Source organism: Myiozetetes cayanensis, unplaced genomic scaffold (genome assembly GCF_022539395.1).
Source record: "Myiozetetes cayanensis isolate MyiCay16 unplaced genomic scaffold, myiCay2020 scf3, whole genome shotgun sequence".
NCBI classification, from domain to species: domain Eukaryota; kingdom Metazoa; phylum Chordata; class Aves; order Passeriformes; family Tyrannidae; genus Myiozetetes; species Myiozetetes cayanensis.
The window spans coordinates 66,253,979-66,314,926 of record NW_026087521.1 but is presented as its reverse complement, the minus strand read 5'-3'; the positions used below and the strand labels follow the sequence as shown (position 1 = coordinate 66,314,926).

General features: G+C 38.1%; 1 protein-coding gene across 1 annotated transcript; it reads right to left on the bottom strand.

Annotated features, from left to right (window-relative positions):
* Positions 1–1,730: 1,730 nt before the first annotated feature.
* Positions 1,731–34,596, bottom strand: SLC15A5 (solute carrier family 15 member 5). Its single transcript, XM_050323400.1, has 9 exons — positions 34,227–34,596; positions 32,382–32,604; positions 27,467–27,636; positions 23,433–23,653; positions 20,744–20,933; positions 15,851–16,039; positions 11,384–11,515; positions 3,849–3,957; positions 1,731–2,116 (listed from the first exon to the last, which is right to left on the bottom strand). Exons 1-9 carry the CDS (start codon positions 34,594–34,596, stop codon positions 1,972–1,974), a joined length of 1,749 nt encoding a protein of 582 aa, XP_050179357.1. The 3' UTR covers positions 1,731–1,971.
* Between the last annotated feature and the right edge of the window lie 26,352 nt (positions 34,597–60,948).

Sequence of the window (60,948 nt, the reverse complement as noted above, 5' to 3'; positions counted from 1 at the left end):
CCACTTTGTGGTACTCTCAGAGAATAGATCCTTCAGCCTTTTGCTGCCTCTGCTCTCACAGCCCCAGCTCCAGCCCTGCTTATGCAGCCACTTTTGGAGAAAGAGTCTGTCCCTTGCTGGCAGGAGCCAGGGCAAGGCAAGCAGGCAGCCCTGTTTCCCCCATACCACTTCCTACAGGGCAAACAGGGAGTTGTACACTCAGCTCTGCCATCAAGGCACGACATCCCCCACTAGTCAGAAAGCAGATCTTTGACATGGAGGATCATTTCTGATAAAACTTGTAGACAGATATACTTACTTCTTCCGTCTCCATGGGGCTTCCTGAGATTCTTTTTTACCACAAAGATATTAAACAAGTTCCACAAAAAAAATCACTTCCAGATGGGTACTTCGTTCTACAATATCTGTTGCCATCTGGGCTTTAATGGGTCCCTCAGCCACCTCGTAGCTTTCCTGCTGACCCTGATCTCCATCTTCACAAGTTATTTCCCATGGGACATATGTCAAATGTTTTACTGAAATCAATGTACATCATGTCTACTATGTTTTGTTTAGAAAATGAGTTCTCATTACACAGACATTAAGGTAATCTGGCAAATCTACCTTTCATACATCTGTGTTGCATTTGAACCAATTTTTTTTTAAAATCTCACGACTAGAAATATTCTTTTTTTAAAAAAATAATTAAATACTAGTGAGATCAAACTAACACTTCCTTGCTGCCTTCCTTCCTACTTCTCAGGTGTATTTACTACATTTTGCTCCCACTTCCACAATGCCCAACCCAAAGTTACAGCATAAAATACGGTTAATGGAGAAATGATTACCAGCTCACAAACTACCCTGTATCACTTAATTACATTCTTTTAATGTAGTTTCTCCTGTGATAGAGCATTCCTCATATCTAGCAAGCATTTTGACTTAACTACCACTTCCATTATGAACATCTTGATATCAAAGTGCTCCTTTAGTTTCTGAGTTCGATGTTTCCTTTTGACATAAATGCTCCACTTCTATCCTCACTCTTTTTAGTAATATGACTTTTAAAAAGAAATGTTAAGTGCTAGATTAGCATCTCTCACAAAAAAAAAAATCAGCCAATCAACAAAGATTTTGTGTAGATCTTTAAACTAGAATGCATTTTACTAATAGCTTTTTCACCCCATTTCCAACTGCATCTATCCTTTCCCAATCTTTTTTTCCTAATTACCTTTAACTCCTGAAACTGGGCTACAGTTAGTAATTTTGATGTAAATAGATTCTAGTCTCCAGTTCTCCTGCAAGCATTTTTCTTTATATCATCCTTTATGAATGACAAATCTCACAGTGCTTCTGCCAAGTAAGACTGGATGCCTCAGCATCAATTTTTCATGGCAGTTTATGGACTGATGCCTGGTATACAGTATTGAGTACATTTTTGGTAGATCTCCAAGCAATTTGCAAGGAAGGTTGCAAAGGATGACTGTGTCCATTTTAGTGACAGGTAAACTAAAGCAACAACTGGCAGAAGGCTGAGTAGCAGATTAGAAGCAGATCCAAGAGCAGCATAGGAGTCTCCCACCTTTGCAAGTATCAACCACCCAATACCAGACTCCAAAATTACTTGTAAACAATAATGTTGCACAGTAATTTGCTAAACAAATTAATACACATTTATTATTTTGAACCATTCCTAAGTACAAATATATGTGGATACCTATCTATTTCCATACAGACATTAAAAGCCTCTCTCCATTAACTATGCCAAGCAGTGAGCTCTCCTTCTCCTCAGCATGAATTATGACAGTTCAGCCTCCTACAAGGCAAAAATCTCATGACAAATATTATTTTGTAAACTTATAAATAACATTATTATTCATCAACTAATTCACAAATACACAGGTAGTTCAGCTTAAGTGTGCTAGGTAATTTATCATCAGAAAGTTGGTGGATAACACAATCAAAATTTAGTCAAACAAGGGTGAAATTTTATCAGTTTTCTTCCATAGGAGGCAAAATGGGAGAACTTTCCAGGACAGTATCATAACGCTTGATGGCTTTTTCATGCTTCAAAAGTTTTTCTCCAGAATGACTTCCTCTGAATTCATTGGTGTAATCCTGATGTAGTTTTTTGTATCTGGGGGAGATTAAAGAGAAGGAAAATACCAAAATAATCATCTTTCAGGTATTAGCTTCACCCCTTGTTTATTAGGCAATGCTTTGCAAGGTACAGTGCCCTCTGAGCCCTGGAGTTCTAGGCAGCCAAAAAAATAGGACAGTGATATGCATTTTCATAGAACCTTTCCTATCTGCAGGATGAGAAGTACCAAACTGGATACAGATGTTAGTAATACCTGTACTGTGCCTTTTTAGTGAATTTAAACAATAAACATGTATTTTTCCTCAGAGAAATTTTAGTATATTTTTCTAATTCAGAGTGTTAAAGCCTGATTTCCCCCACGCCTAATAAGTGTTTGTCTAAATGGTCCTCACCCTTTTTTTCTCCCCTCTGGGAGAATTCTTATTCAGCACAAAATGAAACATTTGACTTCAAAAACCTTATTTCTTGCATGTTTTGGTTTTCTAATTGAAAAATGAAGTGCCTTGATTCTGAAGTGAAATACTGATTTGAAATAAGTTTTTTTAAAACTTTTTTTTTTCTTACTCTTAGGAAGACACATTTCCTCAAAAACATGTTGAGTTGTGGAAATTTTTTTTGTTGAGTTCAATCCAATTTTATGTCAACTTTTTGACTACCAAAACCTTTTATTTTCAGCAGTAAATGTCACAAATGAAAATTTCATTTTACAGAAGAATAAAATCGCATTTCATAAGAGGAATACAAAGTACATGCAGGAGAAACTTTTTAAGCTGTGACTCAGGTCACATTTAAAAGAAGAGAATCACATTGAAATAACTGACAAGATACTACAGTAAACTTTGGTGCTGCAAAGTTGGTGCTAAATGGAATAGAAAAAGCAATACTTTTGTCAAGAGCTCTAGAACTGCGCTGCCCTTGTAAGTCTTCTATTACTGTCATCATCAAATCCCTACTTCATGAAGGTTTCTGAAGGATTTCCATAGCACTGCCTCCCAATGTCTAAGAATGAGTGCCATTTGCATGTGACCCCATTGCTGGTGACACAGGCTGCTTCCCTCCCTCTTCTTGACTTCAAGTATTACTTATAATGCTACAATAGAAAGTTAACTGTGCTGAATGTTTTGGAATATGGAAGGCAGGCTAACTTTCAAACCACCCTGGATGTAAGAGGGGACCACAGCTGTGAGTTCCTTGCAGTTTACAGGCAACACACAGGGATTAAACCTATCTTCTATAGGTAGCTTAAAATTGCTGTTGTCTCCAGCAGAAAGTTGCTTTCCTCCCACGCCCAGTAAAGTATCAGAAAAACTTGCAGGGTTATGCTGTTGAAACCACTGCATACAGGATCAACCTGTAGTGGTCTGCTGCTTTCTTACCATCCCTCTGCCTACTGTCCTGTACTAAAGGTAGAAGCTTGTTGAGATGACAGTATTGTTTTTTGGTACAAAGCCAAGTGCAGAGGAACTCAGTTCCATGGCCAATATATCTTTGTGCTTCTATCTAAACTCCATACCAAAAAAATTAACACCTTTCTATAAAGAATATGATCCTAGTCTTTAAGACATTTTTATATTAATAAGACCACTTAAGTATTTAAGGCTAATGACACCAGTCTTTTTTGTTTAACCTTACCACATTTTTGTCGTGAAATCTCTGTTCACATATCTATCCCTACCAATTCTTAATTACACACTGGTTTACAGATTCCACAAGAATTTCTACCCATACCTACAAATGAAACATCAAACTTTCATTTTCTCACACATACCTGTGTGCAATGGTCCAGAACCCCAGGGTGTTCACCATCATTAAGGAAGCCAAGAAGAAGAAGAATCTTTCCAATTTACCTTCATGTAGCAAGTGTGGAAACCAGTTGCCTGGCAAAGCAGACATTTGAAGCAGAATTAGTTTACCTTGCGGCAAGAGACATGGCTCATATGGAAGACACGAAGATAACTTCGTGTAAAACACAATCCCAGCAGCTGCTCTGAACCCCCCGTAGGTGTTTATTCTTCGTTCTCACAGCACCAATGGGGTTTTTTTCAGTCTACAGTGTATGTTTGCTCTGCTTTGCAGATGGGCAATAGAGATCTAAAGAAACTGAAGAACCTTCCTAATAAATCTGAAGTGTACTGGAAAACCTAATTCTGTACACCCCCAAAACATGAGAAGCATTTACTCAGTGCAATAATCAGTTATAGTAAAAACATAAAACAAAGGTGAACAAGAAGAGCGAAACCAAAGTTACAGAATATCAGAGACCTATACAGTGCTGTAATGACCATTTACATAATTTGGAAATACAGGATATTTGTTGCCTTTGAAGAAGGCAGATAGACTGTCTTCATTAGTAATTAATGAAGAAATATAGACTGTAAAGCAGCTGGTGCTGAAAATGCAATGTCCACACAACCCACAGCTCGGGGGGTTCACATCAGAACAGTTCCCAGTAACAGCTGGAGCATATCAGACATGAGCATTTCTTTTTCTTTAGCTCTATACAAAAGGAATGCACTTGTTTTTATGCTCCAAGATCATTCTGAGATGCAAATCAGAGATGATCAGGAGATTCAGATTAAAAGCACACTCTTGATCTGCACTAAAATACCACCATTAATATGCCCAAAGTCAACTTTCTTTGCTACATCAAAGTCTGGTATCAAATCCTGCCAATCTAAATAGCATGGCTATTCACCTCTTGAACGACCTAAAGAGGAGAGGAGGAAAGCCAGCTTTCTTGCCACAGCTGTACTGTTCAAACCTGATAGCCTTAACCAATCTTTTGGCCACTAATGCCATCTTTAGCCACCAAATGCCAACCTTAACTTGCCAATATTTTGCTAATGAGAGAAAAAGAGCAGTTCCACAGCACGGGAGAGACTGCAGTTAAAGAATTACAACCCCCTCCCCAACACACATTCATGTATTTACATTTTTCTCTTCCCTCCACATCTTAGAGTTGTAAACACATTTCTTTCCAAAGCCATTGCCTTCAGCTCTCCTGGGATTAACAGAGAACAACTGCCATCAGTGCAGCAGTTTTCCCAAACCCCTCTGCAGTTCTCTCCACGCCACGTTACCTTCCTGCCTGTCTCAGAGCAGCACCACCTCACCTCTGTCTGCGCCGCTCCCGTTGTAGCATTTTCTCAGAGCAAGTTTTAAAACGTATCATTTAACATTGTAAGTTGACTGAGCTCCTAGGTGCTATAACTTCATTTTAGCAGCTTATAAACTTTTACTGTCATAATTCACAATCAGGTAGTTTTTCATTTCGCATTCCCTGGTGGCCAATAGAAGTCAGGGAGAGAGCTCATGGAGCTGATGAAAGAGGAAGCACGCATGGGGCTCAGTGCTACAGCTTGTCAAAGCAGAGTTCACACTGTCTGCTAGGTTATTCACACTGGCTGGGCTGACTGTATGAGCAGCAGGAGCTTTTTAATAGAATGGCATTTAAAATGGAACCTGAATGGAAAGCATGTACTAAAAACAGCACTAAATAAATAAAAATAATTTAGCATCTTCTAAGAGAATGGATTAAAATGGACCTTTGAAACTCTCTCACCACTAGTGAAGGCACCAAATGGAAGCATTGAAAGGGGGAAGTGTTGGAAGGGTAGGAGGGCAACCTGGCAAGCAGGAGATCTGGGTTCTACTCCCACTTCACCACCAGTCTCTTCCATGGCCTGGGTCAAAGATCATTGCTCCGTCTCTTCCCTGCTTCTTCTAGTAATGGCTAGTGTTTAAATAGCAAGGCCAGGATAATGACACAGAGCTTTTGGAAAACCCTCTAGTATAAATGGGCAACAGCACAGGCAGGGACAAAATTGGATTGGGCATGGTAAGGCTCCAGCTGCCATAGCACATTCTTTTCCCCTCTCTAGTTTCCTGCTCTGTCCAAAGCAAGAGGACTTTTCCTTTCAGAGCAGGGAAACAAGGTTTGTCAGGGGTGCCTTTCTCTACAGAGGAAAAAGGGTGGCAGCAGTCCCAGGATACCCAGACTGTAATCCTACTGCCAATATGCATTTTCGTCTGTGGACACAGCAAAGATTAATGTAACTATTTCCTATTTTCATCCAAAAATATTTACTTCTCACTCCTTTTTCTTCCATTTTCCTGTTTAAATCAAAGTTTTTCAATGAAAGAGAGGATAAACTTGAACTACATTTACTTCTACTTACACTCACTTTACAGAGAATCCTCTCCTCTGCTGGCAGGAAGCTTTGGGAGAACAGTCATCAGTGCTAAAATATCACCCATGTGTTTCAGTCACCAAAACTCCCTTTAGATGCTTTCACCCCTTACCTGCTTGCAGACTCCAGCACCCTCCACTGACTGGGTTTGAGGTTCATACTTTCAGGATCCTACTCTCAGCCATGAACACCAGTAACTTAGTGGACCAGCTTGTTTGTTTTTGTTGAAGTAAAACACCCTGGGCACTGCTGTATTTAAATAGTCCAGCACTTTCTTGAATCAGCATGCAATATTCCAACAATTCACTTTCCCCCAAAAGGGACTGCCTTTGGGTTCTGTCAATACTTTACTTTTCTATGGAGATTGCCAACAGAAGTGCCAATTACAAGGTTGGTTTGTCACATGGATAATTGCTCACTGGGAATTAACTTTCCACAACAAGCTTTTGATTTCCATTTTTATTCCAACAGTGGAAATACTTTGTAGCATGAATCACCACAAAGAATCAGAAGTTCCCTTTAGTTGCATATATTTTAAAGATACTTTTCATATTGGTTAGAGGTGAATTGGGTTTGTATTTTACAGCAAATTTAGAACAAATTAGAAGATTAGATCTTAGCAGTGTCAGTTCCTCAAGCCCACACTACCATCACAGAAATGAAGTACCAGGTAAATTTTCACTGACATTTTTCCGTCCTATCAATTTTGTATCAAAATTGCTCAGTTAGTACAAGAAAAAGGAATTTTATATAACAGTAAAACACGTTATCCTACCAAAACAGGCAGAGGTGAAGGTGAAGCAGAGATTAGGACATGGACAAAAACTTTCCTGGGCTGCTTCTGGTGGATGACTGACAGTGATGAACTGCTGGCAGTATTAGCCACTAAAGAAGGTGTGGAAAGGGCTGTGAGTCACTCTTAACAAATACTAATGCACACAATGTATCTGTTACTAGGATGGCACCCTTGGAAAGCTCAAGGGAATGCCCAAAGTTGTACAGAAAGACATTCAGTTGTTTTTACTGAATAACATCATTGTATTTTATTATAGAGAAAACACTGAAGACAAAGCAAAACAGTCTCATGCCAGAAGTTAGTCTGTTCAGTACCATTCCTGCATTTTTGCATCTATGCAGCAACCTAGACTATGATTACAGAAAATTAATTCATATCTTAGAAAAGGTTTGTATTGCCTTCAATCATTTCATCAACTTAGTGGGCATGTATTTAGTGTTTAATCATATCCAAATTAAAGTCTCAGTCTGCCTCTAATCCTTATTAGCTAAGTAGGCACCAGTGGACACCACCATCTGGACTGTAAGAAATACCCTTTAGCTTTATCATCTTTGGTATTTAGAATCATACAAGGATCCAAATGAAAAAAAAAAAAAAACACCAAAACAAAAAACCACAAAAAAACCCACAAAAAAACCACAACCAAAAAAGCAAACAAACCCAAACCCTGGAAAAAAACCCCAACAATTCTCTAAATACTGTGTCTGGGGCAGTTTCCTTCCTCTGACCTTCTTTATTTTTGTTTCTTTCTTACATATTTATGTTATTATTTTTAGAGAAATGTATTCTGAAATGATTGGCATAGGAGGACAGGTTTTGTCTTGCATCTTCTTCCGTTAAAATGTTAGGAGAGGTAAGAGATCCAAAAGAAAGCAGTTTCCCAGCTTGTACTGAAAATATCACTGTCACCCATCATCTGTTTGCACTCGTCAGATTTTTAAAAAAAGTCTTATTTTATCATATTCACACCATCCTCCATAGATGCGTTAAAAATGATTAATGCAGCTTTGACTGACTGATATCTGATCTACTTTGCCAATAAAAACCCAAATAAAATTCTAAACTAGTGACATGAAATAGGATATAAAAAAGTTTAAATTTTGTCAACACCCTCTGTGCTTCAACACTTCAAAATACACATTGGAGGATCTACTTTGCTGTAGAAACATGGCAAACGTGGTCTCACTGCTTAGAGATGGGAGAACCAGAAATAGTCTTGGCTCAAGTTTTAGTGAACCAAGAATCATGGGACAAGACAAAAAGCATTCACAGCCCAAGAGTCACATACTAAATCTTGTTAAATCTTACAAAACCATTGCATGAACACTATCTTCTCTTTCAGAAAATGAGAAAGAACTTTCAGTATAAATAAATTAGCTGAGCTTTTTTAGGGAAAAAAAAAAAAGTTCTGGTTGGTTTGCTTTACTCCCAGTTCCATAAATTGTCCAGATGCCAAATATTTGACAAGCTCTTTAAACAGAGCTGAAAAAACCCTGACCAAATGTCAGTAATGAGAGCTTAATTTGTGTAACTTGACCCAAAAGAAGACCCAATTTTATTCCCTAAATCACAGTCATCTTTAGAAAGTTCAATATGTAACCACTAGGTCTTATAAATTCTAAAATTATTATTTTTCTGATCCTTATTTTTTCATCACAAGCACCAAAGAATACTGTAAGAAGCCCAGTGGAAGAGCTGGAAAAAATACAGATGCAATAAAAGAATTTGGTTTATAGCATTTCCTACCAAACTAGAAGAAAAACAAAACCAAGCCTAAAATGTTTCTTTATTTTTGTTATAGACTATATCCAGCTACAGAAGTCTGATCCCAAGCCTGTTTTGATTTAAGAATCAGTTGGACAAAAGTCTATCTGGGATGAGTAGAGGAATACTCTAAGTCTTCAGTCAGAAGCATCATAACACAAATGAGGATACAGGAATATCTCCATCTTTTACAGACTATGAATTATAGTAATTTGGAATAATTAATCTTATTCAAGCAAGGAACACTAGGAAAGAGATAACCTGTGAGATTCCACTTACTTTTAAAAGTAAAAAGTGAGAGCCCAATAATATGTTGTTTACATACTAATAAGGAAAGCAATCTCTAACACTCTTGTGACTAGGGCAGCAGAGCAAACATTGAACATTTTTCTATTTTTTCTAAAGTCTTTTGAATTTTCAGAGGACATTTCTTACTTAGGAGTTGATTCAGTCCCATTACAGCACCTTAATCTGAATACAGACTGTCACTGAATCCCTTGGAAATTTAAGAGTGACTTTTGCTCAGGGTAATGGTGGGATCAATTCTACCTGCAGGAATAGCAGGTCTGACAAAATTAAACAATGACCTATGTTATAGTGCCTTTTTCTTTTGTCAAATCTAAGTAGAGAAGTTGGCTACATATAATAGTGAACAGAATTTTAGCCAGAACACTTCTCAGTTTGCTCAAAAGTCTTGAGTGAAAAGGGTTAGAACATGGCAACTGCACCCTGTGGAGAATTTGGAGAGTTCAGCCTTCTTGATCCCAGACAGGATAAGAATTTGAAGTCTCTGTTAAAACAACATTTCTGGCCAGGAATGAACATTTTCTTTTTTAAATAAATTAAATGGTTTCACACAGAATTACAGGAAAAGAATAAGTCACCCTGATAGAAAACTAGACAAAATTCTCCTGAATTGCAAACCAAATGCAAAAATTGTTTTCCTGTATCACTTTGTATAAAAAATACTATCTAATAAATTAGTTACATAATAGTCACATAGCATAGGCAAAATATTTTGGTGCTGACATCACTCTTAATTATTTTATAATTATTTAATTATACCCAAAGTAAAACTGAAGTAAAATATGTCAGTTTTACTAAATATTTCAATGTTATAAAAAATTGATAATTTTCATACTTTAGGGGGAGGAGAGTAAAAAAGTCAGCAACACAGTCTTTCTTAAACTGTTTGTTTCACTGAACCCATATTATACTGATCCCACAGTACACAATGAAAAACAATCTTTTCTACTGGGAGATGTTCAAGGAGCTCACCTCTCCACACTGGATGCCTTGGCACTTAATAGTTCTTTGCCTGATTCATTTCTGTAAACATTCCTGTTTTTTACCCATCTCTAGGTGATGTTTTTATACCTCACAATAAAACTTTAATTGAATTTTTAACTTAAAACGAGCACTGCATGTCAAAGCCTTATTTGTTTGTTCAGATCTTGCAAGTAGGAATAAAAACTTCTTGTCATCCTTTCAAAATACCCACTTTCCCTTGTTTTTAAAATACATGATTCTTTACCTAGGAAAGAGAATAACCCAAAACTTAACCCTGAAGAGTTACAAAATTCTGCAGCCATGGTAATTGCAGTGGTGTCATGCATTGGGGCCAGGAGCTGTGCTCTCTCAGAGAACAGTTCTCTGTAATACAGTACCAAAAGAGCTTATCAGTGGAAAGCATCTTTAGAAGTACTGCTTCAGCAAGTGGAACTATTTCAGACATGAACAAAGGGATCCTTGTCCCTCAGTTCAAGCGCTCCAATGCTTTACTTCTTACATTTACTTATGAAACAAGTCTTTTCTGTATTGAACAAAGATTCATCAGCAAAGGAAAAATGACTAAGAAATTCTTGGCTTATCTTGAAAGTCAGCAACCCAGAAAAAACTCCAGTTCAGGGCTTACACTAAATTCACTTTAACAGGCTGAATCTGAAATAATTCCTTTTGAAACAGGAAGTTTCTGGGAATTTCAGTATTCACCTGCAAAAGGGTGAGACCATATTTTCACTGAAACAGGTTCTTCCAATAGCTAGGCAAAGGAAAAGATGTAAAGCAAGCAAGAGAAAAGTAATAGGTCCAGGGGAACAAGTTCCCTCGACAGCCTTGGAACACTCAATCCAACCTTCTTTTCCCTGCGATTCTGTGGAACAGACAGGAACGCTTGTTCTCCATTCTTTAAAGCACAGATCTTCCTCTCGTGGCCAGAGGCTTCCACAGGAGTATGAATAACACGAACTTACAAATATAAAAAGGTGCTTCCTAGCCAATTTATTGTCTTGTCTCCCAGAACAGAAGTACAGAGATTGGATGAGAGGGCTTCCTGCAAGATGCCATCCTCTAATTACTCCAACTATCAAAACTAAGATGACTCATTAAAATTGGATGAATATAGTCGGAAGGCTATTTCCTATCTTAATTCCATCTTAATTGTGAGAGCAAATCAATGAAACTTTGGCATCTCCTTTAATTCTGCTGCCTAATTCTCCAAATCAATAATATTAGAAAACTGCTCAGCAACACCAATTATGAGCATACTCTTACCTTGAGTGCCTGCGTGGGCTGTCTGAACAAAGAAAGCTCCCATAAAGCAGCCAACTCCATTAAAAAGAGCTAAAAAATGCATGGAAATCCCTCTGATTCTTTCAGGCACAAGCCGGAATGAAAGTAAGGCACCTTAGAAAGGAAACAGATACAGTTACAGGCTAAAAACAGAAAAAAGAAAAAAAAAAAAAAGAAGTAAATTATGTCAGAAGACAGATAAGACAGAAAAAAAAATCTCAAAGCACCTGTAATAGGGAATTTCCATATTTTATACGGAGAATGTACTGGCTGTAGAAGACCAATCAGATGTGTTAGTATGTACCCTATTAACAAAGCATTATCTAAACTGTTTAAGTGAATCTCTGTAATAAACTTTAGCTTGTACAATTATCAGTGTTCCACAAGTACACAAGGATCTTTCACTCATATAGTTGCTTTCACCTTTTAAAAACTCAGGCATCAGCAAGACCAGAGAAACACCACCATGGTCAGTAGGTATGAGGACAACAGGTGTGATATTTAACTGCAGAACAGCAGGAACTCCTGGGCCAGAGCCAATGCAGTGCTGCCCCTGCTAAATACTTCCAAAATCTAGAGCTCTGCATTAACTTGGGCACTTACTGTGCTTTATCTTAAAGCTGGACAATGCTCTTCTTCCCCAGAGTGCAACCCCCAGACTCACTGGATCATTTTTAAGACATCATTCTTCATTTTTTTTCTTGCCAGAAGGCTAAACCAGAAGAAGCAAAAGCTTTGGTACTGAGGAGAAGCTGTAGCATGCTGTTGTAGCACAGATGACTGTAAATAATCCCACCAGCTGCAATTTGGCTAAAGTAGGTTACAGTAACAGCAAGACTTTATAATAGCTGGTTTTTTTTATTTTTCCCTGATTATCAATAAACTTCTCTTTCCTAATTTCATACCTTGAGTCCTCATCCACACTCACTTGGCAAGCCCCAGTGACTCCCAACCTGCTTTATTAGTTGAATTTGCATGACCTCTAGCTTGAAAAACATGCTGTAGAGTATCCCCTTTGGATGCTGAGTTGATGCTCAGCTGAAACACCTCTGAATACAAATGATACTTTGCAATCACCACCTTTCATCCTTTATAATTTGAATGTTCAAATGAGAGCTTTGGAAACATATTAAAGAAAAAAACACCATGGACAGTGTTTTCTTCCTTATTCACAAAAAGAACCAAAAACCTGAGGGCAAGCAAAAGCAGCTGAGCCTGGGACACCATCTACAGATGCAACAACACAGTCTGAAACATCATACAGTCAGTGTCCTGGCTGATTTGAATCTCTAAGACTAAAAAGTTTTTGGTTATACCTCTCTTCTAAAAGGAGGGGTGCAAAACATGCATCTTGGCCAAATTCAGCCTGGGTAATTGCATCCTCCTTACCTAAATTACCCCTGCTGTTTCAGTTGCATACTCCAGTCTTCCCTGCTCCCACAGTGCTGTGGGGAACTATTAAAGAGCTGCTGCATTTCACCCTGGAGACTATTGCATTTCATTGGTGGGCAAAGCAATCCCAGATACAGCCTCTAACATAGCCGTTTGCTACAAGGCTTCCCATTTCTAAGTGTTTTGAGACACGATGATGATATTCTTGCAGCACTTCAGCAAGCACTGATTTATTTTAAACCACTGGACTTTAAAAGACTAGTTTCCTATTTAAAACCAAGGGCTACAAATTCAGCCTGGCAAAGATTTTACGTTCTCACATCTGTGAGATCTTACATTCTAATGCTGTGGAGGAGAGTAATATAATTATTTTATTTTTAAATACTATCTTAGTGCTAGGGGACCATTAAATGATGATACTATTTTAAGAGATGCTCACGTCACCTGAAGCAGATGATTTTACAAAACTCCTGTCAATAAGATAATGAAATATGTTGTATAAACATAATTCTAAGTATCAGGGACCAAATCATAGACTGGCTTGAGTTGGAAGGAACCTTAAAGATCATTTAGTTCCAACACCTCTGCCATGGGAAAGGACACTTCCCTCCAGACTAGGTTGCTCAGAGCCCCATCCAACACTGCCAGGGATGGGGCATCCACAGCTTCTCTTGGCATCCTGTGCCAGGGCCTCACCAACCTCACAGAAAAGAATATCTTACTGACATCTAATCTAAACCTACTCTCAATTTGATGTTGTTCCCCCTTGTCCTGTCACTACATGCCCTTGTAAATGGTCTCTCTCCATCTTTCTTTTAGGTTCTCTTGAAATACTGGAATGACACAATCAGGACACCCTGAAGCCTTCTCTTTTCCAGTCTGAACAGTCCTATTAAGAGAGGTGCTAATGAAGATAAAGAGTTTAATATGCCAAATCTAACTTCTCTAACCAAGCAGTTCAGAAATGAAATAACTCCTTCCTTCCCTCTGATTATAAGTGTGAACATTTCTGTCTTCAACTTGGATCATGTATTTCCAGGTCAAGTAAATTATTATGATAATTGAATTTGACCTTCTGCATAAGAAAGGCAGTAAATGCCAGGAAAGGTGAAACAACGTCTAGGCTGTCACTAACATCTGCAGAGATTCACTGAATGGTTCCTGGGTGGCAATTCAGTTCAAAATGAAGTAAAAACCTAGATCTCAGTTCAGAAGCATGAATACAGATGCTTAGTGCTGCCAGATGTGCTTCAGTGAACCTCAACCATCTGCTTGGGAGTGTCATCAGACATGGTGCAAGACCTGAGGGAAAACTGTGTTCTTCTCCAGCAGCATCTGGGGTAGCAGAGACTGAGAAGATCCTGCTTGTCCAGTGTGCACAGTTGAGACACTCCATGACAATCGGGGCCAGACATCTGTGTGGATAAGGGAATGGAGGCCAGCATCCCCATCAACTACAGCAACTTTAGGCACCCACCTTAAGTCTGAAGTTTAGACATAGTCCCATTTGCCTGGGTTCTTAAATCACAATTCTAACTGCAGGTCTTAGCAAGATGTTTAATCTTTGCTTAAATGGGTAAAGATGGCTTTTCTTCCTAGGAAGTTCTAATCACAATCCTTTAAGAAGATCTTTAAAAATGAAAAAACCCAGCATAGAGTTTTATTTCTTTTCTAAAGGCTAATGTCATCTTCCAGTCACTGGACTTCAGCTGTATCTCAGTCTGCTAAATTAAAAAGCTTTATTCTACCAGCAATATTCTTCACATGCTTTTGCATGAGAAGACTGTAAGCAAGTCACCTCCTAACCTTTTTTTTTGTTAAGCTAAACAGAGAAGGTCACAGTTTTCAGTTACACTTAGCCTGTAACCTAGAAACCAAATTACCTGCCTAGAAACTTGTCTCAGTTAAGTACTTGAGAGCTATCAGATGAAGAGGCATTATGAAAGTGCTAAGTATTTAAAACTAGGGAAAATTACCTTTTTAGTGACAGACTGTGACCCACAGCTTTCAGTAGTCTTAGAGTATAAGAATGAAGCTGAGACACTGAAGTTATTTCCTGCTCTTAAATAAAAAGCTGAACATTTCTGGGGTTGTACTGGAACAAGAGACACCCAACCCATCAAATTAAATGCCTGCAGAGATCAGCTAGTCAATTACTTTATCTGTGTCTCTAAGTGAATGTTGCTTACATTATTTTTATAATATTAACTTTTTTTTAAAGCTCTCCAATGTAAAACACTGGTAAACACTCTGCATGCTCCTCAGAAGAAAATAAGCCTCAGAAATGTCAGCGTAGACATGGAAAAGTAAATAATGGAAGGTAGAGGAGTTCAGACTCACAATCAAGAGTATGACTACATAATGTGTGGATGGCAGACACAAGCTGATCTCTGCCTGTGCTCTGAAAAACAGGAGTGTTTATCTCTGGCTCCATGTCACAAGTTAAGGTGTGATGATCTGTGGAGGCATGTTCTAATGACTCCTGATTGAAGCACTAACAAAAATTTTGCATCTGCCTACAACATTCTCTAGGTGAGTCAGTTGCATTGTGTTACCTGCCCACATTTGCTCTGTGTCAGTGAAAAACACGTAATAATTCTATTTGCTGGGTCCACAAATGGAAAGTGTTGAGCTAAACTGTTTCACCTTGCTTTGACTGTGGCCTTTAAAGTGGTCACAGACTGTAACCAGAGTTTAGCTGTCATGTGTATTTTTGTTCTGTCTCAATAAAATCATCACGGAGGAGTTCAGGTCAGAAGAGATCTCAGGAGCTCATCCAGTCCTGCCTGTAGCAGGTTCAGCTTCAAGGCCAAACAGTGGATTGCACACCCCATGGACCTGACTGGACTGTACTACCTTCCAGTTAATCTGGAACAACATCATTGCTCGTTCTGAGTTACAGCCAGCAAGACAAATTATGCTTCTCTGAAGCAGGTAAAGCACAGATCTGCTCATTAAACCCATGGAAGAGAGCCAGAGATAAAATATCAAACGACTGTAACTATATTTAGGTAGCTGATATAATTCTCTTGCTTTAGCCTATTAGGTTTTACTTACAGGAGGGAGTTACCAAGGCTTCAGCCACTCCAAGGAGGATGTACTGAGGAGCTAAGTGGAAGCAAGGCATGGAGGAGACCAGGAGAACCTCCTCGGAAAGCGTCTGCTCCACCTGAGGGAAATGCTTTCGGTGTATTTCAGAGAAGCCAGCAACCATCACAGAAAGTGCAGCGGATAATTGACCTACAACTGGGCAAAGAGCACAGAGAGCATTCACCGAGGCTGTAGTACACGGCCATCATGTGTTTATAATGAAGCAAAGCCCTAAGAAATGCAAAAATACTTTCCTTCCCCACCCCAAAACATTCTATCTGAACACCTTAACCTGAATATGGCAAAGGAACACCAGCTCAGCACGGAAGGAATTTAAGAATGTGAAATAACTGAGAGAGGAAAAACTTTTCTGAAGACGAAAGTCACAAAGAAGAACTTTATACTTTTTTTTGAAGATTGAGAGAGGTAAGAAAGGAGGAGAGAAAGAAAAGGCAAACTTCCTTCCAGATATCACAAGAGACTGGGTAGGAAAGACTACCAAGCAGCAGGAAATTATCCTACTTGAACAGCAGTCAGATTCTGAAATATACATTTGTGCCATAAATGTTAATCATTTGTTTTCCTATTTAAAAAGAAGCCATGCAGGCACTCAAAGTACTAGGTTTCTAAGGCTGAAGGCCATGGCAGATAGAAGAGGAAAAGATTAGTTGTGCATATCACACCTCAGGAGATCAAGAATTCCTACATTTTCTCCTTTTCCTCCACTTGAACTACTCTAGAAAGTTTGTTTATAGTGCATTTGCTGGATTGCTAAAGGTTTCAGGATGAGAAGAGTTGCATTACCGGGAGAATTAATCTCCAGCTTTCTAAGTGTTCACATGTAAGCTGTGAGACTACAATTGCCTTTCTCAGCTGTCTTGAAGCAGCATTGCCACGTGATCCACAAAACACTGGATCCCCAATACATTTCAGTATAACTCTGCACAGCCAGCTCTTGGAGTCTTACACCTGCCTCAGTGGTAAGGCACAAGTGCAAGCACTGCACAAGCTCACAGGACCAAAAAACCCTCCAACCCTATATGTTTAGCCTCATAAAACACAATGAAAGGTTCTAAAACTCAGATGCACACTTCACCCGTGGCATAGAGGATACAATTTAAATGTATTATTTTATATTTGTTGATTCTGACAGTAAGAAATGGTTGTAGCCTCCCAGAAAAGAAATACACAAAGTAAGCACAGTTTTCAAGTAAGTCTCTGAACCTGAAATATGTATACTTCTTATGGTTTAAACTCCCACTTATTTTAATCAAATTTCTGATTTGTCAGTATTTCTAAGCCATAATGTAAAGAGAATTTGGTTTCTTTTGACAGTTTTGGTTCAAATACTTGGACTCTGTTTTTCTTTCAAAGCCTCCTCTGACTTCGTGACTGATAATTGTTACACATATTAGATTTAACGTCAACAGTCAAAAGCTTTTTTTTGTGTTATACATATTTCTATATTTCTATTTTTCTTTTTGGATGTCAGTATGGAAGAGGTGGAAAACTCACACAGCTAATTGGCCTTAGCCTTGTTATGTTTTTTCAGGCTCTGTGTTTCTTCTCTCAGCACCAAACTCTCAAACCCTTCAACTAGCATCGTTTTCCTGCATTTTCACAGCTTTAATATCCTCCCCAACGCCTAACCTGAGCCTTGGAAGCTGTTTTGCTGTTAAGGCTCCTCTAGTGCTTAATAAGAACATCGATGAATTATTGTTTGAAAATTGATGACAGGAGGGAATTCAACAGCATTTTCTAACCAATGCAGCTTGTCAAAGCCAAGTATAAAGCCCTCAAGGAGCTTCTTGTAATCTTCCAAAGCAAGAGCTCTCCTAGGGAAAAATTATGTTGGTACTAAAGAAACCTGAAGCAGTTCAGTATTACTACACAGTTCTATACTTGAAGCATTTTCCTTACATCTTTCCTTTTCAGAAAAAGTAAACTATGAATGCCCAACAACTTTAATTTTAATCTTTTAAGACTTTATGTGGCAGAGGAAGAAACCAAGAGACTTGGAGATCTGGTTTTCCTAACTCTTCTCCCTCCAGTTCTGTTTGAAACAAGCAGTTTAGAATGACTATCTGAGGCTTTGGTTTTATAGCTTTAGTAATATTTGGGGGTGATTCTAGGACAAGGTTCTTTATGTTAACTAGAGACTAAGGTATTGGACCTTTGTGAGTCCTGATCTCATATCCTGAATAACACGGGTTAAAAATACTTGTTCAGATTCAAATGTCTTTAGGATAAATCGTCATCATGAACTTCCAAATCACCTCAAATAGACCTTGGACTGGAAGCTTGCTTTTGTGTACTGAATGGAGAGCTGTTCTCCATATCACTCGTGGATAGAGTAAATCCAAGACTAAGACAACATTTCAGTATAGTCAGCCGTTAAGAATATTACAGAAAGAACTTCTATGGCTCAGGTGTTTTATCTAGAACCTCTTGCCTGTAGCTGATGCACACATCAGACATACTATTTCAGTTCTCTACTGAATCTACTACATTATTGGTCAAATCAAGCAGCATAAAATCTAAAACAAAACCAAAAAAAGCTCCATCTTAACAATCAAAAAACCCACAAACAACTAAGAAACTGGAAAACCCCTGAGTCTACCAACTATTCATGTTTTTTCATAAAGAGGTACAGATACTCAAAAATTTGGGACAAAATCTAAATTCATGTTAAGATTTTAATGTTTTTTAGGTCATACCTAATTTACGAATAAACTAACAACTAGACAGAAAGTAACAGATTACAGTTTTCATATAGACCCTTAATATAGAACAATCAGATGTTTCAGTTCAACATTGTCTATATGGTTCATCCTTAAAAACTGTTATTCTTAACATACTGAGAATTTCCAGAAAACTGTTGAAATTTCTTCCTCTTACAAGAGCTGAATTAAAATATAGTTATAGGCTGGCTTAACACCAACTGCCTATTTATACTTCCAATTTTGTTCCTGAAAATAATTGTGAACCTAATTAACTGTTGGCAAAAATATTGGCACTTAGAGGTCTACCATATTTGCAGGTGCAGTCATATACTTGGATATCTAAAGCCATTGCCTGTACTCACAGGTATTTTTATGCCTCAGGTAATTTATCACCTCTAACAGGAGGCTATTTTAATAAATGAAGCTATTAAGAATAAACCACTGCATATATTCTACTGCTGTTCAACATAACAGGATAGAACATTAATACTAACTTGAAATTTCCACAGTTTAAAGGAAAATGATTATCTGAATGTGCTTTTTGTGTTTGAATGCAGATGTTATTTTAAAAACTAGGGTAATTGCAACCTGCTGTGTTATATGCTTCTGGTTTGTATAAAACTTAATAACACTCTTAATTAGGCTAATTTAGTCAGATTAATACCTCTGTGTGTGTCAGTACTCACTGTGCTGCCTGCCATGGGGCACTGAATTAATAGCAGCACACTGAGAAAATAGTGGTTTATAAATATTTTCATCTGAGATTTGTAATGCAGACTGGAAGATAAAAAATGTAGGAAGTTTAATGAGTATATCTATGAAAGGGAATAGTTTTAAGTGAATAAAGAATGGAAGCTGTTTTTCTAGTGGTACTACATGTAGCTAACATGAGAAAAGGGTTTCTCCAAATCACTTATGTTCTGTAGAACATAAGAGGTTTGGGGATAATTACAAGCCAAATAAATAAAAATAAATTAAAAAAAATCACAGGAATGTCTACAGCAGGAGGCCCAACCCCTACTAAAGTCACCACTGCTTCTAGACTGTGAATTTCTCTGAAATGAGTGCCAAACTCCAATCCTGAGGTTACAATGGTTACTGCTGAAAGCACTGGGGCTCCCAACAGGGAAGACTTTTACCACTGTGAGAAAGAGAGAACACTTCACCTTTGGAGAGCCCTTTTTGTTTTAGGTGAGCACACAATAAAGCATGTTTCAGTTAAGGATCTTAACAATCAAATTGCTAAACACCTGAACAACTATCCCATACTAGATATTTTAATGAAAATTCTGGTACTGGAGAGGAAGCTGTACCTCTCCAAGTAACTTTCCACCTGTGAAATGTTCAGCCTTTTCAATGGGAACAGCAGTCTGGTGATACACACCCACTTGTCTTGCATAGTTGTCTGCATGTTTCTTTTGCTCCTCAGTTCTAAAAACACCCATTGCAGATACACAATTAGACCAGATACTTTTATTTCACTTGTGATACAACTGCAGAATCTGGAAGAAACTGTACTAGTGATAATAGAGTTTCCCTCTTATGAGTTGCAATCCTAATAACAATGCAGTTATAGTGTAAAAAATACCAGAAAAACAAAGCCTTTGTACATAACCTACTTATTTGAATCCAAACTCACCATTTTCAGCAACACACATTTATCCAGTATCAGAGAGCAACTAACTAAAGGACTTTTTCTTTTCCAAAAAAGACTTTCGATGTAAATTAATTTCCAAAAAATGGATAAACAAAACCTATTAGAAGATAACCAAGTCAGAGTAATTCTCAAGACAAAATAGTTAATACCACTTCTCTCCAATACTAGGATGACTCATAGTTATTGTTTGTGTGCCTCAAAATTTTTCATTGGTCAGAAACATCTGTCTCTGTCCTACACAAATGCTATACATTTTTTTCTTGATTTCTAGTATGTGTTTCCAGGACTTTCAATAATTCCTCTGAAACATATTTACATCTGAGCATCATCCCAAAACAAGTCCATCTTAATATTTATGGCAAAAATAGTTGTATCAGATCATCTATCATACTGAAATTTCTCTTTCAGAAATATATTTTTCAGAAATACAGAGTAAAACTGTATTATAACTGTATATAAACACATGTATTTTACACATACCAATGTAAATTGTTGGAGAATGTCCAGTATCCTTGGAACTAAAGAGACACGAGGAGTTAATGCATTCCAATATAGGAACAAGAATTAGTAGGGGCACAATGCTTATCACATTCATTGCTGCAATTGGGAAGACAAATCCACTGAAGTGCAGGTTGGAATTCATGGTTTGGAGATAATATCCTGAAGGAATCTGTATTGAAGGATAAAACCCCACTCCATTAGTATACCAGGTATCTTTCATGGATAAGATTTTTGCTATATTTGGAAATTTCTCTGATACTTTTCCATCTGAAGAAGTCACATTAAACCAAATACCTGCTGGCTAAAAGGAATGATCATTCATAAAGGAGGCCTTTCATATAGTGGCAATATCTGAATTCTCTGCCAGAATGTAACGTTGTCCTTCTATAACATTTTCTCTTGAGTTTAACAGTTCAAAGCAACAGTTGGTAAATTTATTTGACCACCCCCAGTTAGAGCTATTAGCCAATATACCAAATGGCCTAATAATTTAGTCACTTTGCCCAGACAGTGCTTAACAGAACAGAATCTTAGAACAGCAAGATGCTGGGGATTTAATACTAGAATGACAAAATTTTGAACTTCCAATTGTGTGCTCGAGGTGAGAGTTTTTCTTAAGACACTCTTGCCAGCACATGGTTTTAAAAGCTATTGGGAGTGAAAATTCGACCACAGCCTTAGAATCAGCTTAGTGCAACTGACAGCCATAGAGGACTTCCTTTTGCTCCTGGGAACTGAAAACTAAAACCAAAAAGAAGCAGATGTGGAACCCACCAATGGCAGTCATCAAGGTATGCAATTAAGTAGATTTGTAAGACTCTTTCACTACTAAAACAGATAATTCCTCCTGCTTGTTTGAGGCTCTACAGAAGATCTGTTGGGTTTATTAAAAAGAATAAAATCAAAATCCCAGTGGCTTCTACCAACAGATTTTTCAGTTCTGGTGGGGGTTTGTTTGTTTGTTTTTTGAGGAAGGTTGATTAACTAAATTCATGTGCATCAGGGAGCCATAATCTGCTCCATTTTACTGAAGACAAACTCCAACTCGATCAGTTCAGAGTACTGCCAAGACAGAGCTCTATGTAGAAGTGGTTTCTTTACTCTCTTTCTGTTTTTAGTCAGTTTGGGATTCCTGCAGCATCCTGCACAGCTCTTCAATATGACTGGTAATTTCAAACCCAGGTAGAATATTACTGCTTTATAGCAGTCTGAAAATTAATGTATAGTTAGTAACTGAGCTCATGTAGGGTTTCTCATCAATGGTTATAGTCGACCCTACTCCCTGGGAGTCTGTTCAGTGCTAAGGAATTACTCGAATGATAGATCTTAATAAAAATATGAAAAAACCTACATTCCATCTCCAAAAGTAGATATAAATTGTAAAAGGGAGAATAAATAGCAATAGAACTAAGCAAGTTTAGAACAGAGCCAAATCTTGTTGGATCCTTTTTTTCTAATGCCTATTGCAAGTAAGAATTGACTTCTTAATAGGAATTAAAATATCATCAACATGAATCACAGGCACTGAAAGCTGTTAGTAATATGAAGAAAATGTTCTTAATCTTCAAAAAAAAAGATACTAATCTATCACTTTGAGAAAGAGTCTTAAACTTATAGCAAATTCTGCTAAAGGAGTAAGTAGATTCTTTCAGCAGTGGAAATACTTCTATATTTTCTAGATAAATACCTGATTATTATATATTTGATTAATGATATTTGGTTAATTTTCATCTAGTCACTAAAGAATAACCTTGGTCAAATATATGTGTTTGTTGGTTTGGTAGGGTTTTTTTTTGTTTGCTGGGGATTTTTGTGCCTTTGGGGAGAGGGGAGAGTTGGGAAGGCAAGAGGACAAAGAATAAACCAGATGGATGGGAACGTGGGATGATGGCAAGAGGAAGTGTCAGTGAAGCAGTATATGCCACATGCTTGTAAGAATTTCCTTAAGCAACATTTTAACAGGAATAAGTTATAGCTCATAAACTTGTTATTCCAGTTGCCAAAGGGTAAGCTACCTCAAACTCCTGCTTAGCCAGGATCATCCAGACAGAAACGAATCTGAAGGAATCACGTCAGCTTAAGTAGCTTCTTGACACATTTACATTTATATAACATACACTCAATCAAAACGAAAAGAACCAGATAGCCTGACAGAGGGGCTGTGAAAGGACTGCTTCTTTCCACAAATGGAAAACCACCCACTTCCACTGTAGCTACAACAACCACATAAGCCTGTCAAAACAGTAGGAGAAATATGCAACCAAAACAGCAAATAAAATTTTCTGCATCTCCCCAAAAGTAAGTAAACATTTACTAAGTGGAAAAATTACATTTTTCAGGAAGAATACCGAGCCTGAGTCTGTATGGATAACTGCAACACAGCAGCACGAGGAGCACAGGACTCCAGTACAAGATGTTTCAACCAGTAAAGATTCAGAGAAAGGAGTAGCAAGCAGTCACACAAGCTCCTTAATGAGTCTTGACCAAGTCAATTTTCATTATTTTATGAGACTAGAGGTTATAGCAAGGAATATTCTTAGGTAATTGAAACTAATCTGCAAAGTTGCTCAGCTGGTAAAGCAAAACTTGGAACAAACATATCTACAGATATAGTAGTAAACGTGTCACAGCCTATTTCAAGTTTCTTGTTTAAAAGTTGTGTACCCACCTGCATAAGGCATGTTCTGTACAGAATTTGGAAAGTAAACAATGGGAAGAGTCTCGCAAGTGACTTCGTGCTTTCCACCTGAATCTCACTGTACTGGCCACCATAGTTTTCCTTGGCATGATCCAGCCAGCTGGTCACACCTCCGCCGAAGTAGCGATACTGCACACAGCGCGTTTTCAGTGCACTACCAATTACCCCAAAAGTCGTCAGCAGGGAGCTGTCTGCAAACAGTCAGAGACAGTAGACATTGGTACGTTTTTATTTGCTGCCAAAATAAAGAAGACAAGACAAAACAGTTTGGAAGGAAAAATATAAACTGAAATATTTCACCTTTGTGTCTTTTTGGGTAGGAGAAAGGTAATAGTAGTCTGGATTTGTTTCAAAACATTCTTTTTTGGACACAGTTGGTTCTCAACCTAATTGTTACAGAAGCAATCCTGTCAAACATCCACAGAGAAGACTCCTTTCTGCTACCAGTTATTTAACACACCACAATTTGTTGCTGAGATTGAGCAAGCAAAGCATTAATTTCCTTTGCTTTTTCTTTCCTTTCATTGAATGTTGTTAGTTTTCATTTCAAGACAGTACTGTAATGTTGCATACCTGCTGAAGTCCAGCAGCACTGGGAGGGCAGTAGTAAAGGGAGAAGGAAAAGGATTTTAAGAAATAGTTGATGAGATAAGAAAATTCTCATGGATGAATTTCAAAGCCAGAAATATTATCTCAGGACTTCCAAGTAGCATGCTGGGACAGAAAAAAGTTTACAGTTCAGTACTTGGCATATTAAAACTTGCTCACTGGTTACTGGGTTCAGGAATTGCTAACTTGGTTCTCAGATTCAGAGGAAACAGAAGTAAAATGAGGACAAAACTGTTAGCATCAGGCTTGGAAGTGTAGATTAATTTACCTTTGGTAAGTTGCCATCCGTGCAAATAAGGGTTATGGCACTTCTCGACTTTTCTGAGTGCTGAAGCACTACAGTAAGTTCTTTCCAAAAGTTAAGGTGAAGTAAGATTGCAGAGGGAAAATATCTCCCTATTATCTCTGATATGGAAATTATTTTCCAGAAATATACATTGACACTTACTGGAAGCACTTGTTCTAGAGTATTAAGTAAGGGCACCTTATTAGATAAACTAACATTTAAAACTCCCTGGCTGTTTAGTATTAACTTGAAGACTGTTGGCACTATGGAATAAAGTCTGAAATAGCTTATTAAAGCTTGCAAACACAGAGTTGGTACAGTTTTTATTGTTCTGTATGACTGTACTAGGCATCTATTCTTACCACTTGTTATAAGTGACGTTTAAGATCTTAGACTATTTTAAGACCTAATATGAAGGCGAAAAGTAAAAAATCTGCAGACTTCCAGAGTGATTTGACTAAGAAGCTAACCAGAAAACAAGTGGGACCTAGGGCTCTTTTTAAAGCAGAGGTAGTTTCAGAAGTAAATAAGAGATACCAGAAAACTTGGTTTCAGCTCAATTAATTGGCAGAGCTTGTAATTAAATATTTCAGATCAGATAATATTTTGCTTTGCCCTACCCTAGAGGTTGGACATTCAAAACAAGAAATAAGAAACAGTAACATGGCATTACTACTCTACCAGGGTTTAAGCCCAGTCAGATTTGAAATCAGGAGATGCACAGAGTAACCCATGACAAGACCAGCAGACAGTTCAACAAAGCAACATGTCCTGGTTCACGTGACCCAGTCTTGAATATGGTCATGGCCCTCACATTTCAAAAGAAAGGAGATGTGTTGGGCAGACTCTTCTTTCTCACTCTCACTGAAAAAAGGACTAAAATAAACAACAAAACCCGATATTTCCCTGCCTTTCCTAATGGATCAGCTGAGGCTCTCCTTTATCTCATTTCAGTCAACTACCTTGGAAACATTATTTTGCAGGAGACAAAACAGACAAATGCATTATTTAGCTGTGTTTCTCTTCATGGAATTCCAGCAGATTATAACAGCTAGTAAACCAGGAAGATAAAGCTGCTTGAAGTTGCTGTTCAGAAAGCAACTTCAATGATACATAAACCTAATTATTATCAAGAGGATTTTGCCAATGATATAGTCAGAATAAGTATGTCATCCCTTCTTTAAAAGAAAATAAGTAAACCCCACAGAACTCCATAGTGGTGAATTCTTTGAATTTACAAACCTGATCAGCTAGTAGGAGACATGTTTAAAAGCATAAATATTTATATCAGTGCACATTATGTAGCTAAACATCATACACTACATATTTTTATTTCTGAAGTTTTCAGCCTGTATAGATATTAAGTTACAACTTTCAGAAAATTATTTACCTTCTCGTTTATACTTCAGCCCTTTGCTTTCATATTCTTTTACTTTCACTGTAAACTAATTATGAATATCTGTGCTATTTAATTGCAATAAAAAGCCTACATTGCACCCTAGATGGTAGACATTTTTTTCTTCATCTCTATTCACCTGCAAGTCCTTAAAACTATAGCAGTGGGAAGAAATGCCAATAAAGTCCATGTTCAATAGCAAAACATAATTGAATGCAACATCCATTTGAAGAATTACCTTAAGATAAAAAAGGCAGTAAATATAAAAATCATTGAAGGTCACCTATAGATTTGAATTACAGTTCTGAAGAATTTCTAATTTCTTCACCTCAGTGGATAATACAAAGTATATTATCTTTTGTTTTCACTAAGGAAATAAAAAACTTTGCAGGTATTTAGAGACTGGCCTTCTGCAAAGAGTTGGGAAATATAGGATCATTCAAGTCATAGGGAAAAACACTTGATACAAAGAAAAAAGTGTTCTACTAGTTTGATTGAGGGTCAAGACAGACATAATCTACGAATTTATGTTATTCCACTTAGTAGGATTAAACTATTTAAAGGATTAAATTACAGATTTAGTCCATATTTAATTGCTGAGATCAGGAATATACTAAATGTTTTTCCCTTCTCATGTTGTAAAACTGTAGTGAGCCCCAGTCTCTCCATAACAAGTTAGCTAATTTGATGGTAGTCAATGCTTACCTCAGCTGCATATTATGATGAGGTTTTGGTGGCACTGTGGAGGCGATGCATTTCTTTGGTTCTATTTATTTAGAATAAACCTCTCTAGTGATGTCCTTGCTACAATAATTACCAAACACTTAGCTTATGCATTCATTCACTCACTACTAATATATTTTTTCTTTGATTATATTCAACAAAAATACTGAAGTAATAACTTGCTTTCAGTTTCTGGGTTCTATTGAAAAAAGAACAGGAAGATTTGGCCATTTATGGCCTTTTTCAAGCCACCTTGGCTCCTCTTACATTTTTGTGCCTGATAAATTAAGAGGGACATTGTCTATCAAAGGATTTTGTAGAGCTCAGGTACCAACTGGTGAGGTCTCAAAAGTGTAAGAGCTTCTTCTGTATTAAAATATCTGCACAGTCCGCACAGGAACTATTAAAAGCTATTCAGTATTTCTAGTTACTTTCAAATGAGTAAAACCACCTGAGGTTGTATAAGCAAGTATGTTGAAATAACAGTAAGTACCAGATGTTCTGCAAGATAAAGGCACTACAAAATCACTTTGCTACTAATGCATATTCCTGTTTAGCTGACTAACCCCTGTGCTTGACTGCCCAGCTGTGAGTTCAGGAGAAGCAATAGAACACACTTAGCATAGACACAAACTGACCAAAACACACTGGCCACAGGTTGAACCAATCATGACAAAATCAGTTCCACCAGCAGCAGGGATATTATACTTCTTCCTGCACAGGCAAATTCTTTGACAATTTCCTTGATATGCCAGAAAACATACATGAGTTTACCACAAACTACTTCCCACTTTTACAGCCTATTCAGAATCTCCAGGTCTGTTTTTACAGAGAATGGATATTTTATCTTTTACAAAAAGATATTGTAGAGGTAAAACCCAAGGATCTCCAACTAAACAAAGCAGTGTTATAGAAAAACTCTTTTAGATATGCAAGTTGATTTCTTCTGTGAAAATAATCTCCAGAGTTACTTCCTAAGTTGCCTCTTACCTGCTTTGGGTTTGTAAATCATTTCACCCCTCATCATGTGAATTGTGATGATAGCCATAATCCCAGACACAAATGGGATAAGAAAACCAAGGTTCCTGGCCACAGACTGCTGGATGTAAGAAATGCTGACAAAGACAACTGCTGAATTTAAGTTAACCAGCCAATAAAACCTAGTACACAGAGACAAGAGAGAGAAGAGAGGCTGAATAACATAAGGCTTTTACAGAAGATTAAAACATCAAATTAAAGGCATGGTTAAGTATAGTAAGCATGGACAGCATCAGTACCATGCACACATTGACACACCAATTAAAATAGAATTTCACTTGAACGTCTCAGCTCCAAGAGGTGTAAGATTAAAGTAAGTGTACTAAAGCAGTAGAGCTGAACAAATTATCAGCATAGTACTGCAAATATTCTTGTGGGTGATGCTAATTAAATACATCAACATTTAACATTTACACATTTAATATCTGGTAGCATAAGTTTTTGTATGAAATATCATCAAATCATATGCTTTAAGCTTAAGAGAGAAATGACTTAATGCCACCACCCTTTGGTTAAAAAATATTACATGTTTAGAAATCTAAGAAATAATTTGATTTATCAGTCATTAGTTGCAAGGCTCAGCTTGAACTTTTGTTGTCTTCTGAAAATATCTTAATAAGGAGGTTTCCCGTCACAATTTTTTTTTTAGTCTGACACTGTCTTTGGCAGTAGAGGTGCTTCCCAAGTAAGTGCTGAACTCCTCCTGATCACAGAACATATTCAAAGGAAAATCACACACTCTGGAAAGCAGATGGTATACCACTACTGATAGCCCTACTGCAGCTTAGAACCCCTCAAAATATCACAATAAATATTCTTTAAGGAATAGGAGGATAGCAAAAGATAATTCAGCTATTTTTACTTTAAATTTGACTCTGGTTTGAAGAGTTAACCTTTGAAATTTTAAAGTTTAGAATTTAAACTCTGACTAAACTTTCAAGTTCCAAGTTGGCTTTGAAGATGTGTATTGGTCTGGTGTGGCACGCAGGCAGACAACAGAGTTGGCTTCTGTGAGAAGGTGCCAGAAGATTCCCATGTGTCGAACAGAGCCAATGCCGGACAGATCCAAGATGGTCATAACACTGGCCAAGGCTGAGCCCATCAGCGCTGTGTTTTCTGTCCCCTGCCCAGCTGAAGATGGGAGTGACAGAGCAGCTTTAGTGGGCACGTGGCATCCAGGCAGGGTCAACCCACCAGAAGATGACAACTGTATTTTAAACAAAGAAGAGGGATCAATAGTGGAGTAGTACTGCCTCAATATATCAAAGATTACAGTTTGCAAGCAGATGCAAGAGGAGATTCCTTTACCATTGCTGGAACCTTAGCAAAATGGTTTGATTTAAAGGTGAAATATAGATTGATACATAATTATACAGCTTAATACATATTGCTTGAGGACACAAAACTTCTTTTCTTGTTCAGTGCCACTTCTGCCCATATATGCCATTTGAACTTGAATATTTATGTTTCCTAATTAATATAGAATTATCTTCTCAATGATAAAAGAAAAGGCACTTTGGAATTATGTTGCTCCATGATGATAGAGTAGAAGGGATTTTATATTTACCCATGTTGACTGCTGTTCAACTAAAACTTTAAAAAAATATAGTTACACAACTGGTTCAGTTAGAAATTGTGTAGATGTCTTGAATCAATTCCTAACATTTTTTTAAGTTAGAAGTTTCAGTGACTCTTTTCCAAACTTTCTAAAGAAGTGTGCAGGAGCTACCTGAAGTCATCACACTCTTCTTGGTTCTAAGATTGTTTGACTGGAAATAGAAGGCATCCAAAGAAAACCCTTGAGCACAGGAGAACACTTTTTTTCTTCATCATCGTACTGTAAGACTGAAACAAAGTTCCTCTCACAAAAATGAGGAGGAAAAAAACCCAACGGGTTTAGCAATTCTTACTGCCCAAACAAGAGAGATAAACTACCCTCAATACACAGAATTTAGGGACGTGGTCATATCACACTGACAGCAGCAGATCAAAACCTACACAACTACACAACCTGGCTGGTTCTCATACAACAGCTACCTAATGCTGCAGTATTTGGGCTGGCATTACATAAAGTGTCTCAGAGGTCCCACTAGGACATAGTGGGTTTAGTTAGGCACATCAAACTGAACATCATGTACAGCTTTGTAGGGAACAGCTCCTTCCTGGAGCTTCAGCACTTGGAGGTCTCTTCACAGTGAGAGCTAAAGGCCAACTTGGGAGGCTCATTTCAAGAATGCAGTCCAGATACAAACCTAAATGCTACTGTGACAAGCCACATAGACCTAATAATCTTCTTATAACACTGTACAGAACTGCATTCATTGCAATAACTTTAAAGAAGTAGCAACTCTTATTGAAAATATTGTTTATGTGTATAAAGAATTCAAAAAGTTTTTACTTAATGTAACAGTTGAGATGAAACTACTGAATGAAACTATCTGAGATCACGTGAAATATATGAAAATAGACCTTTTGGATTAATTTTTAAGACTCAGAAAATGTCTTGTTATCTGAAATATTACTTGTTTTTATCTTTTAAGCCTGCCTAGCTCTCACAAATTAAGTTTTGATTTATCCAAATTCAGGCCCAGATATTCCATGTATAGGTCAGAATCCAAGCTATATATTTTTTTGTACTAGATCTTTGTAGGAGGAGGTAAATTTTTCAGAATCACTACAGAATTCTCTGCAAAAGCAAGGTGGAGGAAAAAAACCCAGAGAAATAGAAAAACATTTTAAAAAGTCAAAGTAAAATGTGTTCAGGATAATGTCAGAAACTGATCTGTAATACATGAAAGGAAAAGAAAGACGGAGGGTGGAAAATACTACTGGTTTCATGTTCTCTGTATTTATTTTTTCTAAAGCAAATCTCTAAGACAAGATATAACTCTAACTCTCACCCCAGTTTAGATTGCACTCTTTGCTCTCATTCCCTGGTCCTACAGAGAGAATGTATTTCTCCTGCTGCAAAAATAGCATTTAGCAATGCAGAAGGCCTTAGGGAAATCTAATCCAACAGAATCCAAGCCCTTCTTCACTTAGCATTGGTATATTCTATTTATTTAGAAGGTCAGAGCCATAGTACATATTAGGGGTAAGAACGAGGCCCTGGATGTACAAAGCAATTTTCTTGAAGGATTGAATTAGAAAATAGATACAGGGTCTTTTAACCCAATCTTTAATTCAGTAATTCTGACTGTTTAAAAGGAATTTGGCTAAGAACATAGATTCAAACTCACCAAGAGCATGCAAGCATCTCATTATATATAATTTTAAAATTCAATCCCAAGACAAGCACCTACCAAGAAAAAGTGATTATATTCTGAGACATTCAATGAGATTAAGAATGAACTCTCCATTTTTTAAAACTTGAGATTGCACTCCAACAGCATCTCCTTGGGTGTCACTGCAAAAATTATTAAATTTTTTTTAATTGCACATGTGCCTTTCTTGATATTTCCAAAGCTCCAAGAACTGACCCATCTGGATTCCCCCAAGGAACTTTTTATTCGCATTATATCTCCTTTGTAATCAACACTGAGAAATGTCACTTTGATTAAACACAATTCTGAATGGCTAAGACCACAGTACAATAAATTCTCCAGAGCTATCTTTCAGAACAACTGATTGCTCTCCAGTTTTAATCCCCCAGAGCCTTATTTAATCAAAATGATGTTGCTAATTAAGGATTAAAACTCAGAATAGAGTAAAAAAGGAAAGACTTTTTTTCTCTTCTCTCCTATGGGCAGGTCAAGGAGGCAGAATCTGCTCTAAGGAACTAAACAGTCTCATCCACCTTTGGTAAAGCTATCTTATTCACTGAAGTTTGGATTTAATTCAAAACTCTTTGATATTAACATAATTGGAGGAAAAAAGAATAGCCAGGAAAGCCATCCCCAAAGGAGAAGAGATCTGATTCACTAAGATCTTCATTGATTCTTCAGTATTGCATTGTTAATATGCAAATGTGCCAAGTTTTGATTTTAATAACCATGCATGTAAAGGAGAGAAAAGGGGGCAGTTTAGGGCTTTTTTTTTAACCCCTTGAAGCAGGGATTTGGAGGTTCCCACTGCAACTTCCTCACTGGACAGTTTAACCAGAAAGTACAGCACCCTGTATAGGGTTGCAGAAGTGATAAAGAAAGGTAAACAAATCACTACAAATTACCTCCCTGATGCACTGAGAAAGAAATAATTGATATGAAAAAACCAAAAAAAACACCACCCTGAATTTTAAGAACCATCTTAAGAACAATTTTTCTTAAAGAATTAAAAAGAACCAAACCAAAACACAAATGTCAAGAGGTTTTTCTGGTGCCAGAACTTCCCAGCAACAGAGTTGAAACAATGCAGCTCCCTACCACTGAGTTTAGCAGTTACAGACTACTAGCAAACCCTACTTCCAGCAAACCAGCAGACTCTACTGCTGCCTCTCAAGGTTAAACATTTACTCTGATATAAATTCCAATATATCATTGAATTTTACCACAGTTAGTTAGGGAGCAACAGGAAAATATCTTAAAGGGATAGCCATATTAAAGGCAGAAAACCAAGTGGAACGTGTTGTTTCAACAGCAACTAGATGGTCAAATCTTAGAGCATTTGGGCAAATTGTTTAATCCTGAATATTCTGACAGCATATTTCCGTAAGAGGTTAATACAGACTATCACCTACTAGCAAAGTGAAAAAGTTAGGAGAAGTTTTAACTAAAACTCCTGGAAACTCTTCCAAAATCTACAAGTTTTGTGGTTAAAAACAAAGCATGAAACCCACCACCCACAGAATTTACCTTGTAGGTCAGTAGTGAATTTCAAGGCAATGCTCTATCATTCCCAACAGATACTTAGCCAACATTAAATTACCAACCAGTTGAAAAATGAAAGAAGTTCCTTTGGTCCACATTCCTCAAGGTTGTATGCACTGAGTGGACAAACTATAGCTCTTATGCCTCCTATTCCCAGACTAGCTGTGAGTAGTGCAAAGTAGAATACTATTTTCTGCTCCCTTTTGGGTAGCGTGTGAAGAACATGTCGTCTGTCGATGTAAATGTCTTCAAAGGGGAATGACACAACAGGTAATAGTGCTGTGCCTGGAATGGAAAGAAAATTTCCGTTTGAAATTAATTAGAATCAGAAGAATCAGACACATTTTTTTAAAGCAGGTACGTTGCAAAGACAGATGGAAAATCAAAGATACACAACAGAAAAGTACAAAGAGGGAGAGTCATAATCCTGTAGAGAGGCAGAACCTTTCTGGATGATGATATATAAAGTAAGGCAAAACCACAATGGACCTCCAAAAACTAAACTTCCTCTGAAATGCTTATAAGGATTCAGGTTCTTCTGTGAACTGAACCACCAATTAACCAAAAAAGCCCAAAACACCCCAGTGTGGAGTGCAGTCTTTTTTACTATAAACTCCAGAATCATAATTTAACAAATAAATTATCAAAATTTTTGTGGAAGACTTTTTCTTTTCTTCTTTCTGCTGCATCTTCATGGAAAACACATGATTTTCAGAAACTTTACCCATAGAAGGACTGCCAGCATTTGCCACCTCCAGTCTGTAAAGCAAGTCTTTCAGATTTAATCAGCTACAGATTTTTCAAGTTGTACTTGGACTCTAAACTTAAAATATATTGACACCTCAACAACACAAACATTAGCCACTACTAAGACTATGACTGCTCATCAGACTCTAATGCATCAGGAATGTTTAACAATCTATCTCCAACAAAAAAATGTTCCATCTGAAACAATTCCCAAATACCTCAAAATCTGGTCACTGGTCTTCTACTTTAAGATATGCACTGCAAGGAGAAGTAGTAGAAGGAAATTTAAACCAGAATCCCATAGGAGAAACAGTAGGACACAATAAAAATAATTTTTCCAGGGTTTTCAATCAGCTCAAGAACATTACAGGAATAACTCTGATTTTTTACTTGCTTTGTAGCATGTCTGAATTACAACGTGGATGGCTGTTGTAGAAATCAGACTTGCTTATGCTCAGTAACTGGTTCAAGTAAGAAGTATTTCTATCAGTTTGGTTTAAGTTGACAGAGTAACCATCCGCTGTGAGACAGGCTAATTGCTACAGAACAGTCATATTTAATTTGAACAGTGCTCTTATATAAAAGATCTCAAGAATGAGACACATGGAAGATTCAGAATGTGCTAACAGAAAGCAGGCCCTGGGTGCAGGTATAAGAGTACAGTCTGTACTTCAGGCAAAGTCTGGTTATACTGGTAAATGCTGAAATACTTTTCCTCTTGTCCAAATACAACAGTAACATACAATCTTACTACCAACAGCTAGAAAACAGTTTCCAAACTCTCTCTCCTACTAAAGCCTTGCGTTTGTGCCAAACAACGCTAACAAAAACTTTAGACATTTGTTAAAGAGATCAATTTTAAGAGTTGAGCATCCAGGTTCTGAATAGCTACCCCACTTTAGAGGAGTCAAGTTTGTGCACCAACTGCACACAAGATACACATACAAATGTTCCTTAGTCTTGTTCAAAGCACTGCCTCACAAAACTACAAAGGTAAAAATACTGTAGTGCATTTTGTAGAGGAGGAACTAAGTCATTATCTATTAGAGAAGGTGGCCACAAGGCTGGAGAAAATGGTTAGATTTCAAACACAAAGCTTGAGAATGCATTGCTGCAAGACAATTCGTAAAACAAGAAATGGTGCCCAGGGTGTCACCTACCTAGGAAGTGTAGAAACATGCAGATGCACACAAGCTTGATCCTCCCCACAAGGCACTCGGCAATCCAGCCCACCAGCACTGGTGTCAGCATGGAGGTGCCCACAAAGCACATGTTGACAATGGCTGCCTGGTAGTTGCGATAGCCGAGCTTGACAGTGCAGAAGTGGATCATGTTGCACACGATGCCAAAGAACGTGAATCTTTCACAAAGCTCCACCAGCAGCACACAAATAGCCTCTTGAAGTTTCTTCTCGGGTTGAGACAGTTTTCCATCACGGTTGCTTCTCCCAGCTAGGGGACTTTGCTCCTTGTCAACCATGTGGTTCAAAAATCCCTTCCCTTGCACATCTCTTCTGTCTGTATCAGACATGCTTGTCTTTTTTGGAGTACAACTGAGTAGAGCAGCTTAAGTTGCAGGTAGACTTCTGTGCTCCTCCACTGCAATTAGCAAACTGGTAAGACTCTTGCTTTGAATTCCACACTTCTCTACTACAATTTCTTAGGGCACCTGTCACTTTTGAGATATTACATATAGGATCAAAGAGTATAAAAAAAAAAACAAAACAAAATAATCAAAGACCTATATGAACATTTCAGCTTCTGAATTTAGCAACACTCAGGAAGTTAATTGGCTTATTTAATTAGTCCATTTGGGGGTGAACAAGATTTTTTTCCCCAGAATTATATTACCTATTAAATTATGTGAATCCAATACTGCATGTGCAACTCTATCTGTAAGTTAAAGATAAAGGTTTAAATACACATGAAAGCTAACATTTTCAGCAGAATACAGACAACAGATCAAGAAAATAATTTGATTAAAATAATCCAATACTTTAGCTAGGCAACTAGTGAAAAACTGCAAGTAGATAAAGAGAGGGATTTTTTTTTTAAAGTTTATCCAATCATTATGATAGTTCTTGTTATTTTTGGCTGAAGTTCAGATAAAGTTAATTATAAAAATAAGTAATGCTTCTATATTTAAGTTAGAAAAGCAGATTTTTAAAGAAAGTAAGTTAAGTTTATTAGCAAAAGAAAAAAGCAATCTAGAAGCAACCTAAACCACAACTGTGTCTCCAGGTGGATGTAGCACTGTAGCTGCAATGCATCAAAAGGGGCAGGGGCACAGGTGATGTGTTCTCTCACATCAAACAAAAGCAATTACAACTTTGAGAGGAAATTAGGAAGAGCCAAACTTACATTGCTTTACAATGCTCCTGCTACTCTATCCACAGAGAAGTTTGCTGATTTCCCAGATCAGTTTCTTCATTTTGTGGAACTCATTAAGATCCTAACAACTGTTCAAAATACTTCCAGTTACACATGAGAAGCATTCCTCATTTATTTGGTACAAATGTAAATGCATACACATGTTGCAAGGCAGTGGTAAATCAGGTCAGCTTCCCTAAACAGAACTTTTAATGTCTCTAATAGCATTCTTTGGCTCTGCTGTTTGTTTTCACCTGTCTTTATAATGACTCAAATTTTACCTCTTCAGATCTATTTAGAATATGAGAATTACTTCATCACAAAACAGAAGAACAATAGTATATAATCAGTATGGGTAAAGATAGATTTCAAAATTACCTGAAAAAAAAAGAAACTGTGATTCAAACACACAGGTCAGAAACTCTGAAATGGAAATCTAAGTAGTAATAGACTGTTCCCTAAAACACTTCTGAAAAATATATATTTTTTTTTTAATCTAGTATAATTCTAAAGAAAGAACTCAGATAGCAAAGAACTTATAGTTTTCAGAGATGTTCAGTTGGGTATGAAAACAGCTGTGACTTGTAGCATGCCAAGAACTATTTCTGTCTTCTAATCCATGACAGCTAAAATGATCCTCATTTGGACAAACCAACCTGAGGAATTCAAAGTGAAATCACTTATAACTCAGCTTAGTTTCTCCAACAAAGCCTAAAGAAGCCAATCTCAAGTCAAAACAGGACAGACAAAGTATTTTAACTCAGAGGTGCATATATCTTCTGTTGCATGAAGCTACTCTTGTCTAACTGTTAGCGAAGTTTTTTTTTTTAAGGACATACAACTGCATTTTAGCATCAGTTAGAAAATACAATGATAAATATACTCTTGCTCCCCCAGAAATTTCAATGTCAAATAGTCGTGCAAAGTTTACCTGTTCTCATAGGTGCTAGCAATTCACAGTGAACTATATCATGGTAACTACTACAGAGAGCAGGGCTACTAGCTGGTCTGGATGTTTCTTAGTCCTCATGTGGCTTCATTTAGCCTAATTTTAGGTTACAAGCTGGGGAAAAGGAGTAATTGACTGAGCCTTATAAATGCCATAGAGAGGAGGAAGTGGGTGATTCTCATTGTTACCTTGAATTGCCTTTTCATGTGACTAATATGGGTGTGGTGGTGATAATAATCACAGATCAGTATATGACTTAACATACTCAATGCTCAGAACATATACAACTTCATAAAACAAGGTAATCTTTATGGATTTATTTTTTAAGCCCCTTTTGCAGCAATTATAGGTGGTCAATCTACTTGTGCATGATTTTAGGTGAATTCTGATTGAATCAGCTGGCATTCACTTGGCTTATTCTTACTTATTCTTATACAAAGCAATAGGACTGCATAATGCCTGAGGTGAAAGTCTATTATTTACATTAACATATGTAGAACTTTATACATTCTGAAGCTCCTAGAAACCAGATGCACAAAATAACTGCTATTTAAAAATCCAGCCCTTCTGGCAGTACCTCTGTGTGTCAGTAAGGACTTTATAATTTTTTTTAAACAAATCTTCTTTGAAGGATGGCTCTGAAAATGCGACAGTCAAATCTTGGAGAGAGGTTTATAAAGGTACTTTTTTCCATGTGACTGTGTGAGCTCATTAGAGGTCTGACCATTAATAAAAGACTTGTTATCTGGTGCCCTACTACCCAAGGCAAAAGATTACTTCTTGTCATACTAGAACCTATAAGTTAGCATTACCTTAATTTTTCAAATTGGACAGGTTAGGACTGAAATTTTTTACTAATCTTCTCTGACAAGAAGAAGGGGTTTGTATTGTTGGGGTAGTTTATTGAAATTGAGGGGCAGAACTTCAGTGCCCAGCACTGTTTATGTTCTAGAAGGGTCAGTCTCTCTAATGTTTTAAGAAATTTAATTGAGCTTTACTCTACTCTTTTAAAGAACATGTAAAAATTATTACCCTTCATCATAGCAGCAGCTGTGGTTCCTGCTAAATATCTGGGGTGGAAACATAATTGACATGGACAAGACTGGCAATGCAACACAAGGATTTTGACATCGTAAATAAAAAATTACATGGGTCAGACCTTTCTAGTTAGCTCCAGGATTCCCATTAACTTGCAAGGGTTGCAAAGCTGGCTTAACGACCACTGACCTGAAGACTGCAATTTGAAGACTTAAGAAAGGCAGAGCAAAAGCTCTGGGTGAGAGCATTGCCAAACAGGGGCAAACATGCCTGGGATTTGCTGCCTGATGGTGTAAACACAGGTCAAGGTGGTAGCCTGAGCAGGCAGCCACATTAAAGAAACAGCTCAAAGTGGGGCGTCAGAAAGAGAGAAAGCAGGAAAATGCTGCAAAGACAAGTTCAGAGGACTGCCTCTGGCACCAGGTGTCTCGCTGCAGGTACAGGTGACTAAATAAAAGAGTTAAGAGGGTTCGTGAGAGAAAAAGATGCGGTAACAGCACAGGCTAACACTAGACTTCATACTTTCCAAAATCAGCCCTGTATTTACTTCTGTTCCATGCTCAGTGTAATACAGGACAGCAGTTCCCGGCCAAGCTGATCCCTGCAGGATGTCCCCTCGTGAGGGCAGCCAACCACCCTTCCCTGCAAAACTGGTCGTGCTGTTTAGTCCAGCACAAGGTGTGGCCTCAGAGAAAGGATTGGACACTGGTGCAAAGCATATCCTTCTCCCCTTTTTTTTTCCTTCACGTAATTACATCTCTAGTAGGGAAAAAAAAAATCAACAAACGCAAATTACAAGTCTTTTGAGGCATAAAAAGTAAGTACTAGAAGCTGAGGTCTTGCGCATGTTGGAGATGACCTGCCACCTATGAATGTGTTTCACAGCACTTCAAAATATCTGCAAGGACAGAGTTTAATTGCAGAAGGGGTAAAGAAAAGGTTCATAGTTAAAAAAATAGAAAAATTTTGCTTCTAGTATGAACTTCATCTTTTTCTGTTAACTTTTTTTTTTTTTTTGTCTCCTTTTTTTCATCTTTAGGTGTCACTTTGGACAATGTGTTATTTTTTATGCCCTATATCCTATTTCACAGGTGAATAATAAAATTTTTCTTTTTAAAATGTTATCTCAGACAACCATTTCAGTGATTTCTGCACTGCCTGTCACTGTGTGAGTACTGTGGCTTGAAACAGAACTGGGACAGAATACGACAGTGTTTCTTTTGGAGTTCACAGCACTTCAAACCCATTGCTGATGCTTCTGAAAAACTCCATCAGCATGAGTAAAAATGCTAGGTAATATTTTTCTGACGACACACCAGAAGAATGGCCAGTCTTTACGAGTGAAGATCCAGGGAAGGTCTTTACACCTTCCAGCCTGCGCATTGGATTTTTTAGGTGAGACACAGTGTGCGCGGAACTGAGCCCACCCTTTAATCCTAAGGTTCATCTGCTGGGGCCAAGCGAGCTTGGACGGTGGCAGCGAGGTCCTTAGGACGTAGATGGGTTACCCTTAAGGGTTAGGGAATCGAACCCGGGTCTCTGCGGTGACAGCGCCGCGCCCTTAACCACTAGACCACCAGGGGCTCCACCAGAAGAATAAATACACGCAAAACCCAAGTGCTTTGTGAATCACGTAAAAGGTGAATTAAGAAAGTGAAATGTAGTCACTGTGAGTTTGAAAAGGCTAATTTGTGAAATCTGTTATGTTACAGAATCTACTAAAATAATTTTTAAAATATTTCATAAAACGGTATTAAATGTTTTAAAATGACACTTTGAAGGCTGAAAAATAGCATGTATAAAATAACCAATTATTAAAATTACTGATTATGCGAGAAATTCTCTAAAAAGTTCTGGGACTATGGTACCACATCATCTTTGAATACTTTTATTTTCTCTTTGGTAAGTATTCTTGCAAAAGTTTCACAACTTTAGCAAGATGTAACTGGGAACTTTACCCAGTTCTGCATTGCTGCAGGAAGGACGTAATGCTTATCTTATTCCATGGCAACTTTTGTCTGTGAAAGTACAAGATCATGGTGAGACACTGAATTTAGGGAAAAGCTGTATTTTAAGAGGTATATTTGTTTTTTCCTTGTGTAGTAATATATAAAAATTATGTGAGAAAGCCTCTTTGTCAGGGAAGGTTTAGGTTTGATACTAGAAGAAGGTTCTTCACCCAGAGGGTGATTAGACACTGAACAGGCTCCCCAGGGCAGCAGTCACAGCACCAAGGCTGACAGAGCTCAAGAAGTGTTTGGACAACGCTCTTAGGCACATGGTGTGACTCCTGGGGATGGTCCTGTGGAGGGCCAGGAGGGCCAGCACAGTCTGTGGTTCTGTGATTCTTCATTCTACTGAAAGGTATCATACCAAGAGAGGGAATCAAATCCCTCTCTCAAGAATGCCCCAGAGGTCCTGATGGAGAGTGCAGATAGGACCTCTTCTGCTAAAAGCTTTCTTTTCTCTGCATGAAAAGCTGTCTTCTCCCCGAGTTCTCCTTTTCCCCCAGTTTAGATTTTTTTTTCTCTGTTTCTCTTATTTAAGCAGGGAGTGTGGCAAAAGCACAGAACTGACAGGAAGCAAAAATTCCACAGCTTTTTCCACAGTACCTAAGCCAGTATAAGGAAGTACAAGACATGAACATATTGGAGTGAGTCCAATGAAGGATCATGAAGATGATGAGGGGCCCAGGGCTTGAGAGAGCTGGGACTGGAGAAGAGAAGGCGCAGGGGTTGTATTAATGTATAAAAACACATGACGGGAGGGTGGAAAGAGGTCAGAGCCAAGCTCTCTTCAATTGTGCCCAGGCACATGGTGAGAGGCAACAGGCACAAAATGAAACACAGGGAGCACAATTATAGGATAAGTAGAACTTGTGAGGTTGCCAAAGCTGAAAGAGGTTGCTCAGAGAGGATGGAGTACAGTTTTCATTCTTGGAGATATGAAAAACCTGACTGGACAAGTGCTTAGCCACTGCTGGTGACTCTGCTTTGAGCAGGTGGAGTACACTGGACAGTTGCCAGAGGTGCCTTCCAACCTCAACCATTCTGTGATTCTGAGAAGCTCAGGAAATACTTTGGCGAAGCAGAATCTAGGCAAGATGATAGAGGAAAAGAAAGCAGTTTCTTGCCCAGTTGCTGGCCATGCCCTCTATGTGTGAGTAATTTACTTTATGAGTGCTAATTTACTTTGATAATTTTTTTTCCAGGGAGATGGTTTTAAAACTGCTGATCCTCAAACCTTTAACTATAAACAAGAATTATTTTGGCATGATTACTCTATTCCTTCAAACTGCACATGTTTTATTTTGGGGATTTTGTTCAAACATATATAATTATCTATGCTAAGTAGTTTATCATATGTTCTAAGGCTTTTGTCTCTATTGCACCTAGCTGACGGTTTTATAATTCAGGAGTAATTGAATAGCAATTATTTTTCATGATGCATAGTATGGTTTTATATCATGTTGTTGGCAGATATTCTTTATGATGTCGTTTGGTCTAATGGGAAAATTAGAAGTAGCTCTATCATATGAAAAGATGGCTTTTTTGTGTCATGTTATAGTTTGTAGATGGCACTCAGGATATTTTCTTTTGACATATAGATTTTTAGGTGGATTCTGAAATGAGATTCTAAAGCAGGGTTCACAGTTGAGACAATATTATCTGTACATCCAAGATGATTTCAACTGTTCTCCAATAGTGACAGTTCATTTATATTCAAGTCCATTTAGACTGTGGTTAGTGCTCTAAAATACAAGTACAAAATATAAGTACTACGTGGTGGTAGAGTTTCTACTCTAAATTCATCCCTGATCCAACATAACTAGTTTCAGAGAAGCAAGGAAAAGATGTCAGCATCTTTTTTAGAAGCAAATATTCATCAGAGCAGGGGACTGATAGCAGATCTCCCACCTCACTGAAGAGCTCTTCAACTACTGCAGTGCCCAGATATTCTCTTAATCTCTCCCGCTGGAGCTGTAACACAGTGTGTAAAGTTTTGTGGGCTGTACAGAAGCTGACTTTGTAGCCTAGAGATTAGGTCTGCTCTCCTGGAATTTGGGAAGAGGCAAATTCAAGGCTCCATGTCAATGAATAGTTAGTTAATTCTGTCTACAGAAGAGGTGTTCAACAGACAGGAGAGAGAATGTACTGAGAAAAGCACAGTTTGGCCCACTGGATGTAGGAGAATGGTAGAAAATGAGAGCTGAGGGCTGGAGCCAGCAGAGCATCCTTTTACAGAGGGAGAAGTAATACTTTAAAGTTTTGTCCACAAAATAATACCTGGAATCTCACAATTTTTGTGGGATAATTATCATAAGAAACCCAGATTTTCTGTCCATATAAAATTGTCATACACAGTTGATCACATAAAATTTGATGGCAGGAAATTTCAGATAGTCATCTTAAAACCATCTTTATTTCCCTCATCTGTTCATACACTTTTCTGCCCTGTAAACTGGTACAGGAAATAGCGTAACATAATTTTATTTATTCAGCTTCAAACCTGAATGTACACAAGCTGAAAATGTGTGAGTTACTACAGCCCCTGTTTACAGTACCTTGTGTGGCTTGACTGAGGGAGAAACTGGCAGAATGGAAAATGCTTCTTTTTGTGATGGCCAATGTTTTGTCATTAAAGCTGATTTTTAATGGAGTTTCCAGTCTTTATGAAATGTGTCAGCATGTTAAACGAGGTGATCTTTCACTCAGCAGTTTCAGAATTAGCTCTTATTCTTTCAGTAAAGAAAAATAGGTTTAAAATTTGTATTCAAACATAATTTTTTTTTTTAATCTTCATCTTCTAGATATGTCTGAACTGAAATTGTGAGTCTGGGCAAGTTTGAATCCTGGTGTGATCTCCCAAGGGCAGGTACTTCTTTCAGTTTTCTCTTATGTTTGATGTTTAATGTGGAAGCCATGCTTCTTCTGAACTGAGAAGCCACATGTTGCTTCTTTTTATCTCTGGCACACAACTATCTTAGGGTTCGACGTTACCTTCATCTAACTGTTGGGATGACCTTTGACTGGTATCCCAGCACACCGAATTACCAAGTTGCCAGTATTACAAAATGCTACTGCTAGGATATAATCCTGTACAAGGAAGAGCAATTATGTAGCTGCAGTAGTATGTTTAATTATGGAAATAAGAAACCAAAGATCTCTTGGGATACTACAAGACAAGACAGTCCAAGTTAAGCTCTTAATTTATTTTCTCTGAACTTTTGAAACCTTTGTGAAGAAAAGTAAGCCTGAATAAGGGTACTAGTTTCCCAGGACATCAGCCAATGCTTGGGAGAGCACATAATTTTCAGTCAGTAGTATGGGCCACTGACTTTCCATCTTCTCTTCCTTGTCTGTTTTTCCAGTACCCCTGTACCACAGTTTGAGGAAGGGGCTTAGCTCTCACTATTTCTACCTCTAAGACTTTTACAGCCTCCAAATGTTAGCCCAGTAGCACATAGGTACCTTAGCTAAAGGCAGAATCCTTGGTCCAGATAAGAGTCTCAATGAAAGAATGACTTGTCTTACCAGACAACTTCAGCATTCTTTTATATCTTAAAAGCATACTGCAACAATATACCAGATTAACTTTTTCAACTTCAATTACTGTTTAACCTGGCTGATTTTGGCTGAAACAGTTGAAAGAAGATTCACATAATCCTTTCCACTGACGAAATGGGTGGGTGCTGTGATGTCTGTCCAAGGGTAGTTATGTCTTCGGCTGCAAAGGTTTATGAAGGGAAGGTCTGCCCATGCCTCAAGTGCTGATACCAATACACCATGTACTTCTGGGCCTCTGCTACTTGATGATGTGAATACACTTTTTCCTGACTATTTATGGCTCTTTGAAGACATCACCAAACTTCCAAAAGTACAGTTATTCCAACCTAGATTTCAGCCTATGAGATCTGAATTTGTATCTGGAAACACAGTTTTCAAAAGTAGTGTGCTTAAAAAGCACACTATAACCATCAGTGGCTGTTCCACCTGCTACTCAGTGCTCAAGCAGAATGCTTGTCATGTTCAGTACAAGAGCTCTCTGCAACATCTGTCCATGCAGCCTTCAAAGCACAGAAGCAATTTAAAAGAATGAAAACCAGAATAATTATTATTAACTTTGTTTATACATCTTTAAAATTAGGAGTTGTTGGATTTTAAACACTGGACTTTAAATTTCAGTCTTAACTGCTGGTGTGTGAATTTCAGGATAGAAATAAAATTGCTTGAATGGATTACACTGTGTTTAAAAATAATCCTCCTCCATTTTGAGACATGCAATAGACTACATTTTGAAAAATTCATTTTTTTCAGAGAGGTGCACTTGAATGTGTGATTCCAAAACAATATAATCAGACCAAATAGCTTTATCAAAGATAGCAATTCAAAGCTTTTAGTGCAAATGCATCACAAATGCTTGCACTCAGAAATTCTCTTTCTAGGGTCGTGTTTACAGACTCTGCCACAATAGGTAAAAGAACAAAAATATCTTTGATGGTTTAGCAGAGAAAAGGGTAGTACTGAAAAAGGGATGGGAAAGAATGGGATGCAAGACACTGTTGAAAAATAATTGATACTGTTGCAGCAAGAAAGGCCAAACTCAAAAAGAAAGACAGAAAGGGAATAATAGTGATATAAATTTGGTATTAGGTGCTCAGATTTTACAATTAAACACAGAAGTGTTTGCACATCAGTAAAGTTTTGTCACATTCGTAGTACCCATTGACCTAAAACCACATTTGTGTTTCTAGCTTTCCTTCCTGTTGCTTTCTCCTTGACAGGCTTTTTGAAGATCTTAGATATGAAATCTCTTAGCGAGACGTACATCAGGTAATTATATTTGTGGCAGAAGAGATGAAGGTGGAGGAATTCAAACCAGGTTTTGGCTATCATTCTTGGATCTGACAGGAAAAGAAAAGGACACAAGGACACCCTAATTTCCTCACCCAGCTTCTCTGGCTAAGTTTGAATGGTGAAGAAGAAGCCTGTGTGCCAAGTGATGCACAAGGGGACCACACAGGCTGCACTGTTTAACAGTGATACAGCCATATCACCAAAATGTTTGCCTTTCTGCATGTGTAACACTGGGCATCAATTTCAGAGGGAAGACCTTAAGTTTTGACAGGAAAAGGTCTGGAAGTGGTCCATGAAATCGATCCACACACATGTAAAAGGAACTGATATCTCAGCACCTGGCAGAGTTTTAGTAAAGATCATATTTAGTTTTTTACTACCATGGTACCTCTCTATCTGCTTCACACAGTTCACTTCAGTCCTTATTTCTAAATAAAGACTACTAACATCCTTGAAAGAACAGTCAACTTTAAGACAAATACTTTTGAAATAGAAAGTGTTAAACTTCAGATGACTTGTGCAAATCTGTTCAGTCTTTTTTCTTTTTCTCTTGAACTGCAAATAGTATTTAATTAAAAAATAAAATCTGCTAATAATCTCAAAGTGCAAGATGGTTTTACTCAGGGGATAATCGCTGAGAAATGAGAGTTTCTGTAAAACTCTGCTTTACTTTTTGCAGAGTGTGGAAAGTGTGGAGCGGATGAAGCAGAGAGGTAGGACTACACGCTATCACTAACCTCAGTGCTAAGCTGAGGAAAGCAGGTTGGCTTCCACTTTTTCCTTACAGTCTCCACCTTTTTTTCTTTTGCTATAACTTCCAATCCATCCTATCCATCACTCTGATTTTCTGTTATTTTTACTTATCTCCAGTTTAACCTGTTCTTTATTTACTTTTTTTACTCTCCTCGCTCTCTTATATTATTCCTTGGCAGAAAGCAGTTGGAACTGAGAATTCTGTATCATTGTTCCTCTTCAGTTTGTTTCCAGACTTCTTTTTGTTATCACTTCCTTTTTCTTCACTCTCCCTTTCTACAGTTTTGCTGCCTTTTCTTTGAGGGGGATGAAGAGATAAAGAAAAATGTAAAAAACCCACAGAACCTCATGAGAATTTACTTTTCTTAGAATATGCCAGTTCTTTAAAAACTGAACAATTACACGTATGGATCCAAATTAGCAGAAATCCAGCTGATTCATGCTTCTCAGGCCAGATTCAGGCAAGACTTTCCTGCCATGGTGTGTACCACTGCCATGGCTGCCTACTGACCAGACCACCTTCCAGTCAGGAGTGACAGATGCTCCAGAGCCTACATCTCCTTATTCATCTACCATCTTTATGCCAACAGCTGGAATGAGGAACAGATGGAACACACAAGCATGGGTGTTTCCATACATGAGAACTTAAAAAATTTGAGGTCTTCTTATAACATAATTTTAAAATCTTGAGTAAGTTTGTGAAGTTGTATTATTATATTTTTAACCCTCTTCACATTGCAGACTAGCTGGGAGAGTGGGAAATGGAGTCTTCCTTCTTTATGTTCCAGTTCCCAAAGCCTCAGCAGCTTCTGATAGCCAGAAGCACTAAAACCAGCAAAAATATACGTACTTGCTGTCCACAGTTTGGCACACACTTGGGAGCAAGGAGAGATGGAGGATGCTCTGTGCAAAGGGAATCTTTTGAAGGTGTAGGTGCTACAAACCCAGCAATTCTTCCAGGGCATACAAAACAAGATTTCAGAGGAATATATAGTTGCTAAAAACAGTTACTTGCTTAACATGTTTGGCAAACCTTTCAAGGGATGAGGAAGGCAACTTGGGTTCCAGTGCCTTTTCATAAATTCAAGTTCACATCCCATGGAAGACTTGCAATGAGTTTATGTCTCTCAGATTACCACACAGCACTACATGAAAATAAACAGTGAATTCAGATCAGTTCTTACATTTACTTATGGATGATAGAGCACATAAATTGGTCTGGCTCCTTCCAAGAGAAAAGAATCATGCTTCTTGCTCAATAAAATGGCAGGGAGATGTTTAATATGATTGCAACTAACTGTTAAAATCCAGGCAGCTGACAGAAGAAAAAAAATAGCTCAGTTATACTGTCCCGCTGCAGAGGTGTTAAATTTATAAGATAATCTCCAACACAGTGCTTGCAGCTCGTGTTTGTTCGCATAGTTCAGAGGAATGTTTTCTAATCAGCCGAAGAAGTTTACAGTGTTGCGTTGAGTTAACACCAGTTGAAATCAGGTCAGCAAGCAAGAGATCCATCAAGAAACAGCTGTACAGCACTTGTGTGTGCTGTGCAAGTGGCTGCTGCTTCCAGTCTAGTGATGAAATCACGGTACATATTTTTCGCAATAAAAGACTTTGGCAGTCACACAAGCATGCTTTCCCGGAGTTGTAAAATCCTGATGGAGCTGTAAAATCCTGGCAGACCTAAGCTTGAATCTGAAGTTCTAAAATTCTTCCTTCTTAGAGTCCATAGTGTGTTTCACCTTTGGATTTTGCACGTAACTCTCAGTGGGATGGGCAGAATTTACCCTTCTCTGTGAGACAAAGTGAATACATCAACCAAGAGTAGGTAGGATTTCCAGTCTTTGGCACTGAATAAGGGAAAGAGTTAGATTTCAAATTATGTGTATGAAAGTAGCCATTAACATATTTGCTATGATATATTGTACTGTGTTTAAAATCCATCTTATCAGCTCACCAACTGTTTTTCAACAACTTATTTGTGACTTTCCAGTGTGAATGTGTATCCAGAGGCTTAACCTGATAGTCTTCAAGAGCGTCAATTTTCACAGGATGTCTCTAACTAGTCACTTCAGAAAACATTGTCTGTTGCTAATTAAGTCTGGCACGTTTCTGTCAGATAGGCAGGGAATGTTATTTTCCATGCTAGAGATGGGTCAATTATGGTACAGAAAAATTGTGGCTCCCTTGCAAATTAACATCAGGGCCAAATATAGAAATGAAGAATCCTAAATAAGATCAGAGGAAAAACTAACATCCTAAATAATGACTCTACTTACACAAGGATGAATCAAAACCATTACAAATTTTATATGTGAGGGAAAAAAAAGAAGTCTTTTCAAAATATTCAACAGTGTGACAATCAGATCATGGGCTTAATGTGTGGGGCACACCATTTAAAGCCTTTCTGTCACTGAATATTATGTTGATATTTGTCTTGTTGGGAGAACAACTTTTACCCTGAACCCACAGAAGTTTTCCAGCAAGACATTCTCTAAATTGCTCTCTCTTTCAGAGGCAATGAATTTAAGTAAATCTGATTTTTTGAAATCAGACATTAAAACAAACCTTACCCAGCTGCAATCCTTTTCAGAAACTTTTGGCAAGAATTGTTTTTCACTGCTTATTTGAAATCGGAAAACAAATATTACATTCCAAGTATTGCCAGATATTCAGCAATTTTTTACAGTGGCACAGACTTCTATTCAGTTCTCAGGAGTGACTTCATAACATGGTGACAATGTGACTTCTGATAGTTAGAAAACATAAAATGGTCTTATTCTGCTCTAGAGTTGGATGCTAAGAAATTATTCTGTGCTCAGTGGTAAGGCTGCTGATGCTATCGGCAGAAACCGTGTATTTTCCTGTCTTAGTGAAATGTTTTTGCTATGCTTTTGTTATTGTCAATGATATTTAATGCAACCTGTAATGTGCTAGTATCATCCCTGACCACAGGAAAATGTGGTTTTTACCTGAAGCTGCTCACAGTCTTTCTGATTTAGACCTTATCTGCACTCTAGAGCTTTCCCAGCATAATATTTTGGTTGCCTTTTTCCTTTTAGCTGTTACTATAACACCAATAAAAACTTCAGTGTGCAATGCAAAACAAAATCACCACAGAGATGCTCCCTTTGCTATACAGGGACAACTACATGACTGAATGATGTTTTACAGGGCTGTAACAACAAGCAACGGGTTGTATTACTTTAACTACAGCGGTATATTTAAAGTGGCACAATTTTGGAGCGCAGACAAAGCCTTATTTACCACTTGAGGTATAACAGCTGCATAAAAAAATATACTCCATGGATAAATCATCCCATGATGGTGGCAAAATACTGCATTTAGCAACTCTTCTGTGCCAGTAAGAGTCTCAACCAAGCTTCAGACACCTGCTAATGGAAAATAGAGAGGCTGCTTATTACCTTCAAAGTTTTTGTGATACTAAGCTTTGCGTGTATCAGAAATTACTGATTTTGTTTCCCCTGTGGAAATTCAAACTTTGCTGAAAAACAAAGAATTTCCAGTGTTTTCCTGATTTTTTTTAACAAGCTGTGATGCTCAGCTTTTGTGTTCCCTAACCCAAACCTGTGCTGACTATATCTCAGGAGAAATTAATGTGGGAAAAAAGAATTGAGCTACATTGTCCCCATTCAGTGTGCATTTTTTTACCACAGAGAGACAGGGTACTTGTTACCTGCCTATTTCTTCCTGAATGTCAGGTATGTCCCATATGCAGTCAGGTTCCCAAAATAAATAGAAACCTCCTATGCTATGGTAGTGTCTATCATTCGGGAACAGCCAGAGTATGAAAGGATTTGTTAATTTCCTTTTTTTTGTTTTGTTTTTTTTTGTTTGTTTGTTTGTTTGGTTTTTTTGGTTTTTTTGGTTTTTTGTTGTTTGTTTTTTTTCAAAAATTCAAAGGGGATTTTGGGGTTTCCTGGAGATTTAGTTTTCTTTTTTAGGTTTCTTCTATATACCTTCTGTCCTACCAGATAGTTACTTAGGCAGACAAAGCTTAAAAAAATACTGCCCAAGCATGGGGTGTTTTTGAAAGCAGTTTAGACAATACTACCTTTTTCACAACACAGAGAAGTGAGTTGCAATCATGTGACACATTGGAAAACATAAGTATACTTCTTCCTTTTTTTAACTCCTTATCTTCAGGCTATTCAGTACATTTTTGTAAGTACACATCTTTTATGTGAGAAGTAGAAATAAGGGGATCAAATTAATATTGCCGCCAGTTATGGAATTTCAACATGGTAGGACTCCACAGCAGGCAAGTGCACGGCAGTGGCACGAATTCCTACTGGCTGTGAACACCTTCTGTACAACTCACACAAAAGTTACCAAACCAGCAGAAGGGTTTTTTGGAAAAATTTCTGATTTGTTCAATATTGCTTCCAGGTCATAAACATTCCACTGATGCCCCTCTGAAAAACTCCATGTTTCTACTTATCTGGAGTTTGGCACATGCATGTCCTCTTCTGTGCCTGACTGGGGATGGCTGGGCCACTGAGGAGGAGACCAACACGGAATTCTTCAATCCCACAAGACACCACCACACCCTTTCCAACTGGGCAGAGTGCCCAGAAGCTGGTACAACATGGGAGGCTTCAAGGTGAGATACACCTTCAGGAAGTGAGGCTAATAAACACAATTACTTCAAGTGTTTTTAGAGCTTCTTAAAAGTTTTTAGTTCACTTTCCTTTTCTACTGAGCTGATTCTTTCTGCTTCAGCTGATAGCAAAGATCTAGTGCAACTCTAGCCTTGAGACAGAAAGGTACCAGGTAGAAAGTGAAAAGCTATCACCTTCATCAAGCCTGCAGATACTATGGCTCACTGTCTAAGTTGCATTCATGCAGCTCTCACCATAAAATGTATGCTGGACAAGTTCAGGGGCAGGTTAACATCAATGGATATATAAACTTTCTAATTTGTTGTTGTTGTTTTGCATGTAATAGTTTCTTGAAAAGGGTCTGATTTTATTTTTAAAGCAGTTCTGAAGCAAGGTAGATATCAATGAAAGCTGTCAGATACCCACTAATGGGATTCTTTTTTTTTCCTTTTTTTCTTTTTTTTTTTTTTTTCTTTTTAATGGGAAAGAAATAAGATCTCCAATAAATCCTTATTTGGTGTTTTTAAATGCTGGTCAGGACAAGACTCCTGCAGCAGTTTAAATTCCTGTAGTCCATTCAGCCTTCTGTCTCTTGGCTGCAGCTGCCAACAAAGGGTTATTTACTGAGTGCCAGTTGTGGCAGGACATTTTGCAATGCTGAAGGACCAAAGGGCACAGCACAACTTGCTCTGAAAAAAATGCCTCATCTCAGCCGAGGACCTCATGAAGCAAAAAAACCCAACAACCCAGAAACAAAAAAAACAAGCAGTATTGAGGACCTTCTGCCTGACGAAGACTGAAAAATATTTTAAACCTCATTAGAAAAATAAAGTTTGCCTATTTCTCCTGTTTCATACACTGTGCAGGAAAGGAACACATATGCTGTCACATTCATATTTTACGGGCTCTTTTTTTTCCCCAAACCTTCGTACCTCAGATTTGAACTTTAAACTTGTGACAGTGTTATGTTCATTAGAATAAAAATCACTTGCTATTTCCATTGCAAAGCTCCCCCCCAGAGGTTATCTTAGCTGTTTTATAAATCATATCAGGAGGAAAGCTGGCATAAAGGTTGACAGCTCACTCTAGATAATCACTTCCCCTTCTCTTAAGTGACTTTAAGGAGAAAGGAGCATGTAGCTTGCCAGTTCAGTTTTTAGTGGTCAAGCATCCACATCTACCCACCACCAACACACTGACTAAATTAGCTTTTAAGTATTTTACTGAAATGCAGGAAAATCACAATCCTGCTCAGAAGGAGAACGAATCTCAAACATTCATCAGCTATCAAGCCATATTTTCTCTGTCCTTCCAGGGCAGAGCTCATTACACAGAATGATATGAACTCCAAAGCCCTTTGACATGGGGTCCTTGAAGGGAGACTGGGGTTCAGATTACTGTTCATTTATCAGCTTCCTCAAGTGTTGGATTGATTAGACTAATGGCTTATAGGGGATATGATTTCAACATTAAAGTCCTGTATCGTGGAGGTAGACAAATGAAGCAAGTTAGACCTTGTAGTAAACAGAATCTACAACTCAGGGCAACAGTCTATTAACTGGAAACTTAAAGGGAATAAACAGGCACCAAAAGAATCCTGGGTTTAGGAGAAAAGGTCACCTTGTGTATTATACTTTTTATACATACAAAAATAAAACTAAATCCTGGGCAGAGAAACTGAAGCAGTCTGGTAATGGTGCCAAATCTTCCCAGGCCGAGTTAGAAGGGTGGTGGGGGTGGGGAAAGGAAGCAAGCCATCCCTTTAACATGGCACTTGCCCATGACCTGATTGCAGACTTTTGTCAATCAATAGGAATCTTTCACTGTTTCTATTGGACTTTGGAGCCAATGTGGTTGAAAGAGAAGGGTTCCCTATAGCAGGTAATGTGATGGGTCACAGGCAGCAGACAGAAAGCCTTTTTTGCAAGCTGGTTCTGATAGTAGCAAATATTATAGAGGGGAAAAAACTGAGAATATTAACTTGAAACATAAGTATGATTCATCTGCTAATCACTGCATCTATCCCTGAAACTGTTGCCTCTTAGTTAAATAAGGATAATAAGACTGTCCTTTATAAAACGGATAATCCTGAAAGTGTGTATCAGTAACTAAGATATAGGGAGCTTATTTTCTCACTGTCTCATAACACAGAATCAGAAGACAAATTCAGCTCAATGCCATTAGGCAGAATAAAATCCAACCCTGAAAAAACAATACTTTTTTACTCAGCTTATAATTGGACTTTGATATTAATTTCACTTGGAAGCCAAGAACTTGACAGATACCAAAAGGGACTGGATATTTATGCAGACAATGAAAATTATCTATATAATTATTAATTTTGAGGAACAAATGTTAGGAAAATATGCTTAATTTTATACTTCAGATATTTGGCAGCTATAAACTGAGCAGTCTAAACTGATGAAGACAATGAGTAGTTCAATTTGGTTGTCCACAACTAAATAGCTAACTGTAGTGCTGTGGAAATAAAGGAACTTCTGAAAGTAGAACAAGACCTGAATAATAATAATGAGGCAATAACTTGCACAAAATACTTCCAGTTAAAGAGATATTACACAAGGCACTACACACTGAAGTTGTTACTAATTCTCAGTCTTCCTCTTAAGCTGATCCTAGCTTGTACAACACCCCCAGGAACCAGATGAACCTTGTATCTGGTATACCCTGGTAGTTCAGAACTTGGCAGCCTTTTTACATTGATGGAAGATATAATATTTAAGTATTACACAGTTATTTACACACATAAAAAGACAAAGGACTACATGAGACACCAGCCAGTAAAGTGGATCAGAGTTGAAGGCATGTTTGCAGGTAGGTGGGAGGACACTGAGCATCTCCCATTACCAGATCCTTGCTACGTGATTCCGGGTCTTTATTTTCCATACCTGTCAGGTTCCTTCAAGTCCACATAAAGGAGATGTTGTAAAATGCACAGATTCCTAGTGTGGTGCAAAACCACTGAGTAATGTTTACCTGATCTTTTGACATGAGGAATTTGCAGTAGCAGAGCTGGGTGTGCACTTGCTGTTGAGCAGATACTGTGCCTAGTTCTCACCTGTCACTGCTTCTATGTCAAGAAACAGAACTGGGAGGCAACTAAAAAAATCAATATTGTGTTTTCTCTAAAGGAAGCAAAGAGGCAAGGAAATTCTGAACCAAAGCCTCTGTGTTGTGTCTTCCACCTGACTTCATGCTTCCTGAATGCAAATTCTTGGAAATGAAACATGGGAATCATTAAAAAAGAGGCAATGAGGGAAGAAGGACCTTATTTGACTTCTAGTGAAACTACCTTATGAAGAAAAGTAGTTAGAATTGGCTTCTTTTTTCATGCAGCCATTAACTTCTTTAATGAGAATCTGATGGAACAAAGATGCAGCTATTCCAGAGCCTGGCCGAGCACTGTTATTGCAGTTACAACTAAAATGTCCTTTTAACTTTGCAGCTTATGATGAAAGGAAGTTGTTGCATCAGTGGGAGTTCCCGGCAATACTTGGATTTCCAGAGATGAGCTTGCCTTTGGTAATCTCACAGAAAAAGAAACAGTGCAATGTGGCTGGGTGCCTAGGTCAGTGAGAAGCTTATGACACAGAATAAGAATCAGTAGGGTCCATTGTCTCCAGGAGCACAAGTGACATAAAGCGTCTTTCAAGCAGCCAGCAGTATTCTTCCCCCACTGGGAAACCAGCTTCTCCCTGTTTTGCTGGTCAGAGATGTGAAAAGGCTGGTGTGGTATACACTCTTCCCATGCACCTCCCTGGCAATTTCTAAGAGCATAGCTTCATTTCAGCATGTACACTCTGAGAGACAGAAAGACCATTCATGGGTACTACTAATAATTTGGGAGAAGAAATGCCTGGGACAGCCTTTTGGGGGGCAGGAGATGTCTATTTCAACAAGAATTAAACATCAATGCATCTAGAAGCCCATTTCCATTTTGCCTTTGATTTGGACACTGGAGATAATCTTACTCTTATAAAGATGTAGTTTCTCCAGAATGCTTTCTGAAAGCATCAACATGTGCTGTGGGATGAAGATATTGCCTTGTTTACTCCAGACTCACCTTAACCCCCCCGATTTTACAGTCTTTTTGCATTTTACTGTTATAGATGCCAAGCCATTTGTATGCCTACCCTGTTGTACTAACCTGGAATTATTAAATTAAATGATTATGAATTTGGCTGTATTTCATTGCTTCTTGAATGTGGACAGTTCAATACAATTTCTAACCTGCACATGTTTGCTGCCTGGGGGCTGTGAGTCATGTTTGCTTTAAAAGAGGCAGCACTCACAGACTGTCACTCACCTGGGTTATTAGAAACAGAGCACTTTAAGAATTACTCTGCCACCTCCTCACCTCTAAATATAGCTGGTGTGCGTGGGTCTTAAGCAATTTAGCTAGTCTGACAAAAGGTCTCATTCCAAATAATCAATTAAAAATCCATCATTTTAAGAACTATGTGGGCCTCAGGCCAAATGCATCTTGGATGTAATGCCTTTGACTGTTTAATGCTAATATTAATTATTTGTATTACAGCTTTAGATCCTAACTCAGAATGAAATTTCTTTGCACTAGTAAAGTCCTGTTCCAAAGAGTGAACTATTTAAGTAGGTATGATGGACAAAGAGCAGCAGCAGAAAATCATCATTATTCCCTGCTTCACGGATGGCAAACTGAAAGACAGATTCAATGACCTGCCAAGGGTCACATAGGAAAAAGAGTAATTCATAAATCCCAGTACAAGGTCTTAAGCCATGAGATTTCCTCTCATTCTTTAATCAATAATAAAACACCACAGAGGTCTAAGAATCTAATATCTGTAAAACTGCTCCAAGGTCTATAGGCATGATACAATTAATTTCCATTAACAGCAATGTTATGTAAGGGCACTTGACACTGACCAGAAGAGTAGGCCTTGCAGACTTTGCAGGTTTTAAATACTGTTTTAATAGAGAATATAAAAATCAAGGACAGTCTAATTAAAATAAAAACAAGGGGAATCAGTTACCAACCCTTTACCCACACTAAAAATTAAAGGGAACTGATTCAGGAAGTAAACCAATGTTTTAAAAAAAAATCAGGTCTAGAAAAAGCAAAGGCTGTGAGTGAAAATATTTATAATGGGTTTTCCCTTTTTGAACGAGAGTTATGTTTCTCAGTGTTATGTGTGTTGTTCGCTTGACCTCTGGGGCTGTAGTCGGCCACATTTTTTAACTCCCTCCTCCCCTTGGTAGCACAAAGGATTACCAAGAGAAATTCTCACAGATTCACCTGCCTGAAGGACTTGGATTTCAGGAAAAACGTAAGTACCAAAGAACTTGCAACATGATCACAAGAACTCAGCCTCACTGAGTTGCATAAGACAACACCTGCGTGTTGCAAGGAAGCAGATAAGCACTGTGGGAAAAGTTCAACTCACCCAGGGCCCATAAGGCCAACACAAGGAGCTTCCATAAACTCCTGAACTTCTTCTACACAAATCCCTCTGTAGTTTCTTTTATGTATTTCCACAAATGGAACAGGGATCTTCACTAGGTTGTGCAGTACATAATCAGGCCTCAGCATGTATAACATTTGAATATTCCCATCAGCATTTCTTGTTATTGCTTGTTAAACCAGTATAAGAAATAAATTAAAAAAAAATACTGCTCCAATAAGCCTGGATGTTGCAATGAGTAACGTTCATGTCTAAATTTTTCGCAATATACGCATTGTTGACATAAATGCAATTGCACAGTTAAAAATATATATCCACTTTTAGGTGTTGTGACAGGTTTGACTTTTATTTTATGCTTTTGAAGCATATAGCTGAACTGGAACATGTAGTTACTGTTTCAGTTAAAACATCAAATAGCACTACTTATGTTATTTTTAATATAGCATTGATACATTTATAGCATTGATACCACCAAAAAAGTGGAGAAATTAAGCCACATTTTTACAATCTGTCCTAATCCCCTAACATTCCCAATATGTAAATCATACTTACAAACGACTCTAAGAAAACCCCTGGCTAGTACATTTTATCCACCACTCATTCTACAGAAAGACATTACAATACTATGCTATTTTCCTTCCTTCCAGTGTGACGCAGTGAACTTTGATTCTGTAGGGACTTTACACAGGGAGCCACCCAGTATTTTTTGTTAAAACTATTGCACAACAGTGCAGAAGTGGAAAATTAAGTTTGCTGCTTTATCAGAGTGTCAAGTTTACAGGCTGGCATGGACTTACTAGGTGGAAACTTTGTCCCATCAGTGTTTATTCTGGTAAGTTATGGTCAGCTGTTGTAGGGTAAAGTTCTTGGATAATATATGCCATTGCCATCACTCTCTGCACTTGTGAGAGGTAAGCTGCAGATAGGCCTTACTCATTCAACACCCACTCTATGAATCTTCTTTTTCAGAAGAGCCAGGTTTAAAGGAGGTGCCACTACTTGTGACTGGGCTTTTTTTCGAAAGTATAAAAATAATTGAAATCCTCGTGAGCCACTCAAGCTGAGTGTAAGCCACATCCCACCAGACAGAAAAAAAAATTATCTGTTGGCTTGAATAGGATTTGGATCAAGTCTATTGCACTGGAAGAAGCAAATCAACTATTCTTATTTCTGCAAGAATGGTAGCCAAAGGACTTGAATTCAAGAGTTAGTATCAGCCCACTAAGAAATAGTTATATTTTATGTGTTTCTGAACGTTTTATAAGAGGTCATGAAACTTTCTAAGTGGCTTGTTTATTCAATACAATTTAGTAAAGGAAGGGAGCTTGTTCTGATGTTCATGGAATTAATGGAATGTCCACGGAGTTTAACAGGACCTGTGGAAGGCCAGTAGCAGAAAGACTGCATTCAGGAAAATCAGATCACTGTAATGTGCCCTCAACCTCCCTTATGTAGCATTAAGATCAATTTATCTGCCCTGTCACAGGAAAAGTAGAGGGAATATTGAGTGGTAAGAAGGAGTAATAAGAGTTCCTGAACTAGCTCCAAAAGTAGAGTGGGTACAATTTCAGAGAGGTTTCTCAGAGGCTGAAAATCAGATGGTGCACCTGAAAATTCAAAATTAAATGACATAATGAAGTAACATCATTAAAAATTTAAAGAAAATGTGAACTAAGAGTAATGGTGAACATATACATAATCTAAGAATATGGGGCTAGAATCTGCCCTTGTCTTAGAAGGTTATGATAAGGGGGTTCACTTACACTGCTGAACAGCAGTTTGCTTTGACTGCTGTAGACGGGGAAGGCGATGAAGTGTCTGAGTGCACCATCAGTGGAATGCTAACAGCTGAAAAAACAATAAGGGGATGGTAAAAAACTACACCCCCAAACCAGGGATAGTCACATAACTCTGTTAAAAGTTAATTAAATACATGCTAAGAAGTTGAGGGGAAATCCTATAATCTTGCCTAGGAGAACCAGTCAGTTTTAGAACAAGGAAGAACATGACTTGACCCTGAGATCAGCTCAGTTGGTTAGAGCATGGTGCTAAGAATGCCAAGGTTGTGGGTTTGATCCCCATAGGGGCCATTCACTGAGGAGCTGGACTTGGCGGTCCTTGTGGGTCCTTTCCAACTCAGACCATTCTGTGATTCTGGTTTTGGCAGACTTCATATCACAGTCTGAAAGATCAAAAGCTACCGCAAACAGAGACATTTATGAAGCCCATGAGCATGTTTTCCAGGGCAATAGGACATGGACCAGGAGGTAGGACATATGTCAGGTACCTTTGTTTTCCTTTTCTTCCTCGGATACAGTCAACCGCATTTCTCCAACTCTCTTCAACATGCAAGCCCATGAAAATCCCTTGCTCGGTTTCAAAAGAAAGTAATTTTTCTTTTGCAAAGACAGTGTTACCATTAGAGGCCAATACTGCCTTTCACAAATAGGCACCTCTGTGGAAATTAGAATGGGGTGAAAAGCAGCAAGGGCTCAATTCCCAATAGTCTCAGTGTAGCCACCAGGGTAGGAAGTCAGTCTTCCGTGGAAAGGGGCAAAATCCTGAAGTCCTCAAAGAGAGAAGATGATTATTTTTTTTTTAGGAACACTTTCTCATTCTCTCTTGCTGTGCAGCTCCTACACTAATTCTATACATGTATATATATAGTGATGATTCATTACAGCTACCATCAAGGACACATTTTTCCCTCCAATACACCCAAATACATAGTAAAATGCCTTCAGCAATATGAGAGGGGCTCATTCCTGCTGAAAGAAGGCAAGGTTACTGCTTTCCATCCCTCCCATGTAAGGAGCCCCATACACAATTTTTCATGGCTTGGAAAAGCAGCAGGTTCGGCTCCATAAGGAAGTGACCTGCCCTAGATCTGTACCATCTCACATTGTGATGACTTCTCTCATACTCTGAATTCAACACTCCTGGTCAGAGTGCTGGAGATGGGAGGAGAAAAGAGGTGAATTCAAGGTCCTTCCCTGCTGCACGGCAGAAAAAGGCTCTGTTCCTCCTGCTTTCCTTCACCCCAGACAAGGCCCGTGGATCTCTGCTCTGCAGAAAGGCACAGTGGAGTATTTCAGAGCTCCCATGTGCAGAAAGGTAAGAAAAACCTGGCCTAAATGTGAAAAGACAGATTGCAGTGAAGAAAAAACAACAACACAACAAAAACTTGCACAGCTACCAGAATTATGTTATTGAGGGTGCTATTTGTCATCCTCTGTATAATAGAGCATACATTTTGAAACAGGCTGGCAATTCCATTTCATTCACTCTTCTCTTTCCTATTCCAAAAGTGTCATTGAAGGTAAGCAGCAAAGTCACCCTCTTCATGAATTTCTCAAACTGAAATGCTCTCCTGAGGATTGTTATCCTGCTGCTATGTGATCTAGTCTGGAAGCCTGCATGTACCAAATTAAAGAGAACTCTATGAATCAAAGCTGAGAGACTTGGTACTGAGATATATAATGAGCACAAGAGCACATTAGGTCCAGTCCTGCTCCCACGGAAATGAGCAGCAAGGGTCTGATTCTGATTTTGCTGATCCAGCTATAAATCAAGAGCAACTTCACTGAAGCAACATCAGTAAAAAGTGAAAAAGCAGTCTTTCAGCCACTAAATTCCCAACATATCATGCACTGTATTTAGTACCAAACATTGTCCCAGCTTGACTTTGCCTGCATAGTCATTTTGGGAGAGAATGTTCATTCTGGTGAGGAAATGTTCAAAGTGTGTCTTAAGAGAAAAGTGGTTATGATACAGCAGAGGAGTGGGTTAGCAGAGCCTATTGAGCTCCCACCAACTGCACAGATAAAGAAAAAAAACAGGGAGCCTTCTCAGAGTCTGAACTAAGCAAGCGTACTGCTCTCCCCCTACTGTACTGTCAGATCCTCCTGAGTCCTGACCTGGAGGCAAGATTTGATGACCAGATTCCATAAAATTTTATGTGTTTATGAGCACTCTTTATTCAAGCTAAATAGACAGTGCAGCTGAATATCCCTTTTTGTTGTGAGACTTAAACCAACAGAGAGCACCAAGCTAAGCCACAATGTGTTATATCAGCCAAAAGATTTTCACCAAGACGAGTTAGAATGGCAATGGCAAGCAAATTAATTAGTTGCAACAGAGTGTTACAGAAACACTGGTTATCATGGCTTGGATGTGAAATAAAAAGAAATGGTATTTTTGTTAAGGTATAGCATTTATCAGAATGGCAAGACTGAAGCTATTAGAAAGAAAATCATCCATATTTACCAGAGGAATGTATGATTTTGTGATGTTTTTTGTAAATAGGATTGCACCAAAGACCATCATCACTACTGGAGAGATTAATTGCATCTCTATCTTCTCAGCTCTTTAACTTTTTAATGAGAATTGCCTGGCAAAGGACCATATACTGGGTAACAACTCTGCCCAAAGAGGATTTGTGTTTGAGTAGTGACTTAGTATATATTTGCAGCCTATTATTACTGGGTGTTATATGGATGACAAAATGAAAAATGGTCCCTGTCCCAGTCAACTTTTAAATGCTTTACACAACTCCTTTTTCTACAAGCTAAAAGATGGAGTAAGATGCAGACTCTTGTATTGCTGCTGGGGTTTGTTTGTTTTTATTTCACATCTCAGGGCCTTAGGGAGCGAGTCTCTGCTAAGTATTTCTGCAGCTGTTCAAAAGCAATCTTATTGTACAATACAGTATCTGAATAATTGTCTCGGGTGACTATTAAAGTCTACTACTGCACCATAAAACCACAAGGAATAATCTTGCACCGCAGCAGAAAATATCCGACAGCCAACCCTGCAGAGTGTCGTTCCTGTTAGGAGAGAGCTACTGCAACTAAGTGAAGATTCAGGAAGACAGAAAGCACAGGGAAGGCTCTGGACCTCAAATTGTTTCTTTCCTTGCTGACTAAGCAAAAGCTGCTGATTGTTAAATATTGAACTGTCTGTATTGAGCCCTGGCCAGCTGAAGTCAATGGACGTACATCGAGGAAGACTTTAACCTGTTACACGTGAAATGTTTGTCTTCTCCTTTCCCACTCTGTCACTCCTTATGGCCCTTTATATACTGCAGTAAAGGAATCCCTTTAAAGCCTAAAGTGTGGTAATGCAGTTTAATTGTGGTTGGTTGGCCTGTTGGGGATAAAATGTGTTGGTTCCAAGTAATTTTGCTGACTCTAAACTTGGCTCTGTATAGAGAGCTGGAGGAGGGGAGATTACTAATAAAAATAGTATGTGCTACCTGGGGAAGCTGTGCATACTACAAAAGTACTGTTTGAGTAGGCCCTATAATTGAAGATAATTGATTTTTTTAAACAATTATGTTTGCCTCACACTGAGTATACAGTCTGCCTCCTAACTCTTACAAAAGAGCAACTCACATACAAATGTAACTCCCAGACAGGTACACTTTGGACACCCTTTCCTCACTTAGCAGAACATACTCTGCATTCATTACACAACTTTTCTTACTCTGTGAGTTGGAGACAGCTGAATTGTTGAAGGCAGAAATCTCCTGCCTGCATTTCCTGCAGGGTGAAAACAGGCTTCCAGAACCTGGGGGGCCCTGTTTCCTCTCTCCACATCCTCTGATGCAATCCTTTTACTGAATCCCATGCATGGTCCTACCATCAGATTGGTTATACTTGCCTGTCTGCAGGACAGGTGCTTACTACTGATCAATATCTTGCTTACAATGAACACTTAAGTTAATTCTTTCAGATGGTTACCCCTCAAAAATAAGCACCTAGGCAGGAGTACCCCTTTCCTTCCCTGCCTTCAGTTCTTCTAATCATCACTAAACTGCCAGGCAGAAGTTGCTCTATT

Excerpts from the sequence above, each read along its gene's own strand:
- SLC15A5 (XM_050323400.1), bottom strand. The coding sequence starts at position 34,596 with ATGTCTGATACAGACAGAAGAGATGTGCAAGGGAAGGGATTTTTGAAC. Across the intron at positions 11,516-15,850 it reads AGCCTTGGTAACTCCCTCCT|GTGCCTTACTTTCATTCCGG; the intron begins GTAAGTAAAACC and ends TTCCTTTCTAAG. Across the intron at positions 2,117-3,848 it reads TTCTGGACCATTGCACACAG|ATACAAAAAACTACATCAGG; the intron begins GTATGTGTGAGA and ends AATCTCCCCCAG.